The sequence below is a fragment of the Stigmatopora nigra genome, chromosome 5 (genome assembly GCF_051989575.1).
Source record: "Stigmatopora nigra isolate UIUO_SnigA chromosome 5, RoL_Snig_1.1, whole genome shotgun sequence".
NCBI lineage: Eukaryota > Metazoa > Chordata > Actinopteri > Syngnathiformes > Syngnathidae > Stigmatopora > Stigmatopora nigra.
The window spans coordinates 4,337,053-4,408,771 of record NC_135512.1 but is presented as its reverse complement, the minus strand read 5'-3'; the positions used below and the strand labels follow the sequence as shown (position 1 = coordinate 4,408,771).

The following is a 71,719-nucleotide window of genomic DNA, read 5'->3' as shown; positions in this document are numbered from 1 at the left end:
AGAGCCATAAACAATTCATATTTTCAATTGTTATTCATTGATAGCCATACTCAGAATTTACTAGAAGTAAAAATACATGAAAATATGTGCATTTTTTTAGTCATTTCACTGCCTTTAAAGTAGAAAAAGTCTCAAAATTATGATGACAAAAATTCTTACCCTGATGCTAATCAATGAGATGCATGAATTCATCCATGCAGAAAAGTTTAATTAAAAACTGCAAGATTAAAATGACTCTAGAGATAGTGTCCAGATTTTAGCTCACAGCTTAGCGGAGAGCCATAAGCACCCATCAAAAGAGCCACATGTGGCTCCCGAGCCATAGGATCCCTACCCCTACGCTAGGATGAACTTGATGGTGTTTTTAGTTCTTTTACTAGAAGCGAAAAAGTTAAAAAAAATGATCCCCATCACAGAGGCTATCACATTCAATGCATTGATACACAATTCACATTTTTAAATCTTATTTCTATCAAGTAATGTCCCATTCTTTAAATAACCCTAACTCTTAAGTAATTTAAGTAACATTCATCCAGCAGCGCCCCTAATAGATGCACCCCACAGGTTAAATAACAGCAGGGGTACCTCAAGAAGGCTGTAATTGCCTTTGGTCAGACTGTTAGGTATATGTGCTATAGTCCAGATACATACAGTCAGTTCTGGAAACTGTAAAGGCGGCGTTTATGTTAGCAATACTGCTAACTATTAAGAAATGATGTAAACTAAAGGTCCAGTTGGGTCAAGGGAATGAAAATTGTCATTGTTCATATATTCCTTTCCATTCTATTTTAAGCCTAAATACTTCATTTTTTTTGCTTCTCATTTATACTAACATTTTTCTTGTTGTACCATTGTTGACTAAGAAGATTTGTTTTGTTTCATAATTCACAACTGACGTCACTAGTGACTGAACGGCTGAAACGATGCCCAAATAAACTGGCTCGCTCGATAGTGGAATAGCAAACAGGACAGTCCCTGGTGGAGGCTCCAGAGACCGCGTTGGTGGCTGAAGCTCAAGCTTATTAGAATACTGTTTGTTCTGTGTTATATGCTCATATAAAATGCAGTTTGATTTTAGTTAGAGAGACATTCGTCCTTCAGTTCCGGAAATTTGGGTTGTTCTAAATATTTAACTGCTTTGATTTGATGAACACATTTATTTACCAGAAAGTATTCTATTATATATTCTTTAATGCTATGGGCTACTGAAGGTTTTGGAAAAAAAATGAGATGTCAAGGTTTCATATAATGTCCTGAGAATTACATTTTAAATTGCCCTCCGTCCTCCTTTTCACATTTTTTTCTATTTTCCGCCGTTAACTCAATAGTCTCTTACAACTTGCTGCTGCCGTGTCAAATTTTACAAAAAAAAATGTGTTTTAGAGAGATGATCACCAATATCCCAAGCTGAATTTTACTCATGATGAGCTCCAGAAACGTTTTAAACTCCAGCTCGACATGGAACAGGCCTGCACAGTCACCATTGACTCTGTGGAATCTACCAGGCTTATCACAAAGAAGATAGCCAAAATGGTAAGGCACTCTTATTTCGATGTATTTCAAATAAATGCAATTGATAGAAATGTTGAGAAACCTACTCAGGTTCTTTAAGCCATGGTGTCAAAAACTGTGTTTCTAAATTGTCTAAAACAGGATTTAATTATTATTTTTTTAACAATTCTATTGAATATCTCATCGTTTTGAATAGCCAAACTTGTTGGAAAGTGGTAGGGATTATTTAAAACATGAAACTTTTTAACCATAAAATACTTTTATACCCTAAAACAATTGTCCACTCTAAACGTAGAAGAGTAAAGTGAAGTGTCATATAATTTTTTTTCCTAACCTTGGCATTTACAGTCAGGGCTGGCTCGCCTATCGCTGCAGATGGGCTAAGTCGGAAGCGAGAGAGTCCCTTGTGGCCAGGAAGCATTTAAACACAGACCAGCAAGCAGGGCAGAATAATAATCTATTGTAATGGAGGACCCCTGAGATGAGACAGGCAGTCAGTCACCTCTCCATTCACAGTCTAGACTGTCAATACTCAAAACTACCTACTTTGAAGATTAAGATAGTGTTAACACACTTAGACGTACATTTTTAATTGTGCAAAAATCCTAAACTATTTGAACAATGATGCAAAATGAAACATCCCTGTCATACAGCTGAAAATATTCTGAGGACTGCCTGTAATATGAAGGTATTTGGGTTAAATTGTATGCACAGATAATATTTTCTGTCAACCCTGGAATTTCATAATGAAATTCCGCATTTTATATAAGATATAATGAGGATGGCATGGCTATTTTTACACCAAAAAAAATGTCGAATCAGATGACAAACTTCAGCCAGGCCGTTTTTTTAACTCACTGCATGAAAACATGTATTTGACAAAAGGTTGTTGACTGTGTTGTTTTCCCAATAAATGTACTTTTAGAGGGCTTTGCTGCAAGAGCAACAGGCTCAGTGGCGCAAATCACTTCTCCAGGCCTTCAGAGAGGGGAAGATGAACCTGGGGAAGACTAACAGCAATGACTTCAAACTTAACCTTTATCCCTACCTCTGTGTACTGGAAGAGAACAGCTATGTGGACATCATGTTACAAGTAATATCGCTAAATGCACAATGACCTGTAAATGATTGATTTTCACAACTGTATATTTACTGCTGTTCATTGTGTCCTACTAGACTATTTCCAGCATGCCGCCTAGTGGAGAGTCCTTGGTGATTTTAGCTAAAGAATTGGGCAATCGTGTCTACACCAAGTACTCAGTACTGCATAAGTACAGAAATCAAATGGTGGAAAAGCTGGGCAAAGTTTACAATGTTTACACGGGCCTTCTAGCCAAAGACACCGAGGTAAAAATTTAGATGTTGAAGTCATGCATGCATATTCTTTACTTATACAACTACTTTAGATCTATTTTACATTTTTAGCAGTTATGTTTTTAACCTATCCAATCTGAAATTGTAAAAAAAAATGGCCAAAATTTACAAATATGTAGTTTTTTTAAAGGAAAATACAAGAACAAAACAATGATTCACTTTCTGTGATGCAGTATTTGACTCACAAACATTTAATTGTTTTATCGTTGCTACCATGTTAGTCAGAAGACTTTTTTTAATACTGTAAATTCCCTGAATTTTCAGTTTTCCAAAATCTAAATCAACAAAAACGACTAGTGTTCTACAGTGAACTCGCTTTCCAAGAATCAAATCACTCTGTGCTCATCTGCAAACCTTTTATTGACGTTTCCTTCCAGGCATACAACATCCTTCCCAGGGAAGAGTGGTGCAAGGTGGAGTCGGAGCACCCATCAGGGGCCACGCTACAGGGGTCTGAATCCAACTGGCCTTACATAATCACACTGGAGCTTGGAACATACCTGCTAGATCTGATGGTCAAGAACCTGAAAATCAATAGCGACATACATAACTCAGCCTACGCCAGGAAGCGAATTCCCATCCTCTACCACATGTACACTTTTCGCAGCAACAGACAGGTATTGTATTCACATCACATGTTGTCCTTGTCCATTGAAAATGATTAAAGTATTTTCTCGCATATAGGCCGTACCCTTAAAATTGCATTAAAATCGTAGAATTTTACAGTTTCTCATAAATATATACAGTGTTCCCTCGCTTATCGCGGTTAATGGGGACCGGGACCACCCGCGATAAGTGCATTTCCGTGAAGTAGGGATTCCCCTTCAAAAATGCTTAATTTGAATTTAATTCCAAAAAAAATTATTTTTTATTTTATTTTTTACCCCCCTGTATACAGTACACCATATAGAATATGGGTAGAGAGAGTGAAATTCATGTTATAACAAAAAAAACCTATAAAATATGTTGTTTTAATGTAATATTTGTATTTTTTTTTTCCAAAAAAAAATCTGCGAAGCTCTAAGTCCGCGATAGCTGAACCGCCAAGTAGCGGGGGAACACTGTATATAAATTTTGTTCAGCGTTTCATGTTTATCCTTTCTCTATTTTGAAATAAATCACCATATCGGCCACATTGTTGGCATTATGGCGTTTCGTGCATGTCAAGTCTAATTTGTGCGCATATAAGCCGTACCCTGGATTCAGTCATATTTTTTTTTAGTAACAATTACAGTGTACAGGCGAGAAAAAAACAGCACTTTAAGCATTTGAATACACTTCACCTTGTTTTTTTTCCCACTTTTAAGTCTGCCATCTTGTGCACCCAAACATTGAGCACGGCTCTCCCACGAGTGCCAATAATGAAAACCCACTTACTCTCCCATGCAAAAAAACCCAGGCTAATCCCTTTTTTAGTGTCCCCTTTTTAATTGGCTTGCCGATTGGATGCCACCATACCACAGGATCAAGAAGTGGCCGTGTCATGGGAAAACGCTAGAGAGAAAAAACTTTTGGCACTTGATGAATGACCAGGAGATAATGTTTTTCACCTTGCACTTGTGAGGTAGTTCTTGCCTTTGCTTGCAACTCTTCTACCTTTGCTGTTGCTCTCTTTGGAGGTTAGCTCGTTAGGGGAGATGCCTAATGACTTGATGGCACAGCATGACAGTCTGAGTAGTGCAAAGCAATGTTGATCTCATTTCTCTTTGCTATCAGTGCTGTGTTTCTTTGAGGAAAAAATCTATTTTCAACTCACTAGTTCCATAGTAAATAAAGATGTAGTCTCAAAGAAACAGCAGTACTTCAACTACGATGAGTGTAAATTCAGTTTGAGGCTGTAATTTAGAGCACACTTGTTGCTGATATATGTACACATGAAATATTTTTTTGCTTATTAGTAGTATTTTTTTGCTTATTAGTAGTGGAGTAGTACATTATTTATAGTCATGAGTGAATGCTAAGGGTGATTTTTGGCAATTGTGGGGTAATAGTCAACAACTATTGGCTTGCTTTTGATTTTAAGACACACTTCTATAAATATGCACATTCTAGCCCCAAACCTCTGATCAGTGAAGACAGTGTCATTTAAAAGCATATTTGTCTCAAAATAAAATTATCCAAAATTACTTCAAACCTACAAAGTATGTGCATCGAACAGTAACACAGTTTTTTAAAATTTAGTGTATTTTTTGGCAGTTGCTTTAAACCTACAAAGTATTTGCATTGAACAGTAACAAAGTTTTTTTGAAATTTAGTGTATTTTTTGGCAGTTGCTTTAAACCTACAAAGTATTTGCATCGAGCAGTAACAAAGTTTTTTTTTTCAGTGTATTTTTTGGCAGTTGCTTTAAACCTACAAAGTTTCGCATCGAACAGTAACAAAGTTTTTTTTTAAAATTTAGTGTAATTTTTGGCAGTTGCTTTAAATAAAATTGCCTCTTTCCCTTTAGGTGGGCTTCATTAAGCCCCACCCCATCATGATTCAGATGCAGCAGGAAGCAATGGAGAGTAAACTGACCTTCGACTCCTCTGTGATCCCAATGTACTGCCCTCCCGTGCCTTGGACGTCAGCCAAGTTTGGCGCATACCTACTGACACCCGTCAAGCTGATGCGCACTATGGATGGGGCAACCCAGCATGAGGAGTTATTGGAGAGATGCCAGAACCTTCACCCTGTCTTGGACTCCCTTAACCAACTGGGTAACTGTGCCTGGAAGATCAATAAACCTCTCCTGGACATTATTATCTCCATCTTCAATGATCGGGGCAGTGAAAAACTTGACATCCCTCCACCAATGTCAGAGGCCCCTAAAATTCCACACTTTAACCCACAGGACAACTCTTACACTGCTACAGAGAAGGTCCAAATGAAGCGAGATGTGATTAACGCCAGAAAGAAATGTGGTGAGATGCATAGTTTACGCATGGACGCTCTCTATAAACTATCCATTGCCAACCACATCAGAGACCAGGCCTTCTGGTTCCCGCATAATATGGATTTCCGAGGGCGCACGTACCCCTGTCCTCCTTATTTCAATCACCTGGGTAGTGATCTGACCCGCTCCATCCTGCTGTTCGCAGAGGGCAAGCCGCTCGGGCCAAAGGGTTTGGACTGGGTCAAGATTCACTTAGTCAATCTGACAGGTTTGAAGAAGAAGAGCTCTCTGAAAGGAAGGCTGGACTATGCCAACTCTATCATGGAGGTCATTCTGGACTCTGCTGATCACCCAATGGATGTGCGTATGTCTTTTTTTAAAATTATTGGCTAGGGGGTGTCAAACTCTTTGGTCTGCGGGACGAATACAGCTTAATTTGAGATCAAGCGGGCCGGACCAGTAAACTCATTGCAAAATTACATTAAACTAACAATAAGCCTACTTTTTTTCTTTATATTAGTCACTAATACTAATAATTAGTGCAAAGAATGAGTAAATTATCAAAATGTTTATTAAAAGAATTTTCCTTTTACATTATGAACAATATATTATGAACAAGAGAATAACATAAGAACATAAATAAATGTCAATTCATGTTGTCTGCACGTACTAAAACACTGTGCCCCTTAGCGGATTATACAAGAACTACAAATTTTAAAGAAAATTCATATTTTTTTATACAATGCATCTTTCTTCCCCGGGCCGTACCAAACCACCAGATGGGCCGGATCCGGCCCGCGGGCCGTATGTTTGACACCACTGGGCTAGACAAATAGATTGCTGATTATCAGTTTACCTACCATGTGTTTGGCACTATAGCAGATCATGTTTTCTGTACAACTTTTTAGGCTGTTTAAAATTTGAGAGTTATCTCTCACCTCTATTTGCTTGATCCATAATATATATGCAGGGCAGTGTTTTTCATGACCATGTTTTGTCTCCTCAGGGTAAGAAATGGTGGATGAATGCAGATGAACCATGGCAAGTACTCGCCTGCTGCATGGAAATTGCCAACGCCGTTAGATCTCCAGACCCAACACAGTACATCTCTCATTTTCCTGTGCATCAGGTACTATCATTGTTTTCTTTTCATTTATTTACTATAGTGATTGTCCTCAATTGAATGACAGATGAGCTGTCCCTTTAAGACCATAGCTAAGATTTGAACACCAAACCTCTTGAAACACTAATTACAAGGTCATTTCCACCGCATCCAAAATTTAAAATATACTATCTGGATCTGACTGATGGGAACATAACATTTATTCCCTATTCTGGAACGTGGATTTTATCATTACTATTACCGGTGGTTAACTCAATGAAGAGTATCAGAAGCAGAGCACATTTCTTCAATTGTAAATCAAATATATAGCCACCAAATTTAGAATTTTACTGTCCTGTTTTCATCGGGTATTTTACAGTGCACATTAAAATTTACTCTCGAGGACTGGCATAATCTTTTTGGGCCATTTAGCCTGTTATTGAATCGTCTTTTGGCACACCGACAACCTGCACACTATCTTTGGCATTTAAATCATTAGACTATTTTGCTTGTTTGTTCCAAGTTTCCTAATAGACATAAAATTAATTAGAGGAGAGAGAAAGACAGTATCCAAATCGAACATTCATTCTAACTTAGTGAACCTCAGTTTTGTTCTGGAAGCATTGCTGTATATAACTACATCACTTATTTATTATTAACTTGCTTTCCTTTTGATATGGATTGAAAAGAGAGTGGTCTCCTGATGCATTCTAGCATTTTCTGTTTGCTTTTGAGACGCACATCAGAACAAGTTTCACTTCTGGCAGCTCTAAATGGAACATTATTCATTTTGAGTAGCAAAGCAAGCATTTTTCTCACTGACAGTTGGCAGTTAGTTGTGGTTTTCTCACCCATGTGACCAGCTTGTATGTTCTGTTTAAAATATGTTTAACATAAGTTGTATCGCAAATGCAATTAATCCATCACTTCAATCTACACATGCAGGCTTTTTGAAAATGTTAAATTAATGAGGTTATGCTACAGTGAAAATTAATGAAAGTCATTATAATAATAAATGAAGTCTTCGGTTAATTGTCTATCATGTTGATTAATTAATGCAACATCGCGTTTAAGATCAAGATTATGATATTATTGCGAATTACCGTATTTTCACGACTATAAGGCGCACTTAAAAGTCTTGAATTTTCTCCAAAATAGACAGTGCGCCTTATAATACAGTGCGCCTTTATATATGGAAAAAAACTGAAAACCAAAAACGAAAAACCACCACTGTCGGATATTAAAAAAACACAAACGCCTGAACTGAAGCAATACTGTTAAATATGTTGATGCCATCTTAGTTTACAAAATCTTCCATCATATAGCTCCTCCCCCCTTGCAAGATTTTATACAAAAAAATCCAAAACATCAACAATGGCAGTGCTTCATACCTGGAAGTCAATAGCAATTACCGTATTTTCACGACTATAAGGCACACTTAAAAGTCTTAAATTTTCTCCAAAATAGACAGTGCACCTTATAATACAGTATGCCTTATAATAGAGTGCGCCTTATAATACAGTGCGCCTTATATATGGAAAAATGTCATTCGTTCAGGGTGCGCCTTATAATGCGGTGCGCCTTATAGTCGTGAAAATACGGTTATCACCCGTCTATGAACATCCACTGTTTTTTTTTCTCTTCCAATTGGGATAACAACATTAACGATCCTTGACTCTGATGCTCTTCTGAGTCATCATTGGCAGATTTTTCATTTACATTCTCATCCATTTCACTTCTCTGCAACCAAAGCACATCTACCCATATTTGTGTACTAGTTTACAACACAAGGCTTCTTTTTAATTCTATGTTACATCTCCATCAGGATGGCTCCTGCAACGGGCTCCAGCATTACGCCGCACTTGGCCGAGACATCATCGGCGCCACCTCTGTCAACCTCATGTCCTGCGACTTGCCACAAGATGTGTACAGTGTAGTTGCACAGCAGGTTAGCTGACAACACTCAATAAAGCCTGAAACGTTGCATTCACTGGTCACAACTTTAGCTACAAAAATCAATATCACTCTTTTGATAATATACTTTTTAGACCTATTCTGATTAAGACAGTTATTATAGGTGTTGTTGTTTTGAGTGGTGTTAAAATGCTCCTTATCAACATGACAGCTTTATTTAACAATTTGCCGAGCCATAAAAAATGATGTATGGGGTTTTTCATAAAAATGCTAGAACTAAAGTCATAAAAGAAAGATTTGATATACAGACTAATAAGTTTTTCTCTTTCAAAATGTCCTTTACGCTTAAAATCAATCTTGATACTTTACATGCTGATCACTCCTCTGGCCCATACCAAAGAAGAAAAACTAATAGTTTGGATTTAGTCAAGTTTACCCACCAAACTCTCGGTCTTCATTTTCAGTATCAATTCTGGAGAACACTGCCAGCAGGTATTCATTCTGGGGACAAAAACAACCACCATAAATCGCTCTTTTGCTGCGTTTTATAGTCCAGAAAATACCATAATTCCAATTTAAGCCCTATATTGTACTACTTGTGACCCCCAATTTTCGGGAAGGTCTTTTTTTTTCTCTTTAGGAACACAAAAACACCTTTGTTTTCCAATGTTTGTTATAATACAGAACTACAAATGTTACCACATCAGGCTGTGCCAATTACTTTCAACACAACATGGTGCATTAAATGATTGTGCACTTCCTAAACCCTGTAGTTTTGATTGCATCAAACTGCAATGGAGGGATGGCTGCCTCCTGTTTTTTTCCACATTGATTGTACCCCACCTCAACTCATTTTGTGTTTCAGGTGGAGGAGTTCCGAGCTTGTGATGCTCGGAACGGCCAAAAAATCGCCCAGATCTTAGACGGCTTCATCAATAGAAAAGTGGTCAAGCAAACTGTAATGACCGTAGTGTATGGGGTCACCCGCTACGGGGGAAGGCTCCAGATCGAGAAACGCCTGAAGGAGATTGATGACTTCCCTAAGGTACAGTACAGGAGGAGATGAGGGGATAAGGGGGATGCTGTGTAGAGAGGTTCCCTCATGCTGCACTCCAGTTTATTTTTAGAACAGGATCTCCTCCACTTTATGTGGGGCACTTGCTATACAAGCTATGTGTGAACTGCTTTTCAGCCAGACGAGAACATTTAAATGTTTTCATCGCATTGCTTTGACCTTGATTCAGCACATATACAAGTGCAGTCGCTGGTTTTTACTCACAAATACAATCGTAATACAGTGAAATATAATACTTGTTGTATCAGGGGAGCCAGAAGTAGAAGGATACCGATAACAGTTATGTGATACTGCACTTCTATTTTTATTTCTGTCCTCAGTGGTTATCACTCATTTTTCAGGAATCATTTTATCTTCTTAAATGACTCACAACACACCAAAATTTGATCTCATTTCCATTGCCGATGGAAACTACATGGCCCCGTTGAGTATTATCTTACACGCAAGATTGTTATTGTAGACGACATTCGCATCATCGTGCCCTGATTGCTTCACCGGGGAATTTTTGAGTAACATTGAATATAACTAACGACACTAGTGGGCTTCCATGGTGCCTCACGACATTATTGCAAAGAAAATACTCCTAATTAGTCTCAAATATTCAGTAGAAGCTCCAAATTATAATTCCCAACAATTTTAAAGGAACCCACTAAATTTGACACATTTACAAATCCAATGAGACTTCAGCTCATTCAGCATGTAAAGCTTAAATATACACACATTTCACACATACACACGTCGCATTGGGCTTTATGTTGCTTTTTTTGAGTGTCATTTGTTTTATTTTAGAAACCAAGAACAAAGATACATTGAAGCAACAATAGTCAAATTAAGGGGAAAAAAGGATGAATAGGTAACTGTTAACATAACAGTTTTTCAGATCACTATAGCCTAAAAAAAGCAGGCTGTCTGTGGTCAGAGAAAAACAAAATAATATGATATATGAAAAAAAGTGTAGCTTGTAGTCCATAAAAATATGGTAATCCAATTTATAACTGCACAGAAGTCATATAATCTCATCTTTTACAGTGTTCCCTCGGTTATCGCGGTTAATTGGGACCAGTACATTTCCGCAAAGTAGGGATTCCCCTTCAAAAATGCTTAATTTTTTAAGCATGTTTTTTTTTAATTTTTAATTTTTTAATTTTTTAATTTTTTTTTACCCTCCTGTATACAGTACACCATATAGAATACGGGTAGAGAGAGTGAAATTCATGTTATAACAAAAAAAACTGTAAAATTTGTTGTTTCAATGTAATGTTTGTATTTTTTTTATTTATTTTTTTTCCCAAAAAAAATCTGCGAAGCTCTGAGTCCGCGTTAGCTGAACCCCGAAGTAGCGAGGGAACACTGTATTTGTAAAAAAATAAAAGTTTTTGGGTGTAAATGTCATAATGTAACAGATCATCCTATTGAATTTCATCTGTGTCTTTTAGGACTTTTTGTGGGAAGCATCTCATTACCTAGTGCGACAAGTGTTCAGTGGCCTGAAAGAAATGTTCACAGGAACAAGAGAGATTCAGGTGAGTGTGTCTACCATTAAAGTCCTCATCGAATCCATCACTATCATCATTCACATATAACAGATAAACATATTGTTCCACTTTTGAAATATTCCTTAGCTAACTTGTACTGAGTAACTTCCATCTCCACAGAGAGTCATATTTTTTCTGTTATTAATGACCAGTTCCTGGCACTATTAGGTGATAAAAATTGCCAACGGCACACATTCATCACATATGCTCCATTTATAGCATCAGTACTAGCACCTGGCTGGGATTGTGTGCATTATCTTCACAAGAAGCGTGCTGCCCAGCACTCCTAATAGCACCGGCTCCCGCTGCTTTGGTGTTCCTCCCCAGGGGGGATTGAACGGGACAGCCTGGGTTTCAGATAAAGAATTTACGGCCCCAAATCAATCACAGCAGCTGACCTCGTTCCTTCCTCGAACACATCCCATTTATTCTTGGCACATTCTCCTTCTCGATCCGCCACCTATCAATCCACTCATTGATCAGTTAGTCTCTAACTATCAAGTTAGTCCACCCGTCACTCCCTAGCTGTCTCCTTGTCTTTCTTTCTGGCTCAGACAGAGCTATAAGATGAGAGCACATGTGACCAGAGAAAGACTATGATTTATCTTCCTCACAGATGTGTGTTTGGGTGCAAGGATTAAGTTACCGTATTTTCACGACTATAAGGCGCACTTAAAAGTCTTAAATTTTCTCCAAAATAGACAGTGCGCCTTATAATCCAGTGCGCATTATATATGGAAAAAAACAGAACACCAAAAACGAAAAACCTCCACTGTTGGATATTAAAAAAACACAAACGTTTGAACTGAAACAATACTGTTAAATATGCAGATGCAATCTTAGTTTACAACATCTTCCATCATATAGCTCCCCCCCCCCCACCCCCCACTGCAAGATTTTATACCAAAAAATCCAAAACATCAACAATGGCTGGCTCTAGAGGTGACTGTGTAGTGAGTGCTTCATACCTGGAAATGATATGACGATATAAGAGAGGGTGATAACATTTTGTGGTATGAGGCTAAAGGTTGAGTGTTTACGCCACCTTCTTAAAAAATGGATATATACTACATTAATTAATTGTTACATCCCTAACTAATGTTGTAAAATAATAATATTACCAATGTAATAAAAGTTTCGTTGTTTAACGTCAAAATTCTTCTTTTACTACATTCTATCATACAATAAAACCATGTCACTTATTTTATTATTATACTTTACTGTTATAAGGAAATTTTATAGCTTTATTTCCTAGAATCCTTATGGTCCATCAGTAAGCTAGCCATAGTGGGCTCCTCAAGATTTGATGGGTGCAGCTGGGGTTTTTATTATGATTCCCACTAAAATTCTAGACAGGACAAACTCCACTGCAAATCATTTGGGCTTAAAGTTTGGTCTTTATTACAGGATTGGCTGACGGAGAGTGCTAGACTCATATCTAAGTCAGGACACACTGTGCAGTGGATGACCCCCTTAGGCTTGCCCATCATCCAACCCTACCACCGCACACGTAGCCAAATGGTAAGCAAATTTAATATGTATTCAAACTGAAGTCCTTTTCTTCTTCTTTCTTCTGCGGTGTTCCTGCTTGATTTTCCCTATTGTGATGGCACTGTGATGTGCACATAGTGTACTTTTTTTTTAAAAAAAAATGGATGAAAAAGAAAAATTTCAATTTTTTTCCACTGAGGAAAATCATCCTCACCCTCAGAGCGAGGTCGCTCATTTCATGGAATATCTATCAATAGTGAAAAAGTCAATTATTTTTCTTTTTCTTTTATAGATTCTTGTTTTTAGTCTCTATTTTTTTGTGTATGTGTGTGTGGAGATTTTTAGATCTCTTTTCAAACCTGCCATTTTGCTCTGACTGCCCCGCATGCCATTCTCGATGGTTACATTTTCTTTTGTACTCAATGCTTTCAACGAGTCAGAGTGTTTCGGCTAGAATATCCAGGTCCTGATAGGTTAGGTGTTGGAGAGTTTAGTGCTGATGGGTGTGTATGATTACCACTAGGGTGGACCTGACTGTAATGGAGCTACACAAAATCATTAGAGTTGTTTGTTACTGTGAATAGGCTGACAGTGACGCAACTGAAAGATAGAAATGTCAGTGTACCAACACCTCTGCTGATAGCATGGTAGGATATATACTGTATGCGTGTTGATGATTACCGTATTTTAACGACTATAAGGCGCATCGCATTATAAGGCGCACCCTCAATGAATTACATTTTTCCATATATAAGGCGCACTGTCTATTTTGGAGAAAATTTAAGACTTAAGTGCGCCTTATAGTCGTGAAAATACGGTAATTGCTATTGACTAACAGGTACACAGTCACCTCTAGAGCCAGCCATTGTTGATGTTTTGGATTTTTTTGTATAAAATCTTGCAGTGGGGGGAGGAGCTATATGATGGAAGATGTTGTAAACTAAGATGGCATCTGCATATTTAACAGTATTGTTTCAGTTCAGGCGTTTGTGTTTTTTTTAATATCCGACAGTGGTGGTTTTTCGTTTTTGGTTTTCTGTTTTTTCCATATATAAGGCGCACTGTCTATTATGGAGAAAATTTAAGACTTTTAAGTGCGCCTTATCGCCGTGAAAATACGGTAGTTGCTCTTTGTGTTACCCAATATTTTACTATTACGTTACTTTTACTAGACTAAGTCTTTCCAGTATTTGAGTAATTCCTAGCCCCGTCCTTTTTAACTTAGCTATAAGTAAATAATGGAAGAAGACATACTGAATAGCAGATGCCAAATGCATGCAGGCAGCAAGGCTTTAAGGTTGCTCACTGTGCTGTCCTCTCTTAAGTATGACATCAAGCAGTGAGTTGCTTCAGAAGGGTTAGTGACACCTCACAAGTAGGTGCAAGAGAGCTTTCCTGACAGATGGTGGCTCCCCCAAGGTTCCTTCTCTCGTGCCTCATTTTCCTCTGATTGGTTCTGCTTGGTTTAACGTCCAGCATGGACAAGAAGGTCCATTACCTCTTTGATGATAACACACACACACACACACACACACACACACACATTGACAGTGACAATGAAGAAGCAGTACACGTGACTTCTTTTATCCCCTGCTATAATAACATCTTAATCCAGTTGCATCACTCCACAACAAAAATGAAAGTAACTTTCAGAAAGGTCACCCATCCCACCCCCCACCCCAACACATAGATGGATTAAATTCAATCTCCCAGTCTCCTCTCTGCCTCTTCAATCCAAGGCCATTGTGTGGGTCATTTGTAATTAGACAAGGGATAGGATTGCAAAATGTGGCGTCGGGCACTGTAACCAAACTAATACGCATTAGGAAAGTGGCTAAAAATATCAAGCGCCAGACGCAAAACTTCGTCTCCCCCCAATTCAGCAAATCCTCTCAAGTTATTCACTTCCTAGACAGTAGGGGGCACATTGTGTTTGATTCAAAATGTATGGAAAGAGAGCATTTCATCACACCACAATAACAACAAAGCCAGGTGAGGAGTTTCTTTTCTCAAAAATATGCAACAGTATGACCGACCTTACAGCTTATTTTATTGTTAATATTGTCGTAAAGAAAAATAATTATCCCAAGAAAACACTACTAACTGTGGTGATGAAAGATAAATCAACGATGCTCATATTCACATCAACTACTAGATTGATTTAATTATAGTTGTATAAAGATTGCTTTTTCCTCAATAAAAATACAACTTTATCATGCGGACATTTTATTTTTCAAGTTCACCCTCATAAGGGTACAAATTAAGGGATTATAGATGTAATTAAAACTGTAAGCAAATAAATTAATTAGGGACTAAATATGGAAATTAGCCCTCAGCTACAATTGTGAACATTTACATATACTATATGATCATTAACATGAGTATAAATATGTTTATTAATATGGGCTTTTTCTTATTTGATAAATCATACTCAAACTCAAATTTCTTTTAATTAAAAATGCTGTATTTACTCGCATATAAGCCGCTTTTGTCGAACAAAATAATTGACTGAATCGAGGGTATGGCTTATATGTGCATAAAAACACGACGAAAAAAAGCTATTTAACGTAAAAAATGCCTCAAGATAGATAGTATATTATCATATGATTTTGACCCCTTTGATTCATTCATTTGTTTCCAAACCTTTTTCTTACTATCTCAAAAATTTAAATACACAAGGATGACCTAAAATACTTCAACTTTAATTTATCAAACATGCTAAAACCTGTCACTATACCACAAAACATGTACACCAAGTATTAAACGCAATTTACAAATTTCAAGAAAGGGGAAGATTGTTTTATTTCTATCGCATCATTTCCCAAATTTTGTTTACAAACTAATTCTTCTGGCTTTTTGTGGTGAGAGATGACTTTCACTGGTTTACCAGCCAATCACAGGTTATTCTTTAAGTCGTCCATATACAGGAGGTGTAAACAAGTACTTATCATGCCTGATGAAGGTTGGGAAATGAGAGTAGAATGGAGCATGAATATACTTCAAAGGCTGCTTAACAGGATTGTCAGACACTAATCGGATCAGAGGTCACTCTGGCTCATATTTATTGTTTATTATTCACTACCATAACAACCCCCTCACAACACCACTCTACCCCTTGTGCCCATGTGAGATTATAGTAAAAATCCCACGCCTTGCTAATTGTGGCACGGTGCTGTCCTCATCTGAATTGGTGCGATTTGACAGAATTTTTTAGGCGGACTCAAAATATCATTCTTTGTTCTCGTATTATTCTTGCTTTTTTGTTCTTGTTATTTTTCTGGTTCTTGTTGTTCTTTATGGTGAGGACATTCACTAAATTGGCTCCTCCATTGCTTGTGGATGGATTACAGTGACATTTCGTAGATGTATTTTAGGAATATTTATTCCTAGCCTAGTTTTTATTGTTTTTTTTTTCTTCTCTGGGTTGATTTACACTTATTTTTGTTTCTTAGATATATATAGACATACATAATGGATAATATTTGACAGAGATACTGTGTCTGAATCTCTTTGTGAATGGCACGGATATATTGTGATGTAATGTGTGGGCTTTGTGTTAGAGGCCCGGTAGTGTGCGGAAAGTGTCTTAACTCCAAATGTCGCCGCGATACCCTCCACAACGCCTTTGCCATCAGAACCGGGGTGAGCCATTCCCAGGGGTCACAAGAGTCTCCATTGATCTTACAGGAATCTGTGACATTTTGAGGTGAAATCATAATAAATGCGGCTACCGTTTCAAGGACGGAACTAGGGAGGGGGTTTTGTCAAAAAAACAACACATGGATCCTAATATGAGATGAACATTTTAGAAATCAAGGTTTTTGCTATTAACTGAATGCCATGAATGGGGAGCGCTTCTTCATTCTATGTGGTTACTGATTGCTTTTGTGCCCGTGGCCATCTGAATGGCAGTTCTCAGGTGATTTACACCACAGGTGTCCTCCATCCAGGGTGTCCAAGGCCTCATTCATCATCATGCTGAGCTAGGTCCCAGATTATGCATTACAGTGTTCCCTCGCTACTTCGCGGTTCAGATACAGCGGACTCAGAGCTTCGCAAATTTTTTTGGGAAAAAAAAATACAAATATTACATTGAAACAACATATTTTACAGTTTTTTGTTATAACATGAATTTCACTCTCTCTACCCGTATTCTATATGGTGTACTGTAAACAAGGGGGTAAAAAAATAAAATATATATATATATTTTTTTTTTTAATTAAATTCAAGTTAAGCATTTTTGACGGGGAATCCCTACTTCACGGAAATTCACTTATCGCGGGTGGTCCCGGTGCCCATTAACCGCGATAACCGAGGGAACACTGTATAAAGAAATGATGACAGTACAATGTATAATAGTCCAGATCTTTAATACCTGGCCTTCCATGCTTCAAACTGAAGGTAACATCTATTATTTTCACACACATTCACATTAAACGTCATCTTCGCCTTGCTAAGACATGCCTGGGCGTAAAGATGAAGAGGAACATGATGGACATGACCTCCCCAAACCTCCCCCACCCTAGCGACACAACCTCGCACAAGCATTGATGTGTGAGATAACAGATGTGGCATAGACTAATAGGCTTTTTCCTCACACTGACACTTTTTCCCCCAAATATTTTCTTGATAAAAGTGTGATTGTGTCATTCGTCTCACTGAGACCTTCAAGCAATTGACTAGAGGCGTCAAAGTAAGTTGCTTAGTGACTCGCACGATACGGCTAAGATAGGATTTAATCCATGTAAAGCTGCCACCTTCATTTTGTAATGCCGCCTTTCTTTTTGCCAGCTGTAATATTCGGTTGCTTCAAAAGCTGAATGTGTTTGACAGTCAAAGAAATATATTTTTTTTTATTATAACTACTCTTCCTCTTTATATTTTATGTACCAATGAATCTCCTTAATGTCCATCTCATTAATCTCTTTAGTTTTAGGAATCTCCATAATGATATATATACTTTCTTTGTCTTTTTTTCTGCAGCTCAGGAGCACCATTCAACACATAAACCTCCAGATTAGCCATGACACCAAACAGTAAGTGTGTTTTTAAAACTATTCTAAACTATGCAATTTAAAAAAAATGAATCTGAAATCTACTGGAGCTCCAGTTAAAATGATAAACAAATAATGACACATTATTACCCATTAAATGGGTAATACTCAAACCACCTTAGCAAGTATTAAGACTTATAAAGACCCAACAGTCACACTCTACTTTGCCTTACAGCAATTTTGTTTTTTGCTTCTTTTTTTGTAGTTTATTTGCTGTTTTAAACACCAATTAAGGGACAAAAAACAAAGAGTCTATTCTTCATAAGCAGAAAAAAAACAAGCCTTGCACTACTGGGTAGATTATAGTATGTACTGTAGTATAGCACGATATTTTCCATTGTAAATGTGTGGAATCACTAACAACCTCCTTAGAGAGATCATTATGAGACATAATAAGATGAGTTCAAGTAGGCAGATAGAACTACAAAAAAATGATTGTGACACATATTAATTAACGAGTGTGTCTGGTTGTTTCTTCTCAGGAGGCCTGACACAGTGAAGCAGAAGAACGCATTCCCGCCTAACTTCATCCATTCATTAGATTCAACACACATGATGTTGACAGCACTGTACTGCCACAGGTATCCTTTTTATTGAAATAAGGTTGATTTCCAATTAATTCATGCTAAAAACTATATATAAACCTGTATATTTTAGTTTCCTTTGGCAATATGTATCTTTATACTCAAGGCTCCTTTTGCAAATATTAAACTGGCCTATGATTTCTTTCTTTTCTCCTTAAATCTGACTTCCCCAAAGCTATGGTTTGACGTTCGTCTCAGTTCACGACTGTTTCTGGACACACGCCCTCACAGTGGACACCATGAACAAGGTAGTATTCACTTTCACTGTCATATGGTCAAAATTACACCAACAAAAGATGTACTGCATTACATTTTCTCGACGTTGAAGCATTTTATGTCGATTTTATGGCGATTTTTACCTTCTGTACGATCGATTATCCTCTCACATAATCCTGTCTCTTTATCCGCTACGGTCCTCCCAACTAATTACAAAGGTAATTGAACACAGCTCTGGCATTTGAAGTATTTAACATGTTAATCAACACTCAAGCATGTAGAGTGCAGTTTTCTGCACAAAAACACCATAAATATGCGCTTGTTGGTAATATAGTTTCAATACTGAGGCAAAATTGAGTCGGAATATGGTTGCTTTTTCTGAGGAACAAGCATAACTGGAGGGTTAAATCTAAGTAATGAGCACTTTTATTGTCTATAACATACTGTAAAGCAAAGCAAAGGCCATGATCTACAGTATTGACTTTGGCAAACTGCTCAACTACACTAAGACATGTGGCCTTGTACAGTGAAAATTGAGATTGATTTGTGAATAGAACACCTCTCCAAAGTGCCAGACGCTACCCAATGTGAGAATTTCCTCCCGTAAATGGATTATGACGACATTTTCTGATATGTCTGTTTGGAGATAGCAGACTGTATTAGTTGGTAATTGATAAAATGTTGCTTGGTGATTATATCATTCAAGAAACCTCTTCCTGTTCTAGTCTATGATGCATATCAACTGAGTATAGTTTTGCTTCAGATTTAATTTTTTTTCATTATACAGTGGTTTGCTGCTTTTTGCTCTTCTGTTGTGGCAATACTTCAATATTTGTCTGATTATTTTGCCTATGAAAAATATTCCTCTTTATCTAAATGTTAGGTATGCCGAGAGCAATTTGTGGAACTGCACAATCAGCCCATCCTACAAGAGCTTTCCGACTTCCTGCTCCACAAGTACTGCTCCACACTTACGTGAGTTCCACATAATGAAAGTCACATAGCCCCATCATTATATAGCATTTTCATTTATTATACAATGTTCTAAAGTTCATATCTTGGTATTTTACTTTGTGTAGCAAGGACATACCTTTCTTTATTCTCATTAAATGGGATTTTAAAATGATTTATTTCAAAGTAAACTCAGCAAAACAAGGCACTTAAAGTTAGTTGGTTATCAAAAATTGATATAAATCCACAAATTTCTCATCTAAAATATATCTTGTGATCTTAGCTCATACCTATTAGACAAATACAGTGTTCCCTCGCGACTTCGCGGCTCAGCCACCGCGGACTCAGAGCTTCGCGGATTTTTGGGGGAATTTTTTTTTTTTTAAATACAAATATTATATTGAGACAGCATATTTTACAGTTTTTTTGTTATAACATGAATTTCACTCCCTCTATCCGTATTCTATATGGTGTACTGTATACAGGGGGGTAAAAAAAATAAAAATAAAAAAATAAAAAATGGAATTAAATTTAAATTAAGCATTTTTGAAGGGGAATCCCTACTTCGCGGAAATTCACTTATCGCGGGTGGTCCCGGTCCCCATTAACCGCGATAACTGAGGGAACACTGTACACATTTGGAAATCCCATAAGGTTCGTTGTCTAATTTAGTGATAGCAAACTATAAGAAAATAATAGTAATGTTCATTTTAGATGAAGCTAATAAATGGATTAGATGCTTGAATTTGACCATATACAATAGTAATTGTTAAGACCTGCACTATATCACACTGAGATTTCCCTTTTCATGTACACTAGAAAAATAAGGCGAACATATATAAAATATAAGTGTATAAACTTGACAGAAGCCCCCCTTTCCCCCTTGCCATCCCTGCAATGGTAGATTTTCTAGCCCTAGGCAGGCTTCTGCTCATTTCTGAGCCTTTTCTCTTGGATAATTGGACATCATGTCCTTTCAGCCTGCACCCCCTGCTCATGAACACAAACTTCACAGAGACCAATACTTTTTAAAGGCTTTTTTTTCTCCCTAGAGTCTTCATCCCCAAAATATTGTTTGCAGCTCAATGCAAATGTATTTTATGAGCTGCCCTTCTGTTTACCTGCAAGCTGCAGTTTCTTTTTTTTTCCTTTGTGGGTTTTTTTGAAGTTAGGCTGTTCCAGTTGAGTAGAGAAATAATCCTTTGTGATCCGAGTCAAAAACTCACTGAACTGATTCATGAGTTTCACTGTGGTTAAAGTATGAAGTCTTGTCTTTTGTTTGTAAAGGTTTCCCAGTGTCTAACTCTTTATTCTATACTTCTTCCTTGGTAGAGCTGAGAGTACAAACAAAAAGTATCTGGAGGACCGCAGGCTCATGCTGCTGCTGGGTAAAGTGCCGCAGACAGGTCAGTTAATATGCAGCCTTTTCTACAACTTTGGTTTATTGCTTAGGGTAGATGCCACTCCTAGAAATTGTACAAACTGTGTGGTTTTGGTCCTAATTGGTTGGAAGACCATCCAAATGGCCTTAAGCACTTCACTATAACTAGCTGAACATCTATTTTTTTTGCTTCTGTTGTGGGTGGCATGTGCTTGTGGCAATTACTCATTCTATATTTTTATGTACAAATGATCAAAAAATGATTCGAGGTTAATGCATAAAAATCCGATTTTGATTCAGTTTGGAAGTGATGATTTAAAGTGATTAGAGTGTATATTTTTTATGTAGGAATCCATCATAATTTATCTAAATGTATAAAATTGCATTTTTATAATATTTTCAAAGCAGTAAAGGCTATTGCTGATGATTATTTCTTTAAGACACTGTAAAAAAAATAGAAACACTCCAAGCCAATGTAGAATTTCGTCAACAATAACATAAGAAACATTAAATTGCATATTTTGGGATTCCATCAGAAAATATTGGAACAAAAAACATTTTGGACACTTGCTTCTTTGTTATACTTTTTTACAGACGATTAAAATTCTCAGAATTGCTCACTTCCCAAATTGGAAATAGAGAAAAACACGCTTCAGGGCCTTCACTAAAACTAATTCAACCACGTTTTGCAGATACTACAATACTACATGTTGCTTTAGGCCCGCCTTTCTGGGCAGCAAACTAGTCATTCCGTGAATGATTCGCCTCCAGTTATTGAAATCCATTTGTCCTTCCTCCGCTTCCTCGTCGAAGATTACACAAGTAGCAACTTGTAGCTGTGATGAACATTAAATCGACCACGTTTCCGCATGAGCGGCAAACTTTGAAAAATCGATGGATGGATTTATCATTCCCGGCCGGCTTTAGCCCGCCTTCGAGCCCTGATTGCTATGGTGACGGCACACGGACACGTCCCCCCCTGTCAAATAGGTGGCTGGAAGTCCTCTTACACAATTTCCCCACCCTTCCTTTTCCCATCTGATCTGGATCATGTAATTGGTGTAAATTGTGAACCTTCGTAATCAGCTTACGTGGCCCAGTCAGGTGTATTTAATAACACAAATCATAAGATCCTTTTTAATCTTCTCTGGGACCGTCAACGAACTTATTTTCGTTCATGTTCAACGGCGCTTAAGCCGAAAGGGAGGTCGTCTGTCTCCGTAATCGGGATCAAATGTCAGATAGGGCACAAGTAAACATTTTGGGGAAGCTTAGAGCCCTTAACGCTAATCATTTTGTTCACTGAGTATGTGTTGTGGCAGATAGTAAAATAAATAAATTCCCTAGATGAATTGGATTGGGCATCTATTGTTGTCCAAAGCAACAAAAGATTTGGGCAATGTTAGAAATTAAAAAATAACATTTTCTGATTTTAGAGCACTGTTTATTGCTTCATGTTCTTTTTCTACAATTTTCCAATACAGTGTTCCCTCGGTCATCGCGGTTAATGGGGACCGGGACCGCCCGCGATAAGTGAATTTCCGCGAAGTGGGGATTCCCCTTCAAAAATGTTTAATTTGAATTTAATTTTTAAAAAAATGTAATTTTTTTTACATTTTTTATACATTTTTTTTACATTTTTTATTTTTATTTTTTTTACCCCCCTATATACAGTACACCATATATAATACGGGTAGAGTGAATGGAATTCATGTTATAACAAAAAAAAAACAGTAGAATATGTTGTTTCAATGTAATATTTGTATTGTTATTTTTTTCCCCAAAAAATCCGCGAAGCTCTGAGTCCGCGGTGTCTGAGCCGCGAAGTAGCGAGGGAACACTGTAGCTTTTTTAATTGAATTATATGCTTAAACTGACAATAATTGTATGCGTTATCACTTTTTTTACCACTCATAACAACATTCTCCATATTAAAACCCATCCATAATTCTGATAATCATCCAATCCTTTCTTCTTTCCAAAGGGGACTTTGATTTAAACCAGGTGAAACAATCCACATACTTCTTCAGCTGAACACCCCCCATGGAGACTCCATGGATGGTCCCGATATTGATTTCTCCTGCTTCTCGGGGTCCTGAGAGGTTTGATATCCTGCTCCGGAGCCTGATTGTATAAGCACTTGAACAGGAAAGGATGGGATAAGGAGGAAAAACTTGAATCAAGAAAGACAAGGGCTTTTTCTAGCAACCATGTGATGGAACGCCAACCGTGCTCCTTGAGTATCAGTGATTGTCGGGGTAGGGGTCAGCGAGCAGGTATGTGAGAATCCGTGCCAAGTAGTGAGCGGCCATTATCATTATCGCATTGCATCATGGACTAAATACATGTACAGTGCGTGAGTTTTGATTGCTAACACTAAAGAGAAATAGAAAAGAGGGAAAAAAATGCAAGAATAGGTACTCGTGTGTTTTTTTATGGATGCTATTTCAAATATGTTATAATGACTCGTCCATGATAGAATATCATGTTGTCGTATTATTCTTTTTGGATAAATCTCTTCTTGGGAAATTAAAATAAAATAATTTCCACAGGGAATTTGGACTTTAGTACTCATTTTTTAACTAATTAAAGCCTTAGTATACATGGTATTTTTTGTGAAAAATGCTGATGTTTTGTAAAAAAAAATTAAAGTAATGAATTTTTTTTAAATCAACTTATTTAATGGGTGTAAAGCATATTTTCAGAGGACTGAAGAGCCAACTGAAATAGGTCGAGTGACGCTACGGATTTAGACACCATGAAACTAAGACAGCCGTTGCAAACTACAAAGAGTTTCTTGAAGTACAAGAATGTTCTATCAAGATGTCATCTTATCTTTTAAACATTACCACTTCTGCATCTTTATTTGACCTTTTCTTCTTTCACCTAAAATACTTCTGTGCGAGGCTTATAAAAATAGCACGAGCGCTTTCAGAAAAAACTGTTTTAAAAGAAACTTGCTCAAAACAGTTGAAGCATTGCTGTCACTGTACTTGGGTAACTAGCGTTCCACTTTATATAGTTTATCATGGCTGCTTGCCTCTTATTGAATTTTTTGTATATACTGTCGTGATTGTTTTTGGTGTCGAATGGATGTTCTTTTCACTCGTTTCTTGGTTGTGTACATTTTTTTAAATTACATTTTATTTTCGGAAAGAATAGGTACCTATGTCGTTTTTATGGAAGAAACGACATAGGTACCTATGTCGTTTTTTCACGAAAAAACGACACAGGTACCTATGTCGTTTTTATGGAAGAAACGACATAGGTACCTATGTCGTTTTTATGGAAGAAACGACATAGGTACCTATGTCGTTTTTATGGAAGAAACGACATAGGTACATATGTCGTTTTTATGGAAGAAACGACATAGGTACCTATGTCGTTTTTTAACGGAAAAACGACATAGGTACCTATGTCGTTTTTTAACAGAAAAACGACATAGGTACCTATGTCGTTTTTTAACGAAAAAAAGACATAGGTACCTATGTCGTTTTTATTGAAAAAACGACATAGGTACCTATGTCGTTTTTATTGAAAAAACGACATAGGTACCTATGTCGTTTTTTAACAGAAAAACGACATAGGTACCTATGTCGTTTTTTAACGAAAAAACGACATAGGTACCTATGTCGTTTTTATTGAAAAAACGACATAGGTACCTATGTAGTTTTTATTGAAAAAACGACATAGGTACCTATGTCGTTTTTATTGAAAAAACGACATAGGTACCTATGTCGTTTTTATTGAAAAAACAACATAGGTACCTATGTCGTTTTTATGGAAGAAACGACATAGGTACCTATGTCGTTTTTATGGAAGAAACGACATAGGTACCTATGTCGTTTTTATGGAAGAAACGACATAGGTACCTATGTCGTTTTTATGGAAGAAACGACATAGGTACCTATGTCGTTTTTTCGTTAAAAAACGACATAGGTACCTATGTCGTTTTTAATGAAAAAACGACATAGTTACCTATGTCGTTTTTATTGAAAAAACGACATAGGTACCTATGTCGTTTTTTAACGGAAAAACGACATAGGTACCTATGTCGTTTTTATTGAAAAAACAACAAAGGTACCTATGTCGTTTTTTTATGGAAGAAACGACATAGGTACCTATGTCGTTTTTATGGAAGAAACGACATAGGTACCTATGTCGTTTTTATGGAAGAAACGACATAGGTACCTATGTCGTTTTTATGGAAGAAACGACATAGGTACCTATGTCGTTTTTATGGAAGAAACGACATAGGTACCTATGTCGTTTTTATGGAAGAAACGACATAGGTACCTATGTCGTTTTTTCGTTAAAAAACGACATAGGTACCTATGTCGTTTTTAATGAAAAAACGACATAGGTACCTATGTCGTTTTTATTGAAGAAACGACATAGGTACCTATGTCGTTTTTTAACGGAAAAACGACATAGGTACCTATGTCGTTTTTTAACGAAAAAACGACATAGGTACCTATGCCGTTTTTATTGAAAAAACAACATAGGTACCTATGTCGTTTTTTATGGAAGAAACGACATGTCGTTTTTTCGTTAAAAAACGACATAGGTACCTATGTCGTTTTTTCATTAAAAAACGACATAGGTACCTATGTCGTTTTTATGGAAGAAACGACATAGGTACCTATGTCGTTTTTATGGAATAAACGACATAGGTACCTATGTCGTTTTTATGGAAGAAACGACATAGGTACCTATGTCGTTTTTATGGAAGAAACGACATAGGTACCTATGTCGTTTTTATGGAAGAAACGACATAGGTACCTATGTCGTTTTTTAACGGAAAAACGACATAGGTACCTATGTCGTTTTTTAACGGAAAAACGACATAGGTACCTATGTCGTTTTTTAACGGAAAAACGACATAGGTACCTATGTCGTTTTTTAACAGAAAAACGACATAGGTACCTATGTCGTTTTTTAACGAAAAAAAGACATAGGTACCTATGTCGTTTTTTAACGAAAAAAAGACATAGGTACCTATGTCGTTTTTATTGAAAAAACGACATAGGTACCTATGTCGTTTTTTAACGAAAAAACGACATAGGTACCTATGTCGTTTTTATTGAAAAAACGACATAGGTACCTATGTCGTTTTTATTGAAAAAACGACATAGGTACCTATGTCGTTTTTATTGAAAAAACGACATAGGTACCTATGTCGTTTTTATGGAAAAAACGACATAGGTACCTATGTCGTTTTTATGGAAGAAACGACATAGGTACCTATGTCGTTTTTATGGAAGAAACGACATAGGTACCTATGTTGTTTTTTCGTTAAAAAACGACATAGGTACCTATGTCGTTTTTATTGAAAAAACAACATAGACCTATGTCGTTTTTATGGAAGAAACGACATAGGTACCGATGTCGTTTTTATTGAAGAAACGACATAGGTACCTATGTCGTTTTTTAACGGAAAAATGACATAGGTACCTATGTCGTTTTTATTGAAAAAACAACAAAGGTACCTATGTCGTTTTTTTATGGAAGAAACGACATAGGTACCTATGTCGTTTTTTCATTAAAAAACGACATAGGTACCTATGTCGTTTTTATGGAAGAAACGACATAGGTACCTATGTCGTTTTTATGGAAGAAACGACATAGGTACCTATGTCGTTTTTATGGAAGAAACGACATAGGTACCTATGTCGTTTTTTCGTTAAAAAACGACATAGGTACCTATGTCGTTTTTAATGAAAAAACGACATAGGTACCTATGTCGTTTTTATTGAAGAAACGACATAGGTACCTATGTCGTTTTTTAACGGAAAAACGACATAGGTACCTATGTCGTTTTTTAACGAAAAAACGACATAGGTACCTATGCCGTTTTTATTGAAAAAACAACATAGGTACCTATGTCGTTTTTTATGGAAGAAACGACATGTCGTTTTTTCGTTAAAAAACGACATAGGTACCTATGTCGTTTTTTCATTAAAAAACGACATAGGTACCTATGTCGTTTTTATGGAAGAAACGACATAGGTACCTATGTCGTTTTTATGGAATAAACGACATAGGTACCTATGTCGTTTTTATGGAAGAAACGACATAGGTACCTATGTCGTTTTTATGGAAGAAACGACATAGGTACCTATGTCGTTTTTATGGAAGAAACGACATAGGTACCTATGTCGTTTTTTAACGGAAAAACGACATAGGTACCTATGTCGTTTTTTAACGGAAAAACGACATAGGTACCTATGTCGTTTTTTAACGGAAAAACGACATAGGTACCTATGTCGTTTTTTAACAGAAAAACGACATAGGTACCTATGTCGTTTTTTAACGAAAAAAAGACATAGGTACCTATGTCGTTTTTATTGAAAAAACGACATAGGTACCTATGTCGTTTTTTAACGAAAAAACGACATAGGTACCTATGTCGTTTTTATTGAAAAAACGACATAGGTACCTATGTCGTTTTTATTGAAAAAACGACATAGGTACCTATGTCGTTTTTATTGAAAAAACGACATAGGTACCTATGTCGTTTTTATTGAAGAAACGACATAGGTACCTATGTCGTTTTTATGGAAGAAACGACATAGGTACATATGTCGTTATTATGGAAGAAACGACATAGGTACCTATGTTGTTTTTTCGTTAAAAAACGACATAGGTACCTATGTCGTTTTTATTGAAAAAACAACATAGACCTATGTCGTTTTTATGGAAGAAACGACATAGGTACCTATGTCGTTTTTATTGAAGAAACGACATAGGTACCTATGTCGTTTTTTAACGGAAAAATGACATAGGTACCTATGTCGTTTTTATTGAAAAAACAACAAAGGTACCTATGTCGTTTTTTTATGGAAGAAACGACATAGGTACCTATGTCGTTTTTTCATTAAAAAACGACATAGGTACCTATGTCGTTTTTATGGAAGAAACGACATAGGTACCTATGTCGTTTTTATGGAAGAAACGACATAGGTACCTATGTCGTTTTTATGGAAGAAACGACATAGGTACCTATGTCGTTTTTATGGAAGAAACGACAGGTACCTATGTCGTTTTTTCGTTAAAAAACGACATAGGTACCTATGTCGTTTTTAATGAAAAAACGACATAGGTACTATGTCGTTTTTATTGAAGAAACGACATAGGTACCTATGTCGTTTTTATTGAAGAAACGACATAGGTACCTATGTCGTTTTTTAACGGAAAAACGACATAGGTACCTATGTCGTTTTTTAACGAAAAAACGACATAGGTACCTATGCCGTTTTTATTGAAAAAACAACATAGGTACCTATGTCGTTTTTTATGGAAGAAACGACATGTCGTTTTTTCGTTAAAAAACGACATAGGTACCTATGTCGTTTTTTCATTAAAAAACGACATAGGTACCTATGTCGTTTTTATGGAAGAAACGACATAGGTACCTATGTCGTTTTTATGGAATAAACGACATAGGTACCTATGTCGTTTTTATGGAAGAAACGACATAGGTACCTATGTCGTTTTTATGGAAGAAACGACATAGGTACCTATGTCGTTTTTTCGTTAAAAAACGACATAGGTACCTATGTCGTTTTTTCGTTAAAAAACGACATAGGTACCTATGTCGTTTATTCCATAAAAACGACATAGGTACCTATGTCGTTTCTTTCATAAAAACGACATAGGTACCTATGTCGTTTTTTAATGAAAAAACGACATAGGTACCTATGTCGTTTTTTAACGGAAAAACGACATAGGTACCTATGTCGTTTTTTAACAGAAAAACGACATAGGTACCTATGTCGTTTTTTAACGAAAAAAAGACATAGGTACCTATGTCGTTTTTATTGAAAAAACGACATAGGTACCTATGTCGTTTTTTAACGAAAAAACGACATAGGTACCTATGTCGTTTTTATTGAAAAAACGACATAGGTACCTATGTCGTTTTTATTGAAAAAACGACATAGGTACCTATGTCGTTTTTATTGAAAAAACGACATAGGTACCTATGTCGTTTTTATGGAAAAAACGACATAGGTACCTATGTCGTTTTTATGGAAGAAACGACATAGGTACCTATGTCGTTTTTATGGAAGAAACGACATAGGTACCTATGTCGTTATTATGGAAGAAACGACATAGGTACCTATGTTGTTTTTTCGTTAAAAAACGACATAGGTACCTATGTCGTTTTTATTGAAAAAACAACATAGACCTATGTCGTTTTTATGGAAGAAACGACATAGGTACCTATGTCGTTTTTATTGAAGAAACGACATAGGTACCTATGTCGTTTTTTAATGGAAAAATGACATAGGTACCTATGTCGTTTTTATTGAAAAAACAACAAAGGTACCTATGTCGTTTTTTTATGGAAGAAACGACATAGGTACCTTTGTCGTTTTTTCATTAAAAAACGACATAGGTACCTATGTCGTTTTTATGGAAGAAACGACATAGGTACCTATGTCGTTTTTATGGAAGAAACGACATAGGTACCTATGTCGTTTTTATGGAAGAAACGACATAGGTACCTATGTCGTTTTTTCGTTAAAAAACGACATAGGTACCTATGTCGTTTTTAATGAAAAAACGACATAGGTACCTATGTCGTTTTTAATGAAAAAACGACATAGGTACCTATGTCGTTTTTATTGAAGAAACGACATAGGTACCTATGTCGTTTTTTAACGGAAAAACGACATAGGTACCTATGTCGTTTTTTAACGAAAAAACGACATAGGTACCTATGCCGTTTTTATTGAAAAAACAACATAGGTACCTATGTCGTTTTTTATGGAAGAAACGACATGTCGTTTTTTCGTTAAAAAACGACATAGGTACCTATGTCGTTTTTTCATTAAAAAACGACATAGGTACCTATGTCGTTTTTATGGAAGAAACGACATAGGTACCTACGTCGTTTTTATGGAATAAACGACATAGGTACCTATGTCGTTTTTATGGAAGAAACGACATAGGTACCTATGTCGTTTTTATGGAAGAAACGACATAGGTACCTATGTCGTTTTTATGGAAGAAACGACATAGGTACCTATGTCGTTTTTTAACGGAAAAACGACATAGGTACCTATGTCGTTTTTTAACGGAAAAACGACATAGGTACCTATGTCGTTTTTTAACGGAAAAACGACATAGGTACCTATGTCGTTTTTTAACAGAAAAACGACATAGGTACCTATGTCGTTTTTTAACGAAAAAAAGACATAGGTACCTATGTCGTTTTTATTGAAAAAACGACATAGGTACCTATGTCGTTTTTTAACGAAAAAACGACATAGGTACCTATGTCGTTTTTATTGAAAAAACGACATAGGTACCTATGTCGTTTTTATTGAAAAAACGACATAGGTACCTATGTCGTTTTTATTGAAAAAACGACATAGGTACCTATGTCGTTTTTATTGAAAAAACGACATAGGTACCTATGTCGTTTTTATTGAAGAAACGACATAGGTACCTATGTCGTTTTTATGGAAGAAACGACATAGGTACCTATGTCGTTTTTATGGAAGAAACGACATAGGTACCTATGTCGTTATTATGGAAGAAACGACATAGGTACCTATGTTGTTTTTTCGTTAAAAAACGACATAGGTACCTATGTCGTTTTTATTGAAAAAACAACATAGACCTATGTTGTTTTTATGGAAGAAACGACATAGGTACCTATGTCGTTTTTATTGAAGAAACGACATAGGTACCTATGTCGTTTTTTAACGGAAAAATGACATAGGTACCTATGTCGTTTCTTCCATAAAAACGACATAGGTACCTATGTCGTTTCTTCCATAAAAACGACATAGGTACCTATGTCGTTTCTTCCATAAAAACGACATAGGTACCTATGTCGTTTTTTAATGAAAAAACGACATAGGTACCTATGTCGTTTTTTCGTTAAAAAACGACATAGGTACCTATGTCGTTTTTTCGTTAAAAAACGACATAGGTACCTATGTCGTTTATTCCATAAAAACGATATAGGTACCTATGTCGTTTCTTCCATAAAAACGACATAGGTACCTATGTCGTTTTTTAATGAAAAAACGACATAGGTACCTATGTCGTTTTTTAACGAAAAAACGTTAAAAAACGACATAGGTACCTATGTCGTTTTTATGGAAGAAACGACATAGGTACCTATGTCGTTTTTATGGAAGAAACGACATAGGTACCTATGTCGTTTTTATGGAAGAAACGACATAGGTACCTATGTCGTTTTTATGGAAGAAACGACATAGGTACCTATGTCGTTTTTATGGAAGAAACGACATAGATACCTATGTCGTTTTTATGGAAGAAACGACATAGGTACCTATGTCGTTTTTTATGGAAGAAACGACATGTCGTTTTTTCGTTAAAAAACGACATAGGTACCTATGTCGTTTTTATGGAAGAAACGACATAGGTACCTATGTCGTTTTTTCGTTAAAAAACGACATAGGTACCTATGTCGTTTTTATGGAAGAAACGACATAGGTACCTATGTCGTTTTTATGGAAGAAACGACATAGGTACCTATGTCGTTTTTATGGAAGAAACGACATAGGTACCTATGTCGTTTTTATGGAAGAAACGACATAGGTACCTATGTCGTTTTTATGGAAGAAACGACATAGGTACCTATGTCGTTTTTCCGTTAAAAAACGACATAGGTACCTATGTCGTTTTTAATGAAAAAACGACATAGGTACCTATGTCGTTTTTATTGAAAAAACGACATAGGTACCTATGTCGTTTTTATTGAAAAAACGACATAGGTACCTATGTCGTTTTTTATAGAAGAAACGACATGTCGTTTTTTCAATAAAAACGACATAGGTACCTATGTCGTTTTTTCGTTAAAAAAAACGACAGAGGTACCTATGTCGTTTTTATGGAAGAAACGATATAGGTACCTATGTCGTTTTTATGGAAGAAACGACATAGGTACCTATGTCGTTTTTATGGAATAAACGACATAGGTACCCATGTCGTTTTTTCGTTATGTCGTTTTTTAACGAAAAAACGACATAGGTACCTATGTCGTTTTCATGGCAGAGGGTGGTGGCTCAGTGGTTAAGTCATCAGTCTGCCACCTCTGTGGTCCTGGATTCAGATCCCAGTACCTGCAAAGATTTTCCCACTATTATTCAGGTAAATGATAGAGGTAAAACTGCAGATACTACCAGATACTCTCAGAGGGTGGTGGATAAGTGGTTAAGTTATCAGCCTGCCACCTCTGTGGTCCTGGGTTCAAATACCACTGCCTGCAAAGATTTTTCAAATACTATTCAGGTAAATGAAAGAGGTAAAACTGCAGATACTACCAGATACTCACAGAGTGTGGTGGCTCAGTGGTTAAGTCATCAGTCTCCCACCTCTGTGGTCCTGGGTACAAATCCCACTGCCCGCAAAGATTTTTCAAATATGATTCAGGTAAATGAAAGAGGTAAAACTGCAGATACTACCAGATACTCACAGGGTGTGGTGGCTCAGTGGTTAAGTTATCAGTCTCCCACCTCTGTGGTCCTGGGTTCAAATCCCACTGCCTGCAAAGATTTTTCAAATATGATTCAGGTAAATGAAAGAGGTAAAACTGCAGATACTACCAGATACTCACAGAGTGTGGTGGCTCAGTGGTTAAGTCATCAGTCTCCCACCTCTGTGGTCCTGGGTTCAAATACCAGTGCCTGCAAAGATTTTCCAAAGTTAAAAGAATAAATTCAAATGGCTAAGTTTCTTACTGAATAAGTATTCAGTGGTGGATGAAGCATTTTGTCCAAAAAATAACCAAGTACTTCACCTATTTCCTTGGATAAAACGTTTCACTAACCATGTATAAGTGGCGCACGAGTTGGTGTAATGGGTTGCTCACTCGCCTTCGGCCGGAGAGACCTGGGTTCGCTTCCCGGTGTCGCAGGTTGACGACTGACTTGCGTCGGCTGTGTTACACTAAATGGTCTTTTTTTTTTAAATAAAAAAGCCTAACTATACATGGTCGTTTAAGGAAAAAAAGCCTTACTATACATGGTTGTTTAAGAAAAAGGTAAAGTCATTTCACAATGATACTGACTGAAAGATCAGGATCAATTTTCATCATCGGGGGAAGAAATCATTGTTGGCACAGCATAATGAAATCCATAGGAAGGAGAATGGGAGTCAAATGGACCCAAAGGGTTTCATTTGCCACTGTGATTAGGTAGCAACTGTGCAGTCTTTAGAGAGATGAGCTAAATGCAAAGTCCCATTCGATGGCCTGCAGAGAGAGCGACAAATATAAATGCTTTTGGACATAAACAGCTAGGAACCAGTGAACTCTTATTGGGGCAGTTGAGCTACTGCATAAATTGTCAAGCACTTTTCTGATGGGGTAAAATGCGTTTACATTTGACTCATTATAAAGGGACCGACTCAGTTTAGCTCAGCGATTACTTGGATTTACATTTTAATGATGTGCTACTGAATTGTTATGCCATTTGGAGACTCCATTTTTATGTTGAACTGACAGAAGGATTTTATACAAATGCTGCTGAATTAATTGAATACTATGACAAGAGTAATTTACAAGAATTAATTAAACATATTCAAAGTTTTAACTTTGGTTGTTGATCTTATGACAGGAGATTCAAAATATTTTTTAAAGTTTTAATTTTGAGTTGTATCTAAGAATACATTAATGTAAAATAAAAAAGTTCCAAATATTAAAGCAAGTGAATAAATCCAAAGACAAAATCAATCTGTGTGAACATGAAACTTAATTTAGCGGAATAACAAGAAAATGGGAAAAGCTACCTTGCCACATTTGAGCCATGTGAACGAATCTCTAATTGATGCTACGGGTGCGCTGCTTTGATACTCTGGGGGTTTTAAAGCTAGCAATGTGAATCAGAAGCACACACTGAAGATAATTAGGCATACCTTGTGAACAATGCCAGAAAAAGGAGGCAAATCTGGGTAGTTGCTACTTGGCTATGAGACTATTCTGTGCATTTACTTTATATGTGAGTAGAAATAGCAAAACTTCAGACAATTCCATCAATAGCTACTCTATTATAGTCTACTCTCATCTCACAAATCCTAACTGCAGTCCTGTTGTGTCCCCCAATTCCTAATATCGATCCTCTCATGAAGTCCACAAGGCTTGGATTCCAATCACAAATTTGAGGACAACCGAGATCTTCCTTTAATCTGCTCCGTCTCCGAAAGGCTCGAGATTGAGTCCTTCTTAGGTCGAACCGTGTCCCCTAAGGCGGACCCCCCACTTAACCCATAGGCTCCAAGTGACATCTGGTGAGGAAGCACGATCCTGTGTGGTACAGCACTGCAGACTCCTGCATGGCCTGGCAGGGTCTGAGCTGGTCCAATAGAAATGGAGGAAACACGTGTGGATAGGGTTGGACTGGGTGCTACTGGGTGCAAGCCTTCATGGGGCAACGAGGGTTGAGAGGCTGACAATGCCCTTGTGTCCTGGCTCAAGGTCCCCATAGGTAAAGAAAATGTACTCTTATGGGTTTCTCTGGGTCTGTGTGCAGGGCTGGTTGCCTGTTGTTGGACTAGAGATAGTTGGGATCCCGTGGCAAGACCTGCCAAGACGCTAGATCCGTAAGGGAATGAACGGGGGCTTGACATGGTTGGAGCAAAGAGCTGGGATTGTAGCGGAGAACCAGGGCTGGATGGGTTCTGTAAAACCTGGAATCGCCTCATCATCCTGGGAGACTGCAATGAACTAGCCCCAATTGAGTTCCCTTGCATTGATGGACAAAGGCTCATGGCTACGGCTTGCTGCAAGGTGGCGATGGCAGAACTTTGTGGTTGTTGAGAGGGAACTGGTGGAGGAAAAATCCCACTGTGTTGAGGAGAGGTTAGAGAAGGGGGCTGAGTTCGGGGTACGTCCACTTGTTGAACCATCTCGCGGTCGTATTTGACGATTTCTTGGATCATCTCGTTTTCGCGGTTGTTGAATACTCCAGAGTTGAGGTCGTGTTGTACTTTGTGCATCAAGATGGAGTTCTTCTTGCCTAAAAATGAAGAAGACATGGTTTTACGAGGAAAATAATGATTGGGTATCATTTTTTTAGGTCAGAGGATACGTAACAGGAGAAAAGTAATGATGTTTTTACTCAACCAGATGCAACTGCATATGAATCCAAAAAAGTGTAATCAAGTACTGTGTGCATCAATTTAGAATACTCAAGAAGTATTCACACTCACAGATGCTCAATAGTGAAATCATTGAAGCGTATCGGATGGTTTGACAACAGATATTCCAATATTGTTAACTCATGTAGACGCATTGATTGGCTCATTATTCGCAAGTCTTTTCAGATTGTGTGTTCTTAGTGCAGCTGCTGTTTGATGTTCCAAACACACACAAAGTCCAACAATAGAAAACATGGGCATGATTAGTCTTCATTGACTGCAAGTAGAGAGTGTTTTGGGCTGATTAGCTCTTTAAAACACACCCACCGACCGATATAAGTGAGCTGACCAACGGTGTGGAATGCGATTGCCATAGCAACAGATGGAAAGCTGTGGAGGCGGGGCTTTTGCAAATATGCAAAGAAGATCGGTTACATGAAAGAGAGCGTTGGGGGTATTTTCCAAGCGGGAACAACGTTTCTAAAATTAGAATTTGGTGAGAAACGTGGAAGAAAAGGTTCAATTTATACAATTCCTCAGTTTAATGAGAGTTAAATTCCATATTTTGCTGTCAAATTTTGGTCAAACAGTCAAGAGGTTTGGAATGCAACAAAAAAAATCAACAGTTTAAATTTGGAATAGATTGAATTGCTTAGAAATGTGGAATCGAACCCTCGACTCTACAATTGTAAGGCCAAAGCGAGAACAACTCCATGACAGGACTACCCGCATTCCTAATAACAACAATAATAACTTTGGTGCTGAAAAACTGAGACAAAACTAATAAAATAAAATTAAACGACCGCACAAATTACTTGTTGCTTCATAAATTTAGCATCCTCTCTGATGACTAGCATTTCTCCCTTTTTTTTAATTAGCCAGACACCAAGAAAATACTAGCTTTGATTTAAAAGACAAACAGAAAAGGTGTAAAATATGCTGTTCGAGTGTGGTGTCTGGCGAAGAGAGAGAAAAAAAACACTGCCTGTGAATACATTTTCACACTCTCACATCTTGATGGTTATTCATCACTACTGTGAGTTAGTGCCATGACTCCTTATGCTTACTTCACTCTCATAAATGACTCAGATTTCTGTCATACATTGTACTCCACTGGTATGATTAAGTATTAACTAATTCCTCAGACATTAGAAGGGGATTCTCTCTGAAACTGCCTTGTGATGCAAATAGAAACAGTCAAATGATATTAAAAAAAAGCCACTTACCAATCCTGTCCAGCCTATCAATGGCGACCGTCTCAAAGGCGCGCCTCATCATGGGGTACTCCTCCAGGACTTCGTTGAAGTTGTCCACAGAAAGCGAGTACAGGCGGCAGTAAGTGTCCGAACGTACGCTGGCTGTCCGTCGCCCTCGAGTCAGCAGACAGATCTCTGACAAAAGAGAAGGAATGCACATTAGTAATGGAAATTTACCTCCAAAATGCAGCTAGTAAGAGTCCGTAATTAGCTTAAAAAGCCATTTTGACTGAAAGTCAGGCAATGGATAATCGCTGACAACCCTTGTGCATCCTTACTGGTTGAAATGGTAAGATTCATAAGTGGAGGAACAGAAATCAGTGTGATAAAGCAGAAAAGTCACTTTTTTTGCGCATTGTTGAAAAGGAGATGCAAAATAATGCTATATAATGAATTTTTGTTATTCCGTTTTGATGATTTTTGGTCATTCGCGTTTTTTTGCCCTTTTTTCTAATTTTGCAGGGCACAGTGAACAACGGGGGGGGGGGAGTACTGCGGAAATATGTTTTGCAGAAATACCAAATTTTTCGTGATTTTTCGTGATTTTTTCGTGATTTTTCGTGATTTTTCGTGATTTTTTTGTCTTTCGCTGTTTTTTGTGCTTTTTCAAAATTTGCAGGACACAGTGAACAACAGGGTGTGACTTTGTAGCTTTTGTAAAAAAAAATTGACAGTGTTAACAAGAATTAAATTCTTGCTGACAGGCCATGTTAATGGTGCGCTCACTATATTAGGATATGGGCCTGCTAAGTTGGATTACATTCATGTTTTAATATGTTTTTTCTGCGGCCCCGTTGTCTTGACGACTATGTGTCAAGATACTTTGGAGAGCATCTATGTGCACACTCATGAAAATTGGGAGACATGACAAATGAGCACATCATCATCTCAATTGGGTTGTTCTAATGGCCTACATGTGCGTAATACATGACGCTGAACTCAACTCTTGGATCATGTCAAATGATCTGACCAGTAAAGAAGCCGATATATTATTCGACTGGAGGTCGTTGATAGGCAGGATTCTGTAAGTGTCTGCGCCCCGTCTGCGTCGTAAAATTCATGAATGGTTCTTTCAATTGGCTAATTTTTTAGTGGTTTATGGTTCTTTTTAGGAATTTAGAATTTGGAATCTTACTCAAACACGGGATTACAAAAATATATTTTTAGTATTACAGATTTACAAAAAAAATAGTTACAAAAATATTTGTCTACGTAATTCTACTCGATTTTCCCACAATAGTCACAAAAATAAAATAAAAAAACCTGATCGACTGCCTCCGGTCGATTATGCTTACTATGTTACCTTTATTATATGTTAGTCAGTTTTGCAAAAAAGGTAGAGGAGTTATGATACCCAATTTTGGTTGTAAGAGTTTCCTCACCTCCAAAGTAGGAGCCATCTACTAGCTTCATCCCCACACTGCCTTTGGTGAGTACGGTGACCACGCCATGTTGGATGAAGTACATCTTTTTGCCAATGGTGCCCTCGCGTACCACGTAGTCAGCCGGCTGGAAGACTTCGAAGCGCAACTTGGTCAGCATGGCCGTCACAAAGTTGGGGTCGGCATTGGCGAATAGCGGCATGGACGCCACCAGCTTGCGACAGTTGAAGTTGACGATTTCCTGAAATAGACCAAAACTTGTCATCTTAATTTCATGAATTTTATTCTTGTAATATGGATTTAAGTAAGGTGTGCTAACTTTTTAAAATTTTCCAAACAATATTTTTCTTGTAAGATTCATTTAATTTCTTATATTTCTTATTTATCATTACTACATTTTTAGCGACTGTTTTTGTTAATCTTTTTTTCTGTTTAAAATTTGTTAAATTGTATGGCTTTATTCCCTTTTTTTGCCTGAATAAATTTAAGATAAAGGCATTTTATTTCAATTAATTCATTCTTTAATACTACATTACCTCTCTTATAATAATAAGCCTTCCACTATGTAAAAAAATACGACAATATCACATTTCATATACATATAAATAGCCTTTTATTAGTGTATAATTTCCTGTATTCTATATTTAATTCCTGCTCATGAGGCTTTAATCATAATTTGAATAATTTTCTTTTTGTTAATTTATTCTGCCATATATTTTCATTATTGATAAATATATAGGCTGAGGTCCATCCCCTTATAAATTGCATTTTTGCAGATAATATTATTGTAAGCCTTATTATAAAACTATAAGTTACAGAAGACATTTTAAATACACATTCTTCTTAATATACATGACAAAAAAAACTAAAACTAGTCTGCTATGGAATTTTTAGTACTTAAAAGGAACCGTCATAAATAGATAAATGAATAACTTACCTCTAAATTGATCAATATTCAACAATATACATCATAGCTAACACTTCTTTTCTCTCGTGTGTACTCGTACCTCTCGGAGAGGCTCATTAAGTTCCTCCAGAATGCTCTCCTCATCAAACATCTTGCCCTGATATCGATGCTCATAGTAGTCGTGGATCTTTTGCCGGAATTCTGCTGGTAACTTGTGGAATGACATATATTGCTCCACTTGTTTGTACTGGAAAAAAAGAGGGGAGAAGAATTGGTAACACATTGACATGTTGTTGAGATTTATAAGATGAAGTGATCAGGAGCCTGTGACCTATTTCTGTCTTCAAGCAATGAGACACCCACTGTGAGTGAGTAGATGCAGGTTGTGCTGTATTTCATATTTCAAGTTGCCCTGAAATACTCTTCTCATTGTTTCTATTGCATGGTTGCAAACATAGTAATGTTTTTTTTTAATTGTATGTTACTGCTTTTTGTTGGGAGAACAATAAAAGGGAAATATGTCATATGTCCAAACTTCAACATTTCTGAGAATGACATTAAAAATTAGAATGATTAGAAATTGACCTTAAAATTGCATTAGAATTAGGATTGGGATACCTAAGTGGATATTTTAAAAATTAATAAATAAAAAATATGGCAAACTTAATTACTTCAATGTTTTTTGGGGTAAATTTACAACTGAAATGTCAATAATGAATATTTTTTTTCTCAATACTAAATAAAATATTAACCATTTTTTCTTTTCTATATATAAAGGTATTAAAAATGTGAAATGTACAAAGAGTTTTTACTGAATTTTCTGCATAAGATTGATGTTGTATTTATTAAAAATATTAAATGCATTAAATATAAAGATGAAAAAGAAATTCATAACTTTAAATTTAAATAAATATCTACAAATATATAAAAAAAATATATTCATTCTCTGCTACTTTTGTATATTTGAAATCAAAACGTTTTTTAAAAAATGAATATTTAGTATTGTGATTTTTTTTAATTATTTTATTTACATTTTAACGTATTATTCCCAAAGTAAACAGCTTGTAGATATGTATTCTTTCCACTCTACTAATCTCACTATCTATTAATACTTTATTCATAAGGAACGAATTACATCACTGAAATATTCAATTTAGTTACCAGATATATCCTACATACATTTTATTTAATATTTTATGAAAAGAACAAACACAGCCTCTCATTATTCCCTGTCCAACTGCAACAAAATGAATAATATATAAAACAAAGCAAAGGGCAGGCGTGCATTCTCCCACTATGACAGAGTTACTAAATATGTAAGCACATCCAATAATGAAAAAAAATAAAGAAAATGCCTTCAAGCGAAAATAATATCTATAAGAATTCTGAGAAGTACCATATACGCATTGATTTTACCCTCCTACTAAATCAATAAAGTTCTTGTTTGCCCGTCGAATACAGCAAGCGATGCGTGTCACTTTAAAGGCGGTTGCTTGATAATTACAATTTGAAGACTGCTGACAAGAAAAAGAAGAAAAAAAACTTTCAAACCTAACAAAAGGACTTCCCCCAACCCTGTGTTTGTGTGTGCACGTCACGCCTCGTGAGCCACGACTCTGTGGAATCAGCTGTCAATTGGATGAGTGGTATTTTCCGAATAGGGGGGGGGTCAAGGGACGTGGGGATGGCGTCCGCTGTCTGACAACAATAACAACAACAAGAAGAACTGGCACTTCACATTTTCTTCACGGCTTCTTGCCTCTTGTTGAAGTTGTATAAATGTTAACCATAATAGTTGTGGGATTAATATACTAACATGGTAATTGACGCAAATATGTATAACATTTTTGACTGGAGTATAAACTCTACGTGCCCATCAAATTAATTAGTAACAAAAAAAAGTGGTTGAAAAAAAATGGATGGATGGAAGATTGAATTAATTCACAGGTGTCAACATAATAAGTTTGGGTTCAGCCTACCTTCAATTGTACTTTTCAACTTTAACACTAGTTAGAGCTGACATTTATACTTGGGAACAATTTAGAGCAATATAATTCATCATCAGCTAATCCACAGGTGTCAAAGTGGCGGCCCGGGGGCCAAATCTGGCCCGCCGCATCATTTTGTGTGGCCCGGGAAAGTAAATCATGAGTGCACATTTTCTGTTTCAGGATCAAATTCAAATGAAGAATATAGATATATATTAAATTTCCTGATTTTTCCCTTTTTAAATCAATAATTGTCATTTTTGAATCATTTTTTCTGTGTTTTTAGTTCAAAAATAATTTTGTAAAATCTAAAAATATATTTAAAAACACTCAAATAAACATTGTTTTAGATATATAAAAAAACTGAATACTCAGGGCTTTTAATCCAGTTCTTTTAATCCATTTATAAAAAAAAAAATCTAAATATTATATCTAAAATGGTCCGGCCTACATGAAATAAAGTTGACGTTAAAGGGAACAAACAAAGGGAACCTATTATATGTTACTTAAAAACAAATATATTCAAACAAGATTTAAAGTCGGCCATTCCATCCTTTGATATTTCTTAAAATGGCCCTGCAGTGGACAAATAGTACATTATCTGTGCACATAGCAGCTGACCCCGATAAATATTTAATCCAAGTTTTCTGTGTGCCAGTAAGAGTATCAATACACAATTCAGAGTAGGAAAAGCAAGTCGCCCTCTATTAACTCATTTTTCAGAGCCGTGGAGTCAGTGTGTGTGTGTGTGTGTGTGTGTGAGACACACTCAATTAAAGCCTAGTGACAGCTCGCTCGCCTTTCCCTTTTTTAAGAAGTTGTTGTTGGCAAAAGTTTTATTGACTTTGTGAATTTGCCAGTATTAGACTGAGATTAGCGGCCGCGTCAATCAAAAGTCAAACGTGCTTCGGAAGTTGATGTAGCGGAAAAGTCGCGTTTGAGAAATCTATGCGCAATTTGTGTGACTGCATTTAATTGCGCTTTCACTTTGATTGACAGGTATGGATGCAGCAGGGGAAAAGGTTGGGAAAGAAAATACTTAGACCCATTCCAGACAAAAAAAAGGGTGAAATAAAAATGTCTATTGTTCTGGCTATGACGACAATCTCTTTTTTCTCCCCAAAATACCCATTTCCTTCTATTAAAATGAATAAATGAATGCATAGCAGACAGTGAAAAACCTTGCTACCTTTTTTTTTTTACAGCCAATGATAAATTAGTCTAAATTCCATCTTCTTGTAATAAAAGTTTTATTTCTATGATGGCACCAACATTATTAAAAGTGAGGAATGAGCTTCAAAGAAACACTTTGTTCAAGTTAGCTCAATAACTTATAATTAGACTTTTATATGATTATGGTCTGATTAAAACTGATATATTTTGTGGCGCCAATATCTGTCAAAGTCATATAAATAGCTTTTAATTTTGTAAAAGCCAGAAGAAATGCCTACAAGTCTTTTTAGGGTGTTTTTATTTTTTGTAATCTTGAAAACATGGCACTATAAAATCCTGTTTTGTGGATTATCTGAACCTGCTGGGTTAGGTACTATATGGCGTCAGTGATTAACTGCATGATTAAGTGAGCCTTCCAATTTGGTGTCAAGGTCTGCTGATCTCATGGGGAACGTTCACATGCATTGTAAGTGGAGGGGGCAGTTACATAATAGCCAGCGTCCATTTGCTGTGGCCCTATGGGCAGATGGTGTGTCGCTCAATCCTCAAGGGTAAATTGACAAGGAGGGACGCTCGGTGGGATGCGAGGAACGCGACATGGAAGCATCGGTCACTTCCATGTTAAGAGGACAAGCTCACCCACCGTATTATAAGGCGCACTGTATTATAAGGCGCACTGTATTATAAGGCGCACTGTATTATAAGGCGCACTGTCTATTTTGGAGAAAATTTGAGACTTTGAAGTGCGCCTTCTAGTCGTGACAATACGGTAATTGCTATTGACGTCCAAGTCTGAGGCACTCACTACACAGTCACCTCTAGAGCCACCCATTGTTGATGTTTTGGATTTTTTTTGTATAAAATCTTGCAGTGGGGGAGGAGCTATATGATGGAAGATTTTGTAAACTAAGATGGCATCTGCATATTTAACAGTATTGTTTCAGTTCAGGCATTTGTGTTTTTTTAATATCCGACAGTGGTGGTTTTTGGTTTTCTGTTTTTTCCATATATAAGGCGCACTGGATTATAAGGCGCACTGTCTATTTTGGAGAACATTTAAGACTTTTAAGTGTGCCTTATAGTCGAGAAAATACGGTAGCATAGCGCGCATAGACAATATATATAGCAATGGAATAATAGAAAATCTATGTCGTTCTGAAAATAGCATCGAGGTGGGAGCCAGTTCATTAGCAAACAAGACCAAAACACACAGCAAACACAAATACAGACCATCAAGGCCACTACCCCAAATAAAATCATGACTCACGGAGACAAACTTTGAAATGTTCTCATTAACAAACAAGTAAAAGGCATAATTCGTGTAAGAATGTGAGCTCAAAATAGTTCTGAATTCGGAAAATGTATGCAAATGAATGAGACAGCGACCAATCCATGATCAATCTCGTCTGAGCGATGACTCCAGGAGCCGGCTAGACAACAAAAGTGCCTGAATGTGTAAAGGATATGCATGTCAGCAATAATGTTGTTGTAATTAGGCAGCATCTCCACGGAGATGTAAGGAAGCCCGCGAGACAGACAACGATGGGCCTAAAAAAAGGCAACTTGAGCTAAGCTTTGATCAGCGCCACAGGTGACGAGACGGGCCGAGCGAGGCCTTGCGATTGGTGCATGGGATTAAAACAGCACATGCTGCTACCCTGTAAAATTGCTGGGATTAAGGAAGGGTATCTTTGAACTCACTAATTGCAACTCAAATATTAGCTTGTTCAACATTGATGGAGTCGTTGAGGGCTGTAGTTTGAGTGGCTCTGTATTCGATTTTATACTCTTATTTAAAAAAAATTCTGATTTTCTATTAAAAACTGAGATTTGGATTTTTGCATTTTGATAATTTCCTGAAAATATAGTTTATTTAAAGCCATGAACGCCACGATATAGTATATTATAGATCAACTTGATTTCACGTGGGCCGGACCATTTTAGATATAATATTTCGATTTTTTAATTTTTATAATTGGATTAAAAGAACTGGATTAAAATCCCTGAAAATTCACTTTTTTTATAGCTCTAAAACAGTGTTTATTTGATCTTTTTTAAATATATTTTTAGATTTTACATAGTGATTTTTGAACTAATAACACAGAAAAAATGATTTAAAAAATTACAATTATTGATTTAAAAGGGGAACAAAATCAGGAAATGTAATATACATCTATACACTATTTTAATTTGATCCTAAAACAGAAAGTCGGCACTCATGATTGACTTTCCCGGGCCACACAAAATGATGCGGCGGGCCAGATTTGGCCCCCGGGCCGCCACTTTGACACAGGTTACAGATTATTTCCTGATTGACAAATCATATTTTTTAAGAACCATGGGTTGTCCGATATAAAAAAAAAAAAACGGATATCCTTACCTTCTCCTGGTACTGTCGGCGAGACGAGTCGAGAGATTGAATGAGCGCAGTGGCGTGGCCGATGAACATGGCGTAGCAGGTGGCCCCGACGATCATACTAAGCATGGTGAGCCAAATGTCCGACATGCTCTCGGGGGCTTGACGGCCATAGCCGATGCAGAGCATGTGACTCATGGCCTTGAAGAGGGCGAAGGAGTAGAGTTCACTCCATGTGTCGTTCTGGGAAAGGAACCAGGAAGTCAGAATTGCAAGAAAAGTGTTCCTGTAAGCATTGATTTATTAAAAAAAAAAATCGAAATAAAAGCAGTTTTGTTCACGTCAGCTGTTTCTTTTGACCCAACAGCTCATTTACCAGTGAAAAGCATTCCAAGATAATGCATTTTGATGGCTTTGTGTGTGAGACAGAGCACAGAGCCAACATCAGAAAGCTTATCTTACTTGGCAGAGTTCCATTTGTACTTTTAGAATACATTAAGTGACACAAAAGAGTTTGTGAGCTACTTTGAAATTGACTATTTAATAATTGTGTCTTTTACTTTCAAACACATCCCAACTGCCACTAGACAATTGATGTAAAAAAATAATAATAATAATATATTCAAAGTACAATATATTTTAATGTAATTTTCTAAGCTGTTTTCTTGTCAAAAGGGTTAGGGTTATACTATGTTGGGTTAGGGTTTTAGGCTTATACTATGTCGGGTTAGGGTTAGGGTTTTAGGCTTATACTATGTCGGGTTAGGGTTAGGGTTTTAGGGTTTACTATGTCGGGTCAAGGTTTTAGAGTTACACTATGTCGGGTTAGGGTTTTAGGGTTATACTATGTCGGGTTAGGGTTTTAGGATTATACTATGTCGGGTTAGGGTTTTAGGGTTATACTATGTCGGGTTAGGGTTAGGGTTTTTGGGTTATACTATATCGGGTTAGGGTTTTAGGGTTATACTATGTCGGGTTAGGGTTTTGGGGTTATACTATGTCGGGTTAGGGTTTTAGGGTTATACTATGTCGGGTTAGGGTTTTAGGGTTATACTATGCCGGGTTAGGGTTTTACTATGTAGATTTAGGGTTTTAGGGTTAGGGTAAGGGTTAGGGTATCAGAAGTCATGTTTTAGGCTAAAACTTGATCCCAGTAAACGATGACACGACAATACAGGAACGGATGGTTCTAAATGTTTCAGTAAAAATTGCTGAAAATTAATATTCAAAAACATTCTGAGGATTTTGGCAGGCCTGTTTTTTTTTCTACTGATGATCAGAGAAAGGATGCTTATTAACTGCCAAAATTCCTTCTCGTTGGACGCCTTACAAAATGTGCACTGTGAGGCTCATTTCAACACCGAGAGTCATTATTTCTGCAGTTTTCCCAGAGACATGAGTCAAAAGTAGTCACATACGTTTCCTTGAAGTACAAACGGTGATAAGCTCCAAGCTTTAAATACCTTGGTAAGGATAGTTTGTTGTTCATTTAAGCAATAGAAATTGAGTTTATCTATTTTGAAATTGTAGTATTGGGAATATTACTAAAATACACCACATTTTTTCCCCCATGCGATTTTAGGTATGCAAAATTCATCCAATAGATGTCTATTTTTGATGTAAATACAATGTGTACATCGTGCACTTATACTTACCACCATTTTATTGAGGGACACCCAGCAATCAGATGGGAAATCCTGCAGCATGGGTACGAGGAACTGCAAGCAGCCATCCCAGTGACACAGCAGCAACATCATTGCAATCAGGTTGATTATTCGCATCACAGCGCTGGCCAGGTCGTACGTCATGTGGAATATCTGCCAAGAGCAAGTCAATTATTTATTTGTTAATATTGTCTGGATTTGGCAAACCATATTCCCATGTTATTCTATTTGAGTCTTAATTTGACATTGTTTTTTTTCACATCAAAAATATTCCTATCTCTAACAGTATTGAATGAAAATGTTAAAAGCAATGCGCCATCCATTTTACTTATATATGTTCAATGCGATTGAAGGCAATAAAAGGATGAATTTTCATTAATTCATCTTATGAAGTGCTTATTGAGGGTCACGGTGGTGCTGGAGCCAATCCCAACCACCTATTTATATCTATTCCCATACCCATACTCTATTTCTCTTTTCAGAAAGCATACTTTCCTCACACTTACTACTACCTCAAGAAATTTACGGCAGAAAGAGAAACTCAGAGACATCACCTCAAATGATTAAGACACCTTGTTCACAAATCGACCTATATATTATCCTGTGAGCCCAAAATAGGAAATTTGTCAAATGTCAGTGTCACACTATAGTCTGCATCTGAAGTTTCATCCGTATTAAAAGACAATATAAAATTGGATTTAGACCGATGACTCAGATGCTGCTTCACTAAAGACATATTATCTGATAGCAGCCTCCCATGCAAAATTTCCATTACAACCTCCTTTAAGTAACACACACATACACACGTATATTCCGTTACTAAAACAAAAGGATCATCCCTTCCAGTGAGTCAAAAGCTCATATGAAAAGAGCTTCCTGCCTTAGGAAATTGCTGCACTCATTCCCGACAATGCTTATCACTTGGACAAACCACAGACATGCACACACACACACACACACACACACACACACACACACACACACACACACACACACACACACACACACACACACACATTGCAAAGCATACAGAGATTGTTATATTAAGCTCTTTTATAAATCTAAGCAGTACTAAAATATAAGCAATTCACAACAAAATATAGCACTTATATCTACAGTATTTTAATTACTTCGTCACTTTGTTGCCTTATGTTATACCCTTTTAAAATAACATTGACTGATAGGTTTTAGTAAAATAATGCCTAATAAATAACTTTTTTCTAAGCCCATATTGTACTTAAGTCATGTTCAGGTGTTTCTACATTATTCGCTGAAATCAAAGTTTTCAAATAATATGAATATTTGTTTTTAATGAGTTGAGTGTGTCATATCATTGCCTTTCATATAATGTGAATTGTGATTATTCTAGTGATATCATAACATGTTTTATGCATAACCTCAGCACTGTAAGATGATGTGATGTATGTCTGAGGTTTGTGTAGTTGTTTTCTTGCGAAGAAGACACTAATTAGGTTCTCCCCTAGCTCGATTATAGCTCTGTAATTAAAAGACTATGTGGTTGTTTTCTGTGATTTGCAGCAGCTCCGTTAGGTTTAAAAAAAAGCAAAGATGTGATTTATGTTCAAACCAGCATGTACACGTACATTCACAGTGCACTGGGGTTAATTGTGTTTGCGTAGTATAATAATGCATCTAGCTACTGTAGTGTATAAGTGGATACGGCTTCAATGCTAATTGCAGGGAAAATAAAATGTCTCCACACCTTGATTTATATGAAGGAATTTCATGATGAAATGAAATAATAAAAGGTAGAGATCCTTTTTAAGTCCCCCCATCTTTTTCTGACCTATAACCTGTCCAATTTCACAGAATATATTGCCAATGGCGGCAATAGAGGCCCAATTCCTTGTGTCTTAGAGGGTTGGCAGTGATTATTTAAAAGATTTCAAAATTAGAGCACTTTGGCCGGCACCATAAGTCAGAATTAAACTTCTTAAATTTCTCCAAATGCAGTTGACCACCATGATGACCACATTTACCGTATTTTCACGACTATAAGGCGCACCCTCAATGAATGACATTTTTTCCATATATAAGGCGCACTGTATTATAAGGTGCACTGTCTATTTTGGAGAAAATGTAAGACTTTTAAGTGCGCCTTAAAGTCGTGAAAATACAGCAATTGCTCTTGACTTCCAGGTATGAAGCACTCACTACACAGTCACCTCTAGAGCCAGCCATTGTTGATGTTTTGGATTTTTTGTATAAAATCTTGCAGTGGGGGAGGAGCTATATGATGGAAGATTTTGTAAATTAAGATGGTATATGCATATTTAACAGTATTGTTTCAGTTCAGGCATTTGTGTTTTTTAATATCCGACAGTGGTGGTTTTTCATTTTTGGTTTTCTGTTTTTTCCATATATGAGGCACACTGTCTATTTTGGAGAAAATTTAAGACTTTTAAGAGCGCCTTATAGTCGTGAAAATACGGTAAGTCATATCATATTGGTCCACTGTGCTGACATCCCCTAGGAATTGTAACTAAACTTAACACAAGCAGCTTGCTTCAGTACAAAAAATCCCCTAATAATGTTTTTGTTTATAGTCCTGGTGAGGCAACATGTGGCTGATTGATCCAAGGTTATTTTTAGACTGCCAGTTCCAAGTAACTGTCAACTATTGTGTGCTTAGGATCACCAAGCAGCTCTGGGGTAAGCACGGTCTAACTGACAATCTCAGCCATGCTGATAATGCTGCTAATCTTTTACAGCTTTATTCTAATCACATGAATTTTGAATCTGGCAAAAATCCAATTTTAGTGGCACAAACAAAACAAAACAAAAATAGCTGGAACACAAAGTTCCTTAGTTATTACCTCCTCCCATTGGTGGATGTAACGGATGAGTCTGGAAAGCCGCAGCAGGCGAAGTAAGCTGAGAATTTTGGTGAAGCGGACGATGCGGAGCGCTCGTGCCGTCTTGTACACTTCTGAGTCGATGCCCTTCTCTACAATAAGGAAGATGTAATCCACGGGGATGGAGGAGACAAAGTCTACCACGAACCAGCTCTGCAGGTATTTCCTCTTGATCTGTTTGGGATCCAGGATGATTTCGGTGTTGTCCTCGAACACGATACCTGTGCGGAAGTTGAGCACCAGGTCCATGAGGAAGAAGGTGTCGGACACCACGTTGAAGATGATCCACGGTGTGGTGGTCTCGTCTTTGAAGAAAGTGATGCCCACTGGGATGATAATGAGGTTGCCCACCATAAACAGGAGCATTGTGAAGTCCCAGTAAAACCTAGAACAAATTGGACGTTGAAGAATAATACACAATCCAGTTACTCAAAAGTGAGAAAACAGTAAACACAATTGGAAATAATTTTTAACAAATGAAAAAGATAATAGGGGAATCTAAAACGATGTTGAAATGTGATTTTATACTCACTGAAAACCAGATTAAAATTTATAAATGTTTGATTTTTTCAAAACATTTTTTGAATAAACTCCTACCTCCAAAACTTTCATCTCCAGGTTTTAGGTGTCTTAAATTTGTATGTTGGGCTTCAACAGGGGGCAGTAGTGGTTAAGATGTACTTTTGCTGGAAACCCATCGGTTACCTTTTCTTTCTCTTCAAAGTTTTTTGGGGGCTTACTTTTATTGCATAATTTATTGTCTTGTTCTCAAAATACATTTACAATAAAATTGTCATATCTCCAATTTATGAAAACAGGTGGATTTACCTTCACTACATTTAGGTAATTTACAGTAATGTTTATAAGAAAATTTTGTTTTGCCTAGTGTCCGGAATAAAGTTTGAAATACATTGAAATTGAATGAAGGATAAAGGGAACTGTCCATGGTGCTAGAACGTCTGACCTTATGCATACACTTGAAAAAACATTTCAAAAAAAGTTTGCAAAGTAGTATTAGTAGTACCTGAAGTCGCTGTACGGATGTATGATCCAATTCCCCGCCGACTTGACCCTCTCCTGCTCCTTCTCCACCGCCTTCTGGCTGCCGAACATCCGCAGGGAGAACTTATTGACCCCGGGCTGAAGCATGGAGCTAAACTGCCGCTGCATGTACGTCTGGCCCCGGTTGGGCTCGCCATCATCGGCCACGATCAGTGAGCCTTCCTCCGCTGCTTTGCTGGACGAATTCCTAGACAGCTGACTTGGGGTGTGCCCTCTCCCACCCGGTGCGTAGGAGAACGACACCCGGGAGTCTTTTTTCTCCGTGAACGAGGGGCTCCTGACCTCGATCCCGGGTGCTTCTAAGACCGCGGAGCCGTCCATGCTCGCAGCCCGGCCCCCATCCGATGCCTCTACTCCGTGTTTATCTTGTCGGGATATGAGTGAGGAAAGGCTCCCAGAGCTGGTGGGCTCCCTCCTACAGTCTCCGTTCTTGTTGCATATCATGCCACCGGTTGGGTGTTTTAGCGCGGGGGTCTCCAGTGCCACCGATCCCCGGGCATCCCTCATCGAGAGCCGAGCCGAAGGTTCTGAGGGATCGCCGTGAAGGAGCAAGAGCTCGTTGTTGTTGGACTTTTGGGCAACCCCGCCTCCTCCCGACGGTGCGCGTCTCTTCATGGTGCGGATACCTCCACCAAGGCGAGCATCTTCGGTTGCTTGAGAGAGGGGTCGATGGGGGGCGTCTAGTGCACCGAGTGGGGGGAAATCTGATCTGGAGCACACGAACATACAAAAACGCAACAACCCAAACAGTTACAAGACACACACACCAGGATCATATCATGCAATTAGACGCACACATGCACGCGCACACGCGTGCACAAGCACTCCTAACACACATTGTAATGTAGTGCTTACTTGACAATTGTTCCAAATTCAGATTTGCAGGAAATTTACTAACCTTTAACTGTCTGATTTTCTTGTAATAAACTCCAAACATTTCGGTTCGGCCAGCCTGATGTTGATGGACTAACACGTGTTCGCCGATCGCATTCAAGGATACATACCGCCCCCTGTTGGAGAATAATTGGACTACAAAGACAACGCCTACATTTGCACAAGTAGGATTATTTTGTAAAGTGAACACATTTAGGTCATAGTATTATTTGGGAAAAAGATATGCTGTCAAACACTAACATTTTCAAACACAAAGCCCTAATTGGAATTGTATTTTTTGCATTTTATATTCCAACAGTATAGAACTCACCACAATATTTCCTTCGGTGTATTCAACCCCCTCCAAAGAAGTTTCCTTGGATGGATTCAAATCAAATAAATTTTCAAAATGTCCATTCATCATAAAGCAAATAAAATGAGTTTACCTTAGCAGGGGTAGGCAAATCGGTCCTTGAGAGCCACAGTGGGTGCAGGTTTTTGTTCTAACCAATCCAGCACAGACACTTAAGCCAAATGAGATTTCTGCAGAAAACAAAAAGTATTCCGACTGCAATCCACTGATTGCACTTGTACCAGATTGGTGAAAAGGTGGCCTCCTTATGGGTTGGGATGAAAACCCACACGCACTATGGCCCTTTGTGGAATAGTGTAGACCCTATTTAACAAGGAAACAATTCACAATCCACCCATCTGCCCAATACAGTGTTCCCCCGCTACTTCGCACTTCAGTTAACACGGACGCAGAGCTTCACAGATTTTTTTGGGAAAAAAATACAAATTACATTGAAACAACATATTTTACAGTTTTCTTTTGTTATAACATGAATTTCCCTCCCTCTAACTGTATTCTATATGGTGTACTGTATACAGGTTGGGTAAAAAATCTATATATTTAAAAAAAAAAATTTGGAATTAAATTCAAATTAAGCATTTTGGAAGGAGAATCCCTACTTCGCGGTATGCACTTATCGCGGGTGGTCCCAGTCCCCATTAACCGCGATAAGCGAGGGAACACTGTACACACTTAACACTCACTACACAAAAATAAGCAGTTGTGGGTATAGCAATTTACATATTGTGACATTTTACATCCTTCACAAACAGCACAGACAAGTCAATTGAACAAAGACAACAGTAAAATCTGATGACTTTATTCAGTTTGTGCAAGTTGTACAACAGATGGTGGCGTTTTCACTAACTCACACAAAACTGGCTTGGATCTTTTGTTGTAGTGTAACTTTTAGACAGCAACAACCAAATCACAAAAACTCAGTCAGAATGCATTATGTAGTTTTTTTTCTTTCCAGTGGACGTGATGAGCCTTCAACGCACATAAAATACCTTACTGAAGTATTTAAATTTAGATAATTAATGTTAAAAGCAAATAAACCATCCGTTGTGATTCCTATAAATGTTGCAACTGCAGTTAACTTTTTTCTTTTGCAGTTGGTCCTTCATATATTTTTTGTTACTGATCAACAAGCTTAACATAAAATAAGTCATTTAAACAAGTTCCTATGGCAAAAATCAATACAAGCGAGTTGGTGCTCATTAAGGCAAAGTCAAAAACTTTGCAGAGAGAAGTTTGTGATGCAACCAAAAAGTGTGTAAATTAAGGGCAGTGATCCACAGGGTTAAAAAAAAAAAAGTTGGCTGGAAAATGAGCACTAACTAAAATTCATCATTTCAGACAGTGCGATAAGTTATTATTTTTGTAACAAGACACTTGGCTAGGACAGCGTTGAAACTCATGCAACAGTGGCCTCAAGCAAGGACGCATTTTTACTCTAAGCTTTGAGGGGCAGTACAGCGTAGTGATGATTATTAGAGAATAGAATAGGAGGAAATCACCCTTAATATGAACACTCGAGCACAGGGGGGAAAAAAATAGAAGGTGCAGGGGAGGGGCACAGGACAGCTTGAACACGAGTGCCGCCATCTGGTCATCCTAGGAGAGAAAAAAACATCAAGCAGTTAGGAACATTAACGACAAAAAGTACCGTATTTTCACGACTATAAGGCGCACCCTCAAAGAATGACATTTTTCCATATATAAGGCGCACCGTATTATAAGGCGCACTGTATTATAAGGCGCACTGTCTATTTTGGAGAAATGTTAAGACTTTTAAGTGCGCCTTATAGTTGTGAAAATACGGTAATTGCTATTGACTTCCAGGTATGAAGCACTCACTACACAGTCACCTCTAGAGCCAGCCATTGTTGATGTTTTGGATTTTTTATATAAAATCTTGCAGTGGGGGAGGAGCTATATGATGGAAGATTTTGTAAACTAAGATGACATCTGTATATTTAACAGTATTGTTTCAGTTCAGGCGTTTGTGTTTTTTTTAATATCCGACAGTGGTGGTTTTTGTTTTTTTGTTTTTTCCATATATAAGGCGCACTGGATTATAAGGCGCACTGTCTACTTTGGAGAAAATTTAAGACTTTTAAGTGCGCCTTATAGTCGGGAAAATACGGTAGATAGTGAAGCAATGCGGCTTAACTATTTATTTTTAAGAGGCTAATGTTGTGGAATTTCATTGAAGTCCAAGCAAAAGAACTCAATGAAGTTTAAAGGCATGTTCTTAAATTGAGAGTTGGATAAAGCCTCCATGGAAGTACCTGCTTAGCTTCTAGTTGGAATTCCTTTGCCTCACGTTCTTGTCTTGGTGGTTGGCATTGGAGTTGCTCTTCCTGAAATGCCCACAAATACGTCAACATAAAACCTCCATCACTAACAAAAATGCCGTTTAAATGCTGGCATCTACTTACAGAGGAGCCGAGCCTGAGTCATCGTCTGGAGCGCAGGACAAGCAGGATAAGGAGGACAGAAAAAAAAAGTATGTTAGTAAACAGCAGCTGGATGTTGTCCTTATGTGTAAAGTGCATGCTAATCCATCTTAAATCTTGATATTTTCTGCAAGGTGACTTCACAAGTTAAGAACAAAGATCCAAAAACCCAAAAGCATGCCTACCGGTTGCATCTGACGACATCTTATACGACTATAAACACAATCGTATATGCATAGCAACACGCTGATGAAGCTTGTACAAAAAGAAAGTCTACCTACAGACTTCAGAGGCTCATGCATTCAAGCGAGAGGGCAAAAAGGAAGCCTGCGAGTGGGGAGTTTCATATCATACAGTAAAAATGTGGAAATTGCCAGCACGGACATAGTGACCTTGATGACAACATAGCCATGTTTGCAGACATTACGACGCAATGGAGGCAAATGTCTTCATGAAATAACTACAGTGGCACATACAAAAGCATTTAATCTGACCAGACTTTATATTCTTCTAATTCTGCCTTAATCCTTCTCCGAATTTCCAACATGGATCGGGCATTTTTTGTGCAGTCCTATTCACTAGCAGTTCCTAAATGGATTAGACAAAAAATGCCGGCTAATAAGTATGCTTGGTCATGTGATTTTTTGATTCTACAAAAGACATTTGGTGAGCAATTGATTCAGAAATGTAAGAGGCATTTCCAACACTAGACTAATGCAGTATGTTAGCTATATAGTCTCCTATAGTTGTGTTACTTTATGGGCTATAATTAAAAAGATACATGACTTTATTCGAGTTTTAGTTAACATTTGTATTAGAGCTAATTTTAATGAGATCCATCTTCAGCACACATGACCATTAAGTCCTTTTATGGTAGTACAGTGTTCCCTCGCTACTTCGCGGTTCAGCTACCGCGGACTCAGAACTTCGCAGATTTTTTTTTGAAAAAAAAATACAATTACATTGAAACAACATATTTTACAGTTTTTTGTTATAACATGAATTTTAGTCTCTCTACCCGTATTCTTTATGGTGTACTGTATACAGGGGGTACATTTAAAAATAAAAAATAAATAAATAAATAACAAAATTGAAAAAAAAAATTAATTAAATTAAAATTAAGCATTTTTTAAGGGGAATCCCTACTTCGCGGAAATTCACTTATCGCGGGTGGTCCCGGTCCCCATTAACCGCGATAACCGAGGGAACACTGTAGTTGAAGATGTGCACTGTACATAGGACAACGAAGAAGGTTGAAATCTTACTTGCCTCCTTACTCGACATTTTTTCTAACAACAACTTTTAAAAGCCGACAAACGTGACGAGGGTTAAAAAAAACTGTGACCTTTGCGGTGCCACTGTAGCAGCTTTATCATGCACTGAGGACAAAATGCAAAAATTCATGCAGCAATGCCATCAGTATCCTTTGTTTCATGTTCCATTTCATTTGTTGCTATCATTGACTCTTTCTCTGGCTTAGACATGCATTTGAATGTAATTAACTAAGAAGCAATAAAAGATGGCGCTACAGGTTTTTGTTCTAAAAAAGGGCCAGTGAAAGAGTTGGCGCATATTTCAGCACATTCCTTCAGAGGTGGTGACCAAGAGAGAAGTTCATTCGAGTTTATTTATCACGCGGTCAACCTAAGCTCAACCACTTCAGTTCTGACATGCAGTTTGATTCACTTACCAAATGCAAAATCAGCAGCGAACAGAGAAGTAAAAATGTAAATAATAAAAACGAGAAAAATAAAATAAAAAAAGAAGAATCGTATACAGAAGCGGAAACTGAATTGTGAAAAATTCTCCCAGAGAATTGCAAAAAAAATGGATAGAACCAAAAGACAACAGGAATTTTTTACAAAAATGCATGCCTAAAAAACGACAGTTTGCATGCAACTACATTAGAAATTGGTGATTGATTGGTGATTGGGCAACTGTTGCTCTCTATTTTGTCAGTCTAAATTACCAATGGGAATTAAAACAGGAAAGAAGTCAATAGACTGACATAAAGATTTTTTTCCCTTCAACAAAAATCAATACACTAACAAGTTAGACCATTTAAGAGTGCTACTTACCGTCAGTAACCTCATCGGGCTTTCTCCTCTTCTCATAGATGAGAATGATGGTCACCAGGATGATGACTTCGGCCACGATACCGAGGAATGGCCAGAGAGCGGCCAAGCGGCTGCGGACGCGCAGGTGAATCGTGTCGGTGTTGGTTCCGATCTCGCTAGTTCCCGAGCAGATGTAGTCGCCCACGTCGGTCTCGATGTTCAGGTCGTCGACGGTCAGCACGGTTTTGTTGGGGGTGTTCTTGATCTCGTACTTGTCGCTGGTTCCGTTGATGATGGGCTGAGGCGTTCAATGACACGAAGGTCAACGTCAAAATTGGCGAGCATGCCGACACATGGGCTTACCTCTTGGACACCATCTTGAAGCTTGAACCAGGTCCAGTCAGTGGGTAGTGGGTAGCCATGGCTCACACACACCATCACACCCTTGTCTTTCTCGTTGCCATGCTCAGAGTGCTTGTAAGCCGCCACGTGAGGGACAGCTGCAATGGTGGAAAAGCAAAAAAATGACTAAAAGCCAAGCATTTAAGTGTTTTAACCAGGTGACTTTCTGTAGAAAACTTCATTAATGGGATTGAATAACTGACTTACTTTTGACTTCAATTGTTTGTTGCAGTTGAGGCTCACTCAGGAAAACACACTCATACTTTCCACCGGAAGTGTGGGTGATCTTGTCCAAACTGGAAGAAGATGTATATTTTTTTAAGTGCAGATATATACACTTCATACCTAGTAAATGAAGAAAGCAATAATGTAACTTGGTTAAGAAAAGAAAGCCATTCCCAATAAGTACCGTATTTTCACGACTATAAGGCGCACTTAAGTCTTAAATTTTCTCCAAAATAGACAGTGCGCCTTATATATGAAAAAAATGTCATTCGTTGAGGGTGCGCCTTATAATGCAGTGCGCCTTATAGTCGTGAAAATACGATAACTAATTTAAAAGGGTAACTCAACCCAATTTCAAAATGCTCTAAAATAGCTGAAAATTAGTTCAACTTTAAGTATTTAAAGACACCTAAAAAAATGATTCAGGTAGCTATGGTCATTACAATTGTGCCTTTTGTTTGTGTCCTGCTTGCTCCTTGTTTAACGGCAAATTAAGGTCAGGGTGAGCGTGCAAAACCGTGCTGCCAAGAGCACAGGCCATTGGGCACGTCTACACGGTCAGCCTCCTCGCAAATCAGGAGTGGCGAATGCCTGACACAAAGCGCCTCAAGCACTGATGCTAATAGAGGCAGCAGGCCAGGAAGAGATGGGGAAATAGTCATTATAGAAAGCATTGGGATATAAATGGGTATTCATATGAACCTATGAGGAATCAGGAAGCTCACCGAAGCACCATACTGTGGTCGGCAGCCGTGGATTTGGACGCCTCGATAACTTTGCCATTGTGTGTCCAGTGTGAACCCTTCACGGGGAGACTGGTGTCGGTCAAATTGCAGGTTAGCACAGCCGAAGTCTGGTTGCTAACTTCAGCGGGATCAGTTACAATGGTAGGAGCTTGAGATAGATGAAGGGGAAAAAAAGGCAATATTTCAATTTCTCAACTTTTCATACAATCTGCAACTAAGTTAAACTAAGCCATTTGACCATAGTAGAATAAACTACTCTCAAAAGATAAGATTAATAAGTTGTAATGTCTGTAAATTTGAGATTTATGCTCTTGGATAAAAAAAATGAGCAAAGTTAAATGTTGTAACAAAGCTGTCACACATTTAACTATAAGTTTAAAAAAATATGCACAATATACAATAGAAAATAGAAAGAAGGGAGTTGTAGAGGAACATGGGAACAGGTAAAATTAAAAAAAAGGAAAGTAATTTGAGCTGATCAAGTATATATATATATATATATATCATTAAATATGTTAACATGAGTTGTCAGTAGAACCCACCCCAAAAACCCAACCTTATGACCCATATTATATACAGAACAAGACATCTATCATATAAATGTCTTATCCATGTAAAGGAAAAAAGGTACAGTGTTAGGATGAATTCTAAGACAGGAGATTGGGGGGTGTGGTTTTTACTAAAGGACTAATAGAGAAAGGATGGGATTCGACCAGGAGTGGATTGTCCAGGGCTTGACTACTAAGGGAGATACTTGGACCCGCGTCTCTCTTGCCTTTCTTCGGCACTCACATTCAATCACAATAATGTTCGCTTGCGATCGGATCCACTTGATTTTTGGTGTCTTCATCAGCTCATTGCGGTCGGGGTCGTTGGAGGCGCGGCACTCGTATGTGCCCGAGTCGTTGAGGCCGAGGTTCGTGAGTAGAATGGCGCTGGTGGCGTGCATGACGTACGTGGTGTTTATTAGCACGCGCTCATCACGAGCCCCGTCAAAGAGTTGTTCGAATGTTTCATTGGGTTCCTGGCCTTCTATGAACCACCATTGTACTTCTGGGATGGGGGTACCTATCACTTCGCAATGCAACTCAGCGCTGTCGTCGAGCAGCTTAGTGACGGAAAGGGGAGACTTGATAAAGCCGGCTGAGTTGGCAAGTGTTAAATGATTTTTTTTTTTTTTTAGAGGTGAGGATGTTTTGAGTAAAGCCAGGTGATTTCATGGTTTGATGGTTGAAAAGTAAGGCAGTGAAAGAAAAAAAGGGTAACAAACAGAAGAAAAAAATGATTAATAAAACAAATGAAATGGATAATATGCAAGTAGACTTCCACCCTTATAAATACATATAAACAATGTAATGGTCTACATCGAGGTCAAATTTAATATGAAAAAAAAAAAAAAAAATTACTTTTATCAATTTACGTTACCCGAGAGCTTTTAAGGATTTTAATAGGCTGATCCCAATATTCGGCAGAAAAAAAATAACGGATTAATTAGCTAATAAATTTTAAAAAAGGAAAATACTAAGGCCTATAAATTAAATAAAAAAGTATGATTAAACACTGCTTAAAATAATATTTTAAATTACATATTTCTTTGTATAAGGGTGTAAGATCTTTTAAAACCAAATAAGCACGATGAATTACATTATGTTTGAGGGATGGAAAAAGCAGTAAACAATTGACAAACTATGACAAGAAAAGCAGATGAGGAAACAAGATTTAAAAAAAATGGAATGAGCATCTTAAATATACGATTAGAAATGTCCTGTCTTCAAAGTGTGGTCATATTAATGTGAATAAAATGAATATATTATAATATTTAATATGTGTTCCAGAAAGCCTTGAGTGCAAATAATCTTAACACATTCCTTTCAACAACACAGGCACATTTCTTCTAAGAATATTTATTGCCTGGTGCTGCATTTCTAAGACTGATGTTTTTTCTGGCCCCTCTAAGGAGATGGGATGTCAAGATTGATATACAGTACATTGGGTGGGTCCTGGAAGGGAATTCTGATCTAACATGTGAGCAGAGTAAGTTTCTTCACAATGGAAGGAAAATAAAACTCCAGATTCTTCAAGGGTCTGAAGCTTGAACAAATGATGGATCTAACTAATTGGCTTATTCAAAGAAGGAGGATTAGTGGTAAACAAGGTCAGTAGTCAAATCCATGTATGTTTTAAATTAGGATGTCTTTACCACAATTACCAAAAGGTCACTTTTAAAATTGTCTTTGTCTCTGGATCAGAATGATGTAATCAAACATAAACTATTGTGAATTGTTTTAAATGAAATATCACCATGAAACTATGTTAAGATATGTCAATAAAACTGATGTCAACTACATTCTAGCAAAGTATTAGAGCTTCAAGACCTCTAACGTGCTTTATCTGTTCATATTTTGTATATCGGAAGGTGGAAAGTGAACTAAGGATTGCGCCATGTTTTGAGAAAAAAAATCAAGAAAGCACTATGCTATGGCAATACTTGCAAATGTTAACATTTTACACTAAACTGGAAAGGCCAGTAAAATGTCAAGACAGTATACAACAGTAATAAGGCGCATGTGAGTCCTGCATTAAAAAAGAAGGTTAAACACTGATATAATAAAGCTATTTGATCCTAGCTTTAGTGGAGTGGGAATAGATGTGGTATGGTGAGTGTACCTAGAAAACCGCCCACTTAGTCTAATAATAACAATAATCATTAATTTGAGAGGGCAAGTACGTAGGCACTTGCCAGTCCAACTTTAAGGCTCGGGCATTCATATTTTTATTAAAATGAAATGATAATGAGGAGGATAAGCTACTGGGTTCTCCAATTGAATGAGCAGGTTAAGCTGCTAGGCTCACCAATTATGTAAAATTGAAAAAATATAATAATATTGAACATAATTCCCTAAAAAGAGTGCATGACCTATTTTTTAGCACATTATCGGCAAGATAAAAGAGGAGCTGAGGCTGACATTCTAATAATAGTTTTCATAAATGGAAATGGAAAGAATTGTGATTCAGTTCTGGGATTGAATAGCCTTTGATTGTATTGGAAAACTGTGTTGTGGCCCCCCTGAGTGTAGTGACGACAAACTCAATACTGGTACTGACTGTGAAAACAGGATCAGGGACATTTTGACACACAGTGTCGTTTTTTAAGTATTACTAGTCACCATGAGGAACCACATGGTATTTTGTGTTACTATATTTTACATTTTGTATGGCACTGATGTTGGTGCATTCTTTGGAACTCAATGTATGTGCACACAAATATAAGACAAGATAGTGGAAAATCAACAATGAAGAATGATATATGTATAGGTCAAAACTACAACTAAATTGCTCTAATTTAGGGGCGCAGAATTGGACGTCAATCGCCGTCAGTGCTAGCCAATGGAAGTCCTCGGTTGGCGACAACCCCTAAACATGCAGTTTGGATGTGAAAATGACCACTTTTGCACCAACATTTTATTGAATGGCTTTGGATTGTATTTGTGTAATGCAAATACTCAATAGTTTTGTGCAAATATTCACAGTACTGATGAATTGTATCACTACGTGACAGATTAAAAATAGGCGATGTCAAAATTCCTTGGGGTCTTGGAAAAAAATAGGCAGAAAACTGAGAACCCTGATATTATATTTTCATTTTATAATGTGTGATGTGAGAAAAAGAGGATGATTAAGATCTGGATGCAGATTGACTATGCAAATAAGATTTAAAAAAAAGGTTGTAAGGACAAGTGTCATCAACTGGATCACTATGCAAATATTTAAAAATAAATAAAAATCGAACAAAATAAAAAACGAATCAATGCTAGCCAGTGTTAAACAGAATGTCTGTTTATTTACGGTGCATATTATTTGTTGATTAAAATATTCGAAATGTTGAGCAACCAAGCGATGGCTTTTACAGGCCGAAACACTGAAAAACAACACGATGGACAGGCCATACGTTTCGAATTATCATAAAGCTACCGCGATGTATTGCGTAAGATTCAACATTGCTCGAGGCAAATATAACGACCCCTACCAGACTGGATATCGTTTTCTATTACAAAAATAAAGCGATTTCCAAGGTAAAAACAAGACAGGGTCATTTAAGCTAATCGTGCTAGTGGATATCACCCATAGATATTAATGACCCAGAGGGCGATCGTTTTTCTTTCGTTTGAATCGACGAGGTGAGACTATTGGATTTAAATCGGCAAAAAGACAGACGATAAAGAAGCATCGATACGATCTACATCAGCGATGATTGCGTTAAGGGCGAAGTCTTCCATCGTCCACCAACATGGCTGACGAGAGAGAAGGGGAAAAAATCGCTTACCTGTGGACGCGTTGGCTCGCCAACCGCTCAACATGAGGATACCGACAGCTAATAACAGCTTCATGGTTGACCACCAGGTACGTGCCCGACCACACGCCGATAGATGCACTTCACACCGGCTTGGATTCGGCCGTTGTTTGACGTCTTGCAAGTCGTGCGCTTCTGACGGCTCACCAATGGAGAGTCCCTCTTCCTTCTCGCTGGTGACCACGCCCCAAACCATACGTCATCATGACGTCACAGTACAGAATACAGCAATCCCTCGATTATCGAATCTTCACTTATTAGAAATTCATTACTTTGCGAATTTTATCCATTATAAGTAATTTAAAAAAATAAAGTTAATAGAATATGAAAATCTACACTGAAACTCGTAAGTAGAAGCCACTCTTGCTACTGAAGAAAAAATATAATACTACTTTCATCATTTTTGATTCAGATGAAAGGACTATCCATTTACAGCAGACATAACCCAATTGTTTGAAATTTTTGAATAGTTTCACATATCACGTCCATAGTAACAATATGCTGAATAAAAGCCTTTTGAAGCTAAGAGGACATTCAAATGGAGGAAATGGGTCTTTGTACGCCATACAATTAAAATGAAAGCAGAATTGATGACACTATTTAACAGGAACTTGGCCACTTACAAAACAATCTCAAAAATCTTATTCTACATTGAAGTTGCTTTCAAAGTGGGTCTCGTTTAGTGGTGATCAAGCTGATCAAAATCTCAGTTATTTGTTCTTATGACAAAGGACCTTGCTGGATTATAAATTATTTTATAGATTGACAATAAATACACACAAGAACAATGTATCTCACGTGATATCACCCAAACCTCTTTTATTTTTATACTGCAAATCAATTGGCAACCTTTCAAAAGCACTCACTGTCCACTGAGGTTAAAACTGCACTTAAAACATTCATACGGGTTTAAATGCAAAAACTATTGTGTGGAAAGTATGTTATGATTTTTGAAATGGCAAGTAAAGATTTAACAATTAAACAATCGCACATTTGAAAAGAAAAGCAGCAAAAAAATGGACGCAGAGCAAGTCCTTATGATATGAATATTACTCTTAAAAATGGAATAAATGTACACGTCAATTTGCCTTTCATTCTTGCAAAAAAAAAAGTTCAATTCCAAAAGTGTTCTGGCATGAGATGTCTTTTGAAATTTTCTATACACTTCCACACATTGTTCCTGACAGCGTCTGTCATCCGATGGGGCTTCCACACACTTTTGTTTGAATCCCTGAAGGATAAATAAAAATAAAATAAAATAAATCAGGAGCAGTCAGACCTCACCTGTTATACCACCGTTAAATGGAGTTCTCTCAATGAGAATTCACCCCATTTTTTTCCTCTTTAAAAAAGGGAGACAAGAGAGCAGCTCTGAAGCTCCAGGCAGCTCAAAAATAAAAATGAGAGATAAAAAAATGTTTCTCTACGAGTTGTCAGTAGAGCTCTCGTTACTGGTTGAGCTTGAAGATTGCGGCGTGGATGAGGATGACGAAGATGTTGAGGAGGTGGAAGAAGAGGAGGAGGTATAGTTCATCCCTGATAGTTCTGGTGGGTTAGTTGCTGTGTTCTGACCACTTAAGCTTTTCCTACACACTGGACACGTGTCGTGCTAAAGACAGTAGTAGGGGGAGAGAAAAAAATCAGAACAATAGGAATAGAAAGGATGCATTAAACATTCAAATGTGTACTAAGCTACCATAAAATAGACACCTCCCTTTTCCAGGAAAAATAAAAAGCGATTACAGAGGTACTTTGATTATGCATGACCCAATTTAAAACACAAAAATAGATTTATGTGATGTGTAGTTTTGAATGCGTACTTGGATGATGTTTTACTTTTTTGTATTTTAAGTACCGTATTTTCACGACTATAAGGCGCAACGCATTATAAGGCGCACCCTCAATGTATGACATTTTTTCCATATACAAGGCACACTGTATTATAAGGCGCACTGTCTATTTTGGAGAAAATGTAAGACTTTTAAGTGCGCCTTATAGTCGTGAAAATACGGTAATTGCTATTGACTTCCAGGTATGAAGTACTCACTACACAGTCACCTCTCGAGCCAGCCGTTGTTGATGTTTTGGATATTTTTGTATAAAATCTTGCAGAGGGGGGGGGGGGGGGGGGGGGAGCTATATGATGGAAGATTTTGTAAACTAAGATGGCATCTGCATATTTAACAGTATTGTTTCAGTTCAGGCGTTTGTGTTTTTTTAATATTCGACAGTGGTGGTTTTTCGTTTCTGGTTTTGTTTTTTCCATATATAAGGCGCATTGGATTATAAGGCGCACTGTCTATTTTGACTTTTAAGTGCACCTTATAGTTGTGAAAATACGGTATGTCATTTTTTTTCAGGTGAGGGTTTGATATGATTTCTATTCCTTGTCTGTAAAACCTCAGTCCAGATTTTGCTACATCAGAGTGTAAAATATAAACTGATTAGATACAGTAAATTTCCAGTGTATGTGTAAATGGTGGTCTCATACCTGTTCTAGCCAAGGTACAATGCAATCGTTGTGGAACATGTGATTGCAAGGCAATTGCCTCACATTTTCTCCCACAGTGTAATCTTCTTTGCACACTGGACATTCCAGTCCTGAAGCTGCAAGACAAGCCGTACAATATAACAACATCTTATGTGCTTTTTACAGGCCATTTATGATGACTGTTGTGCCAGTATAATGCAATTTTTAAACAAAAACTGAACACAATTGTCACAGAAAAAATAGATAGTCTTGAAATAGGAGACACTTTGTGGACCCTTTAAATAAAGTAAATAAAAATGCATTATTTCAACTTACCGACATGGTGCTCTGAAACCAAGACTGAAGGAAGATTTTTTATTTTATCTCTATCAGCAGGCGGAGGCCCCGTGTTCTCAAACTGGTTTAATAACTAAAAATTGAGGAGAAAATATATATTGCATAGTCAAACACTGCATAGAAAATTGGAATCCATAATTTGCAGACATTGAGACTAACATCCAATCCAGGAGTTGAATTAGATGTGGATCGTCAATGAGGTAAACAGAAAATATCAAACCAAAATACCTGTGTTATGATAGCATCTAGCCCGTTAGCACCCCATGCATAATCCATAGGATTTGAATGAAGAACACCCCTGTGTAATAAAAAAAAAAATCCTTGCATTAAAATCAACTGGCAACCATCAGTGCATGCAACTAATTCAGACTCTAGTATGGACATTCAGTGTAAACCTTGTATAAATAACACTTAAATGAGCTGATATATGGCCACTTCTACACTTAATGGCTCCTTCTCATGTGCATCAGAATAAACTCAAGCAGTATTAAAGAAACGGGTACATAGTATATTTTCAAATTAATTAAAAAAATGAAAAATGTAGTTGCAACTATAAACTCTCACCAGGGTCCAACTCCAATATTTGGCATTGCAGTCGGTGCAATGATTCCATTGACTAGTTGCTGAATAATTCTGCAAAAACAAAGAAAGAAAGGAGATTTACGGAGGAGACATTTGGAAACAAGGCCGCTTCTACATGTGAATAGCACTCACCCCTCCAAAGTAGGAACGCCATCATGTCTGCCAGGCTGCCGCCTGGAGCCGTGACGACTCCTTGGTTGCCTGGCGCTGTAGCGTTGCCGTGACGCATTCTCCCTTTCTCGTCGGTTCTCAGCGTCGCGGTTGTCTTCCGGTCCGAGTCCGGCTCCAAAGTCGAAGGCATCGTCGAAGACACTTAGTGAGAACTGGCCGTAGCCCGACGGGAATGTAAACAAGTGCTGGTCGGCCCTCTGGAGGTAGAAATTTAGTTGCCACATAAGAGGAATTTTAAAAGCTTCAACAGCTTTAAACAACAAGGCAGTGGTCATACTTTTTCAGGTTGTGTTTGTGACAACACACAATTGAGCAAGGAAATATTGTTACTTTGGAAAAATACTAATAACCAAAAATACTTCATTTGGAACGAGATGTTACTGTGATATTACTTTTAATTTGATTATTACCTCCTTATCACATTGCCTTTTTCATAGAAATAAGTAAATATACTACTAGTATTAGCAATAATTACAATTCCAAGTTTGTGTACGTCAGTTGCAGCTCAATGTTAGACTGTTATATGATGTGTTACATGACCAGTAGGAGCCAAAAAAAAAACATCTTGTCTCTTCAAATGTGAATGGGTGAGCATTACATTTGAGAAGTTGACATCCAAGTTGGTAAAAAAAACACCAATACGAACATTATGTATTTAAATTCATCTTGTTAACTTTGAGTGTGAACACAGATTTTGTTGACTGCTACATCATAAAATGTGATACAGCACTGGAAGAAGTGTTTGCATGTTGACTGACACCATAGACATGTTATTCCCACATCATCAACAACCAAACATTGAAGTCTATCCATTTCCTTGAAAGGTTTGGTAGAATGTGTCAACTCATTTGCTGCTATAAACGATAATTGACGTCCAATTTATTCAAACTGAGAGTCCAGTTCTCCCAATTCAAATTGTCTGGACATCAATTGCCAACTAAAGCAGCCAATGAGTTAAAGGAATGTCCAAGGGATCACACGAAACATGGTAGTTTACTACTCTTTACAAGTGCGTCAGCTGACTGTAGGTCTGATAGCAGCAAACTGGGAAAGTTCCGTCACGCAATCCTATTGATAAGACACAATAAATGTCCGTTGCGGGTCACATGACTTGTTAACTAACTACAAAATTGTGCCTGAAAGTGGCAACAAAGGTATTGGTGTTCTTCATTGATCATTTCCGACTGTGCATTCTGGTGGTGGCTCAAAAGTGGCAGACCTTCTTCCACAAAGTGGCCCTCATTCTCCTATGTCATGGGCAGAGAAGCCCCATTTTAATTCATTTACCCTCACTGCTTAGAAATTCCTTTCAGATACCCAACAATATGTATGCACGCAACATAAAAGTCGCTTTCCATATGACCCTTTTAACACAGAATGTCATGTAAGTAAAGAATGAGTTAGGAACCTCAAATGGTTGCTGGTTTTGTGGCCCGCTGGAGATGGAAGACGCAGAGCCATTGTCAGCACTAGACGGGAAACAGATAGTTGACGAGTTATGTGGCGATATCTTTTTTTTTATTTTTTCCTGTTTCAACCACACCAATTGGGCTTGTTTGCCTATTCATGTCATAGCATATCGATTAACAGCCAATTCAATGTATCTGCAACGCTTACACACTGCATTAATGTAGTTATGATTGTTATTCCATTACACACAATGAATGGTGGAAGATTTATAATGTGAGCAATTGAAAGGGTACCTGATATGGATGATTCAAAATAAAATATTGTATATACCTTCTTTCTTCCAGCAACTCCTCAATGAACCCGGATTCACATCTTGGACAGGTGTACTCCTTTAAAAAAAATAATAATAATTAAAAAAATGTGCCTCTTCAGTATCACAAATATTAATTAACAGCACAACTCGGTATAAGTCTACATTTATCTGTCTTTAATACGGAATAAAATATTTTTGTGTTTTAAGATCAAATTAAAATGAAGAGTATAGATGTATATTAAATTTCCTGATTTTCCCAATTTTAAATCAATCATTGCAATTTTTTAATCATTTTTTTCAGTGTTTTTAGTTCAAAAATCATTGTGTAAAATCTAAAAATATATTTAGAAAAATCTAAAATAAACATTGTTTTAGATGTATAAAAACGGAATATTTAGGTTCTTTAATCCAGTAAATTTAATCCATTTATTAAAAAAAATCTAAATATTATATTTAAAATGGTTCGGCCTACATGAAATCAAGTTGACGTTAAAGCGGCCTGCAAACCAACCCGAGTCTGACACCCTATGAATGCTAATCCATTCATTCATTATCATCTTATCCTCACAAGGGTCACGGGGGTGCTGGAGCCACACCTTCATGCATCCCATCTTCAAAAAATAGGTCATCATTGGTTTTGGAAAGGAAGGGAGAAAATGTACAGCCAAGTAAATGTCAAATGCTTCGGGCATTGTTAACAGGCACGTTGTCATGGTGAATTTCATTGTGGATCATATGCCCCATTATGTAGGGGGAAACTCATAATTAATATTTTGTGACACCAATCCTGACACCACCAACCCATTGTATTGTATAGATCCAAATCACTGCAGCAAGTGAATGAGAGATCATTCCAGAATGTGACAGTCTGTAAACATTACGTAGGATAATGAATGGCACGCTTTCAAGAAAATACACCAGCTTTATGTAAACATCTCTATACAATTTACGGCATTTTGTGAGCAAAGAAATAGACGTAATTTGCGCATAACATCACGTCACTGTCGTTCATACGTCAATAAAATGTTGTCTAATTTGAATCTGACATTAAAATGTTATTACGTGGAGGTTTGGGGACAAAAAGGGACGTGGCTAATTACATACAAATGTATATTTTAGTAACGAATCGGATTTTTACATGATATGCGTTAGTAGAAGGTGGCATGATGGTAAAATCCTTCTGTTAGCATGAAGTTAAAAGTGTGACCTCATAGCATTAGCTTGCTCCCATTTGCCTACGATTACGAAATAGTCCTTTAATACACATCACTAAGCATCAAACGTTTGTTGAATAACGTGGTACACTTTGTCCTTTAACGGAGTATCGGGGGTACTTACGGGGAGACGAGGACTAATCTCAGCGGAGCATCTGTGACAGAAGAACCGGCTAGGCCATGGATGTGCTTCGGCCATCTTTTAGCCTGTGAGGCGGAGAGGTAGAAGCATGTAGGGGGGGAATCCAAGAGGACAATGTGTTCCCCCCACAATAAAATCAGGCAAAAGTTAGGATGTCGCTTTTTTTCCTGGCCAAATAAACTCATTAATTGACTTATTTCTGTGTCTGATTTGACAGGTGATCACGATTAAAAAGCTTTAACGTGAACGTACGACTTGAGACAAAATACATTATTTCATATGAAATTCATAGAAATTATAATAGGTGAATTTACGTTGTGCGTGTATTTTTAATGTTTATTTTATACAACAGAATAAAACAAAATAGGTCCGTTGTGAAGTAGTATTTAGTAGCACTTATTTAATGTGACCACAAGAGGGCAGTATTGTAAATATAGTGGAGTACAGTGTATAATCCAATGTGTATTTATTGAGGTCAAACGTGTAGAAAAAAACAGGCTTTTTATATTAATAATACAAAATAAACCCTCATTCCCCAGCCAAACAAATTAATCTAATAAAAAGCACAATAATTTCATTATCTTAATGTCTAAAATAGTAACAAGTGGAACACAGTTGAATGAAAATGTAATGCTGGTTCTTTTTATTTTTAGATATTAGTCTTTCTTTTCTTCTAGTATTCATAATAAGATCACCTACTCAAGTGTAGTGCCATATGACTGACTGGCGACCAGTTTAGAACGTAGTTTACCTTTCTCCCAAACTTGTTGGCCACTATCCATGGTGTACATACCTTTTCCATAAAGTCAACTTGAAAGAAGTTGAAATCAAACATGAGTGTTCTGATAGTGCAAAAAGCAAAAGCCTCACATCTGGACAAAACCTGTGGATCCCGAAAAAGTTTTAGTAGTAAAAGTAAACTAATAGTTGTAGGTCTCCATTTACCTATCAATGATCTGCACTCAAGAACTGAAAATCCTACATTTCCGCTGTTTCATGGCCAAAGTGTAAACTAATGGGTTGAGGGAATGAAAACAAACATGGCGGATGACTAGATTAAGAGTGGATGTTTCCTCCGGAGCGACGCTGTGGATGTCATGTCTAGTGTGTCTGCTGTTGTGTCTGCAATGGGCCATGTGAGAGCTGGAGAAACCTGTCTATCCCATGGGTTCAGATTAGAGAAGGTCTGATAGCACGGAGGTTTGCTATGTCTGCTCGGCTGAGGTCATCTATTGTCTCTTTGTGCCCCGGTGCGTCACCGTCCTTCCAGCCCATCAACGCTCATCACAGCCACCCAAATGTAGCCCGGGGAGTGACTGTGGGTCAGCCGCCGGTCATGTGAGCCCCACAAAACAATTCCTAACAAACCGTGGGATCTTTTCACACCGTTTCTACTGGATTTTCACTGAATGAACTTGGTTTCTTCGAAAGGAAATGACAGTCATACCAAATTACAGTTCATTCTTGAACTCTTTGTCTATTTTAAAAAAATACAATTACAAAGATACATGGGTACAGGTGCATTGTCTATTTGTAAATGACAACATGTCCCACCAATATATCTAGACCAGTGGTGTCAAACATACGGCCCACGGGCCGGATCCGGCCCGTCTGGTGGTTTGGTACGGCCCGGGGAAGAAAGCTGCATTGTATAAAAAAATGAATTTTCTTAAAAATGTGTAGTTCTTGTATTATCCGCTAGGGTACGCAGTGTTTTAGTACGTGCAGACAACATGAATTGACATTTATTTATGTTCTTATGTTATTCTCTTGTTCATAATATATTGTTCATAGTGTAAAAGGAAAATTCTTTTAATAAACATTTTGATAATTTACTCATTCTTTGCACTAATTATTAGTATTAGTGACTAATACAAAGGAAAAAACTGGGCTCTCTAATTGGATGTTACACTTGAAAGCTAATAAAGTAATCCCGGAGGGTTCTCCAGGAATCCCAGCCTGAAGGATTTCCATACACATGAACACCTGCACATGAAAACACATGCATGCACACAGCAAAAACAGCCACCCGCTGGCTGTAACTTCCTGGGCCTCTTTCCTGCTTCATTTGTTTTGAGATGAAGACTTCGTTCTGCCAGACACGCTGTCATCTGATATTGTGTCACCAGTACTGCGCATCACATACAAAAACATGCACATGTAACAATGTGTTCTTAGACGACATCCTTATGACGCATAACGTGTTTGGAATGACATCAAAACAGCTATCAAAATATAGATGTTGCAATAGCAACATACTGAATGGAAACTATAAGCAGACCTGCTTGTAACTCTTTGTTGTTTTTTTACAGACACTTTTAAAAATATTTACACATTCATTTTCTGTATTGCTTAGCTCAGAGATGGGCAAACTACGGCCCGCGGGCCACATCCGGCCCGCCAGGCTTTTTAATCCGGCCCACCGATGTTGTCCAAATCATGTTTTTATTTTATTTTATTTTTTCCCCAAGATGGCGGGATCACGCGGAAGCCAGTGGCAGCAGTTCTGTCCAGTCTTATTTGTTTTTCATGTTTTACAGCACCTCTATCTTTTTTTAAATTAATACATTAATAATTAATTAATACATTCCTCTTTACTTTACTTTGTACTTTTTACTTTTTACTTTAATGATGAGTGATGAGTGTGTTAATACTTTAGTCCTTTTTTTCTGTTTATGTTTCATATGTACAGTTAACGGATGCACTTTTTCATATGTATCGTATCTTGTGTTAAATTTCTAAAGTCAATGTGGCCCCCGGGCCCAAAAGTTTGCCGACCCATGCACTAACCACTAATCCAATGACAACACTGAAATACTGGATAATTTGTAAAAGTAGTAAGTTAAAGTACTACTTTGTGGCACATTAAAAATAATAAACAACAGAAGTTGACAGTTGACAAAGCTATGTTACCAAGACATTACAACCCAATATCATAAAAATAACTCTTGTTTTCAAGGTTATCTAGTCCAACATGCTTCAGGTAACATCAGATCAGAATAAACCCAACAAATACATTTCTCACAGATTTTAAGATTTGAAATAACCACAAACCTCAACTTTTCTAGTGTAAATTATCAGGCCTATTAAACCTCAGTCTGGAAAAAATGTGCAAGTTCGAAAGGGGAAAAAAAGAGCAAAACAAAAAGAAATAGTAACAAAGAGGAATGTGTAAATCATTTCCTTCTGGCGTGTCTGGGCTAATGTCTTTGCCATCAATTGTGTATTGTGTATTGTGTATTGTGTGTGTGTGTGTGTGTGTGTGTGTGTGTGTGTGTGTGTGTGTGTGTGTGTGTGTGTGTGTGTGTGTGTGTGTGTGTGTGTGTGTGTGTGTGTGTGTGCAAGTGCTTGCTTTTCTTATAAAAGCGTGCGGTGATAATCCCTCTGTGTATTTGCACTACATGCAAGCTATTGAAGCGTGTGGATTGGATTTCACTCATTTTGTTTTACTCTGAATAACACGGAAAGCCAGCAGTGTAAATGAGATTTGAAAAAGTGTGCCTCATCAAGTCTTTGCTTTTACTGACAAGATCAATTAAGATTAAGTTAAAGTCTTAAATAAGGTGGAAAAAGTTTCCGTCATGTAACGGATAACCTGGGACGAAGTGTAAGTCTTGTTTTTTTTAACCTGGAAATTTTGGGGAACTGAAAGCTCAAGTCTAAACAAAGTATCTGAGCCAAAGGCTGTAAAAAAAAAAGCAAACAAACACAAAAGGTTTCCCTGGTTTTGAGGCTAAAAAAATAAA

At 37.3% G+C, this 71,719-nt stretch overlaps 4 protein-coding genes and 1 non-coding gene across 8 annotated transcripts in view; 1 reads left to right on the top strand and 4 right to left on the bottom strand.

Annotated features, from left to right (window-relative positions):
* polrmt (polymerase (RNA) mitochondrial (DNA directed)) overlaps positions 1-23,620 on the top strand; it is a 26,317-nt gene extending 2,697 nt beyond the window's left edge. Inside the window, exons 6-21 of the mRNA XM_077717662.1 lie at positions 1,384-1,533; positions 2,438-2,605; positions 2,689-2,859; positions 3,264-3,503; positions 5,336-6,121; positions 6,768-6,890; positions 8,689-8,811; positions 9,643-9,822; positions 11,289-11,375; positions 12,795-12,908; positions 17,862-17,914; positions 18,415-18,513; positions 18,692-18,764; positions 19,616-19,707; positions 21,016-21,089; positions 23,049-23,620. Of these exons, the coding sequence (XP_077573788.1) occupies positions 1,384-1,533; positions 2,438-2,605; positions 2,689-2,859; positions 3,264-3,503; positions 5,336-6,121; positions 6,768-6,890; positions 8,689-8,811; positions 9,643-9,822; positions 11,289-11,375; positions 12,795-12,908; positions 17,862-17,914; positions 18,415-18,513; positions 18,692-18,764; positions 19,616-19,707; positions 21,016-21,089; positions 23,049-23,098 (2,583 nt within the window). The 3' untranslated portion in view covers positions 23,099-23,620. The remainder of the gene's footprint in view (positions 1-1,383; positions 1,534-2,437; positions 2,606-2,688; positions 2,860-3,263; positions 3,504-5,335; positions 6,122-6,767; positions 6,891-8,688; positions 8,812-9,642; positions 9,823-11,288; positions 11,376-12,794; positions 12,909-17,861; positions 17,915-18,414; positions 18,514-18,691; positions 18,765-19,615; positions 19,708-21,015; positions 21,090-23,048) is intronic.
* A 7,134-nt stretch (positions 23,621-30,754) lies between these two features.
* LOC144197322 (small nucleolar RNA SNORA53) lies at positions 30,755-30,995 on the bottom strand. The gene has a single exon (XR_013326542.1). It is a non-coding gene; the product is annotated as a small nucleolar RNA SNORA53 (small nucleolar RNA).
* A 2,501-nt stretch (positions 30,996-33,496) lies between these two features.
* hcn2b (hyperpolarization activated cyclic nucleotide-gated potassium channel 2b) lies at positions 33,497-50,856 on the bottom strand. 2 transcript variants are annotated; one of them, XM_077717535.1, is made up of 9 exons: positions 50,745-50,856; positions 49,809-50,555; positions 48,746-49,169; positions 45,900-46,061; positions 44,269-44,487; positions 38,828-38,974; positions 37,821-38,061; positions 36,409-36,573; positions 33,497-35,061 (listed from the first exon to the last, which is right to left on the bottom strand). In XM_077717535.1, the coding sequence occupies exons 2-9, from the start codon at positions 50,459-50,461 to the stop codon at positions 34,196-34,198; spliced, it is 2,877 nt and encodes a 958-aa protein (XP_077573661.1). In that variant the 5' UTR covers positions 50,462-50,555; positions 50,745-50,856; the 3' UTR covers positions 33,497-34,195. The 2 variants fall into 2 exon arrangements, with proteins under 2 accessions (XP_077573661.1, XP_077573660.1); XM_077717534.1 differs by lacking the exon at positions 50,745-50,856 and having other exon boundaries at positions 49,809-50,589.
* A 1,019-nt stretch (positions 50,857-51,875) lies between these two features.
* On the bottom strand, positions 51,876-61,522 carry bsg (basigin). Of its 2 annotated transcripts, XM_077716593.1 has the most exons (9): positions 61,288-61,522; positions 57,756-58,106; positions 56,943-57,111; positions 56,200-56,288; positions 55,954-56,090; positions 55,612-55,888; positions 53,516-53,540; positions 53,366-53,437; positions 51,876-52,688 (listed from the first exon to the last, which is right to left on the bottom strand). In XM_077716593.1, the coding sequence occupies exons 1-8, from the start codon at positions 61,508-61,510 to the stop codon at positions 53,377-53,379; spliced, it is 1,332 nt and encodes a 443-aa protein (XP_077572719.1). In that variant the 5' UTR covers positions 61,511-61,522; the 3' UTR covers positions 51,876-52,688; positions 53,366-53,376. The 2 variants fall into 2 exon arrangements, with proteins under 2 accessions (XP_077572719.1, XP_077572721.1); XM_077716595.1 differs by lacking the exon at positions 57,756-58,106.
* A 586-nt stretch (positions 61,523-62,108) lies between these two features.
* LOC144196426 (E3 ubiquitin-protein ligase RNF126-like) lies at positions 62,109-68,177 on the bottom strand. 2 transcript variants are annotated; one of them, XM_077716597.1, is made up of 9 exons: positions 67,956-68,177; positions 66,635-66,693; positions 66,303-66,363; positions 64,856-65,091; positions 64,706-64,774; positions 64,370-64,439; positions 64,121-64,214; positions 63,806-63,921; positions 62,109-62,923 (listed from the first exon to the last, which is right to left on the bottom strand). In XM_077716597.1, the coding sequence occupies exons 1-9, from the start codon at positions 68,028-68,030 to the stop codon at positions 62,738-62,740; spliced, it is 966 nt and encodes a 321-aa protein (XP_077572723.1). In that variant the 5' UTR covers positions 68,031-68,177; the 3' UTR covers positions 62,109-62,737. The 2 variants fall into 2 exon arrangements, with proteins under 2 accessions (XP_077572723.1, XP_077572722.1); XM_077716596.1 differs by lacking the exon at positions 67,956-68,177 and adding an exon at positions 67,214-67,477.
* Between the last annotated feature and the right edge of the window lie 3,542 nt (positions 68,178-71,719).

Bases quoted from the DNA above. Each gene is read 5' to 3' on its own strand.
- hcn2b (XM_077717534.1), bottom strand. From the start codon at position 50,572: ATGTTCGTGTGCTCCAGATCAGATTTCCCCCCACTCGGTGCACTAGAC. The intron at 46,062-48,745 runs GTAATAACTAAG...TGCTCTTGGCAG, and splicing joins ACATCCACCAATGGGAGGAG to ATATTCCACATGACGTACGA. The intron at 36,574-37,820 runs GTGAGGAAACTC...CTCTTTTGTCAG, and splicing joins AGATGGCTCCTACTTTGGAG to AGATCTGTCTGCTGACTCGA.
- bsg (XM_077716593.1), bottom strand. From the start codon at position 61,510: ATGGTTTGGGGCGTGGTCACCAGCGAGAAGGAAGAGGGACTCTCCATT. The intron at 58,107-61,287 runs GTAAGCGATTTT...TTGCCAACTCAG, and splicing joins GCGAGCCAACGCGTCCACAG to CCGGCTTTATCAAGTCTCCC. The intron at 56,091-56,199 runs GTAAGTCAGTTA...CCACCATTGCAG, and splicing joins ACAAACAATTGAAGTCAAAA to CTGTCCCTCACGTGGCGGCT.
- LOC144196426 (XM_077716596.1), bottom strand. From the start codon at position 67,342: ATGAAATTCACCATGACAACGTGCCTGTTAACAATGCCCGAAGCATTT. The intron at 66,694-67,213 runs GTGTGGCTCCAG...TTTTTTTTAAAG, and splicing joins TGAAGATGGGATGCATGAAG to GAGTACACCTGTCCAAGATG. The intron at 64,775-64,855 runs GTGAGTGCTATT...TTGTTTTTGCAG, and splicing joins GGCGTTCCTACTTTGGAGGG to AATTATTCAGCAACTAGTCA.